This window comes from Heptranchias perlo, chromosome 16 (assembly GCF_035084215.1).
Source record: "Heptranchias perlo isolate sHepPer1 chromosome 16, sHepPer1.hap1, whole genome shotgun sequence".
Taxonomy (NCBI): Eukaryota; Metazoa; Chordata; class Chondrichthyes; order Hexanchiformes; family Hexanchidae; genus Heptranchias; species Heptranchias perlo.
In genome coordinates, this window is record NC_090340.1 from 23,365,682 (window position 1) to 23,437,770 (window position 72,089).

The following is a 72,089-nucleotide window of genomic DNA, read 5'->3' on the forward strand; positions in this document are numbered from 1 at the left end:
ATCGAGGAGTGATGTCACAGGACAGCAGGTGGGTCATTGGTTGGTAAGTATTACTTTTTTTTGCTCTCTAAGTTAGGGCAGTAGATTAAACCAAGAGCTGGGGAACTATAACTTGCTAATACTTTATTAAATTAATAACAAACTAGATAAACTAATTAGCTAATAAAACTAAAAATATTGAATGAATAAAAACTTTAACTTATTAAATATATAAAACAAGGTTAGATAGAGATGGCAGGGCAGGTGGTTTGTCGTAACTGCAGCATGTGGGTGTTTGTGGAGACCAGTGTGATTCCAGGCAACCACATCTGCAGTAAGTGTCTGCAACTCGAGGAACTTCGGCTCAGAGTTGTTGAGCTGGAGTCCGAGCTGCAGACATTGCGATGCATCAGGAAGTTGGGGGGGAAGAGTTACCTGGACACTTTGATCCAGGGGGCTGTCACACCCCTTATGTTAGGTAGTAGTTTAGATTTGGTCCATGGTCAGGGACAGGAGAATGTGACTGCGAGTCAGGCAGGTATGGGGACCCAGGGTGCAGTGATGAAGGAGCCTCAGCCCTTGACCTTGTCCAACAGGTACGAGGTACTTGTTACCTGTGTGGATGAGAACAAAGACTGCAGGGAGGATGGGCAATTTGAGCAGGCACCATGGTATAAGAGCCCATTCAAGGCGAGGGGGGGAGTAAAAAGGAATGTGGTCGTGGTAGGGGATAGTATAGTCAGGGGGATAGACACGGTTCTCTACAGCCGTGACCGGGAGTCCTGAAGGCTGTGTGCCTGCCCGGGGCCAGGGGTAAGGACATCTCCTCGCAGCTGGAAAAGAACTTGGAGCATGAGGGGGAGGACCCAGTTGTCGTGATCCATGTGGGAACCAACAACATAGGTAGAACTAGAAATGAGGTTCTGCTGAGGGAATTTGAGGAGCTTATTAATAAGCAGAACCTCAAAAGGTAATAATCTCGGGATTACTACGTAAGCCACGTGCAAATTGGCATAGGGTCAAGCAGATTAGAGAGTTAAATGCATTGCTCAAAGAGTCATGTGGGAGACAGGGGTTTCGATCCAGGGGGCACTGGCACCAATACTGGGAAAAGAGGGAGCTGTTCAGTTGGGACAGGCTCCACTTAAACCAGACTGGGACCACCTGGCGAATCGAATAACTAGGGAGGTAGATAGGGTTTTAAACAAAAAACGGTGGGGGAGGGTTCAGGTAAGGGTAAAATTATAAATCTTTAAAAAAAAGAGAAAAGTCAAGGCCGAAGAGGACTGTAGCGATTTGGGTAAAGATAAGCAGAGTGTGTCAGGAAGGGACAGAGAGTTTAACGGTAATAGTACTTCAGTGAATAAGGTCAAGTCAGGGAAAAATAGTAAAAAGTAAAAATTAAAGGCACTTTATCTGAATGCACGAAGCATTTGTAACAAGATAGACGAATTAATGGCACAAATAGAGATAAATGGGTTTGATCTAGTGGCCATTACTGAGACGTGGTTGCAAGGTGACCAAGGTTGGGAACTAAATATTCCAGGGTACCTGACTTTTCAAAAAGGCAGACAAATGGAAAAGGGGGGGAGGGGGTAGCCCTGATAATGAAGGATGACAAAGACAGTAGTGAGAAAGGCTCTTGGCTCGGAAGATCAGGAAGTAGAATCAGTATGGGTGGACATAAGAAATAACAAGGGGCTAAAAACACTGGTGGGAGTAGTTCATAGGGCCCCTAACAGTATTAATCAAGAAATAAGAGGAGCTTGTAACAAAGGTAATGCAATAATCATGGGGGACTTTAATCTTCATATAGACTGGGCAAAATCAAACTGGCAAAAGTAGTTTGGAGGACGAGTTCATGGAATGCATTCAAGACAGTTTCCTAGAACAATACATCGTGGAACCAACTAGGGAACAGGTTATTTTAGATCTTGTCTTGTGTAAAGAGACAGGGTTAATTAGTAATCTCATAGTAAGGGATCCTCTGGGGCAGAGTGATCATAACATGAGAGAATTTCACACTGAGTTTGAGAGTGACAAACTTAAGGCCGAAACTAGAGTCTTAAACTTAAACAAAGTCAAATACATTGGTATGAGGGGTGTGTTGGCTACGGTTGATTGGGAAATTAGATTAAAAGGTATGACAGTAGATAAGCAATGGCAAACATTTAAACAAATATTTCATAATTCTCAATATACATTCCATTGAGGAATAAAAACTCCATGGGAAAAGTGATCCATCTGTGGCTAACTAAAGAAGTTAAGGATAATATTAGATTAAAAGGAGAGGCTTATAATGTTGCCAAAAAGAGTAATACGCCTGAAGATTGGGAGAGTTTTAGAAACCAGAAAAGGATGACCAAAAAGTGATAAAGAGGGAGAAAATAGAATGAGTGTATACTAGCAAGAAATATAAAAGCAGATTGTAAGAGCTTCTACAAGTATGTAAAGTGAAGAGAGAGGTGGGCAAATTATTGGAATCAATTCTGAGGGACAGCATAAGTCATCATTTAGAAAGGCACAGAATAATTAAGGACAGTCAGCATGGATTTGTTACGGGAAGGTCATTTCTGACTAACTTGATTGAATTTTTTGAGGAGGTAACAAGGAGTGTCGATGAGGGTAGTGCATTTGATGTAGTCTACATGGATTTTAGCAAGGCTTTTGACAAGGTCCCACGTGGAAACATAGAAACATAGGAGCAGGAGTAGGCCATTCGGCCCTTTGAGCCTCCTCCGCCATTCAATATGATCATGGCTGATCCTCTATCTCAATACCATATTCCTGCTCTCTCCCCATACCCCTTGATGCCTTTTGTTTCCAGAAATCTATCCAGCTCCTTCTTAAATATATTCAGTGACTTGGCCTCCACAGCCTTCTGTGGTAGAGAATTCCACAGGTGTGAAGAAATTTCTCCTCATCTCAGTCCTAAATGTCCTACCCCATATCCTGAGACTGTGACCCCTCGTTCTGGACCCCCCAGCTAGGGGAAACATTCTCCCTGCATCCAGTCTGTCTAGCCCTGTCAGAATTTTATATGTTTCAATGAGATCCCCTCTCATTCTTTTAAATTGGAGTGAATACAGGCCGAGTCGACCCAATCTCTCCTCATGTGACAGTCCTGCCATCCCAGGAATCAGTCTGGTGAACCTTCGCTGCACTCCCTCTATGGCAAGTATATCCTTTCTTAGGTAAGGAGACCAAAACTGCACACAATACTCCAGGTGTGGTCTCACCAAGGCACTGTATAACTGCAAAGACATCCTTGCTCCTATACTCAAATCCTCTTGCAATGAAGGCCAACATACCATTTGCCTTCCTAACTGCTTGCTGAACCTGTATATTTGCTTTCACTGACTGGTGTACAAGGACACCCAGGTCCCTTTGTACATCAACATTCACCAATCTGTCACCATTTAAATAATACTCTGCCTTTCTGTTTTTTCTTCCGAAGTGGATAACTTCACATTTATCCACGTTATACTGCATCTGCCATGTATTTACCCACTCACTCAACTTGTCTAAATCGCCTTGAAGCCTCTTTGCATCCTCCTCACAGCTCACGATCCCACCTAGTTTTGTGTCGTCAGCAAACTTGGAAATATTACATTTGGTCCCCTCATCCAAATCATTGATATATATATTGTGAATAGCTGGGGCCCAAGCACTGATCCCTGCGGTACCCCACTAGTCACTGCCTGCCAGCCCGAAAAAGACCCATTTATTCCTACTCTCAGTTTGCTGTCTGTTAACCAATTTTCAATCCATGTGCTTTAATTTTGCACACTAACCTCTTACGTGGGACTTTATCAAAGGCCTTCTGAAAATCCAAATAAACCACATCCACTGGTTCTCCCTTATCTAGTCTACCAGTTACATCCTCAAAAAACTTCAGCAGGTTTGTCAAACACGATTTCCCTTTCATAAATCCATGGTGACTTTGTCTAATCCCGTTGATATTTTCTTAATGCCTGTTATCACATCCTTTATAATAGACTCTAGCATTTTCCCTACGATTGACGTTTAGGCTAACCGGTCTGTAGTTCCCTGTTTTCTCTCTCCCTCCTTTTATAAATAGTGGGGTTACATTTGCCACCCTCCAATCTGCAGGAACTGTTCCATAATCTATAGAATTTTGGAAGATGACAACTAATGCATCCACTATTTCCATGGCTACCTCTTTTATTTCTCTGGGATGCAGATTACCAGACCCTGGGGATTTATCGGCTTTCAGTCCCCTTAATTTCTCCAGCACTATTTTTTTTACTAATACTAATTTCCTCTAATTCCTCCTTTTCACTAGTCCCTTGGTTCCCTAGCATTTCTGGGAAGTTATTTGCATCCTCTTCCGTGAAGATAGAACCAAAGTATTTGTTTAATTGCTCTGCCATTTCCCTGTTCCCCATTATAAATTCTTCAGTTTCTGACTGTAAGGGACCTACATTTGTCTTCACTAATTTTTCTTTTTACATACTTGTAGAAGCTTTTACAGTCCACTTTTATGTTCCTTGCAAGTTTACTCTCATACTCTATTTTTCCCCTCTTTTTCGCTGAATTCTAAACTGCTCCCAATCCTCAGGCTGGCAACTTTATACGACTCCTCTTTGGATCTAATACTATCCTTAATTTCTTTTGTTAGCCATGGTTGGGCCGCTTTTCCTTTTATGTTTTCGCATCAGAAAGGAATGTGTAATTGTTGCAATTCATGCATTCATTCCTTAAATGTTAGCCATTGCCTATCCACCGTTATGCCTTTTAATGAAGCTTCCCAATCTATCATAGCCAACTCACTCCTCATACCTTCGTAGTTTCCTTTGTACATGGCAGACTGGTCAAAAAAGTACAAGCCCATGGGATCCAAGGGAGAGAGGCAAGTTGGATCCAAAATTGGCTCAGTGGCAGGAAGCAAAGGATAATGGTCAACGGGTGTTTTTGTGATTGGAAGGCTGTTTCCAGCGGGGTTCCGCAGGGCTCAGTACTAGGTCCCTTGCTTTTTTTTTTATTCGTTCACGGGATGTGGGCGTCGCTGGCAAGGCCGGCATTTATTGCCCTCGAGAAGGTGGTGGTGAGCCGCCTTCTTGAACCGCTGCAGTGCGTGTGGTGACGGTTCTCCCACAGTGCTGTTAGGAAGGGAGTTCCAGGATTTTGACCCAGCGACAATGAAGGAACGGCGATATATTTCCAAGTCGGGATGGTGTGTGACTTGGAGGGGAACTCACCATCCCGACTGTTCCCATGCGCCTGCTGCCCTTGTCCTTCTAGGTGGTAGAGGTCGCGGGTTTGGGAGGTGCTGTCGAAGAAGCCTTGGCGAGTTGCTGCAGTGCATCCTGTGGATGGTGCACACTGCAGCCACAGTGCGCCGGTGGTGAAGGGAGTGAATGTTTAGGGTGGTGGATGGGGTGCCAATCAAGCGGGCTGCTTTATCTTGGATGGTGTCGAGCTTCTTGAGTGTTGTTGGAGCTGCACTCATCCAGGCAAGTGGAGAGTATTCCATCACACTCCTGACTTGTGCCTTGTAGATGGTGGAAAGGCTTTGGGGAGTCAGGAGGTGAGTCACTCGCCGCAGAATACCCAGCCTCTGACCTGCTCTCGTAGCCACAGTATTTATATGGCTGGTCCAGTTAAGTTTCTGGTCAATGGTGACCCCCAGGATGTTGATGGTGGGGGATTCGGCGATGGTAATGCCGTTGAATGTCAAGGGGAGGTGGTTAGACTCTCTCTTGTTGGAGATGGTCATTGCCTGGCACTTATCTGGCGCGAATGTTACTTGCCACTTATGAGCCCAAGCCTGGATGTTGTCCAGGTCTTGCTGCATGCAGGCTCGGACTGCTTCATTATCTGAGGGGTTGCGAATGGAACTGAACACTGTGCAGTCATCAGCAAACATCCCCATTTCTGACCTTATGATGGAGGGAAGGTCATTGATGAAGCAGCTGAAGATGGTTGGGCCGAGGACACTGTGATATATATTAATGATTTAGACAAATGTAGGGGGCATGATTAAGAAGTTTGCAGATGATACAAAAATTGGCCATGTGGTTGATAGTGAGGAGGAAAGCTGTAGACTGCAGGAAGATATCAATGGACCGGTCAGGTGGGCAGAAAAGTGGCAAATGGAAATGGAATTCAATCCGGAGAAGTGTGAGGTAATGTATCTGAGGAGGACAAACAAGGCATGCGAATACACAATAAATAGGAGGCTACTGAAAAGTGTAGAGGAAGTGAGGGACCTTGCAGTGCATATCCACAGATCCCTGAAGTTAGCAGGACAGGTAGATAAGGTGGTTAAGAAGGCATATGGAATACTTTCCTTTATTAGCCGAGGCATAGAAGAGCAGGGAGGTTATGCTGGAACTGTATAAAACACTAGTTAGGCCACAGCTCGAGTACGGTGTACAGTTCTGGTCACCACATTACAGGAAGGATGTAATTGCACTAGAGAGGGTACAGAGGAGATTTATGAGGATTTTGCTAGGATTAGAGAATTTTAGCTATGAGGAAAGATTGGATAGGCTGGGGTTGTTCTCTTTGGAACAGAGGAGGCTAAGGGGTGATTTAATTGAGGTATACAAAATTATGAGGTGCACAAAATTATGAGGTGCCTGGATAGAGTGGATAGGAAGGACCTATTTCCCGTAGCAGAGAGGTCAATAACTAGGGGGCATAGATTTAAAGTGATTGGTAGAAGGACTAGAGGGGAGCTGAGGAAATTTTTTTTTACCCAGAGGGTGGTGAGGGTCTGGAACTCACTGCATGAAAAGGTGGTAGAGGCAGAAACCCTCAACTCATTTAAAAAGTACCTGGATGTGCACCTGAAGTGCCATGACCAACAAGGTTATGGACCAAGTGCTGGAAAGCGGGATTAGGCTGGGTAGCTCATTTTTGGCTAGCGCGGACACAATGGGCCAAATTGCCTCCTTCTGTGCCGTAAATTTTCTATGATTCTATAAAAGTAAATGTGGGTCCCTTAGAGGCTGAGACGGGAGAAATTATAATGGGGAATAAGGAAATGGCAGAGATGTTAAACAAATATTTTGTACGTCTTCACAATAGGAGACACAAAAAACATACCAGAAATAGTGGGGAACCAAGGGTTTAATGAGAGTGAGGAACTTAAAATACTTAATATTAGTAAAGAAAAAGTACTGGAGAAATTGATGGGACTAAAAGCCAACAAATCCCCTGGACCTGATGGCCTACACCCTAGGGTTCTAGAAGAGGTGGCTGCAGACATAGTGGTGTATTGGTTGTGATCTTCCAAAATTCCCTAAATTCTAGAACGGTCCCAGTGGATTGGAAGGTAGCAAATGTAACACCGCTATTCAAAAAAAGGAGAGAGAAAACAGGGAACTATAGGCTAGTTAGCCCGACATCAGTAGTTGGGAAGATGCTGGAATCCATCATTAAGGAAGTGGTAATGAGGCACTTAGAAAATCAAAATATGATTAGGCAGAGTCAACATGGTTTTATGAAAAGGAAATCGTGTTTGACAAATCTATTAAGAGTTTTTTGAGGATGTAACTAGCAGGGTAGATAAAGGGGAACCAGTGGTGTAGTATATTTGGATTTTCAAAAGGCATTCGATAAGGTGCCACACAAAAGGTTGTTACACAAGATAAAGGCTCGTGGTGTTGGGAATTAGTTAACAGACAGAAAATAGGAACAAACAGGTCATTTTCAGGTTGGCAGGCTGTAACTAGTGGGGTGCTGCAAGGATTAGTGCTTGGGCCTCAGCTATTTACTATCTATATTAATGACTCAGATGAAGGGACCAAGCGTAATGTATCCAAGTTTTCTGACGATATAAAGCTAGATGGAAAAGTAAGCTGTGAGGAGGATACAAAGAGTCTGCAAAGGGATATAGACAGGTTAAGTGAGTGGGCAAGGTGGCAGATGGAGTATAATGTGGGGAAATGTAAGATTATTCACTTTGGTAGGAAGAATAGATAAGCAGGATTTTTTTTAAAAATGAGAAACTAATAAATATTGGTGTTCAGAGGGATTTGGATGTCCTTGTACACGAAACACAGAAAGTTAACATGCAGGTACAGCAAGCAATTAGGAAGGTAAATGGTATGTTGGCCTTTATGGCAAGGGGGGTTAGAGTACAAGAGTAAGGAAGTCTTGCTGCAATTCTACAGGGATTTGGTGAGACCTCACCTGGAGTACTGTGAACATGTTTTGGTCTCCTTACCTAAGGATATACTTGCCTTAGAGGCGGTGCAACGAAGGTTCACTAGATTGATTCCTGGGATGAGAGGGCAGTCCAGTGATAGATAGAGTAGAATGGGCCTATACTCTCAGGAGTTTCGAAAAATTAGTGGAGATCTCATTGAAACATAAGATCCTGTGAGGGCTAATCAGGGTAGATGCTAAGTGGCTGTTTTCCCTGGCTGGAGTGTCTAGAACTAGAGTTATAGGGCTTCATTTTAGCACCCGCTATCGGGTGCGTTCCTGGCGGGGGGGGGGGCTCCGAAAATCGGGGAATCCCGGAGCGGGTTCGGAGCCCGGCTCCAACCCGCCCACTTCCGGGTTCCCCACAGATGCGCCGACATGCGCGCGCAGCCCCCGCATGTGGGAATCCCGCAGGCAATTAAAGCCAGCGGGGTTCCACTTAACAGTATTTACCTTGGTCTTTCGGGTCATTAACAGACCTGATTAAGTGAATATGTGAGGAGGGGCAGGATTTGACAACTGGAACTGTTTCCCATACTGTGGGAAACACTCCCAGTTGAAATGGACCTGTTGCAGCTGTCAGCCTGTGGCAGCTGCAAAGGTCCATTTGACGGGTGGGAGGGGGGGAGGGGGGTGACCCTCACTCGTTGCAGGAGGCCACTCTGTCACTTGGGACAAAGTTTGGCCTCCACCATCCTCCTCCTGACAAGAAAATTCACCAACTTGCACATTTACCCCGGGGTCCAGAGACATGTACCTACCTTGCGGACCCCCTCAGATGTACATCTTCCGGATGGGGATCGCCGTAGCTGCAGTCATGACCTCCTCGGAGGGCGAACAGCATCACCAGCCTCGCCGTCCACCTCTGACACGTGGAGCTTCACAACAGAGTGCTGTGACACATCCACCTGAACAGCAGGAGGGAGGGCAACCGCAGAGAGAGATGCGTCGCAGAGGGCACTACCCTCGCCACAGGGTCCACAGACCGAGGCTCAGCTTCCTGGACCTCTCTGAGCAGCAGTGCACACGGAGGCTCAGAGTCACTCGACATGTAGTCGTGGACATCTGCAGCCTCCTTCATGCTGAGCTGCTCCCGGTTGTCCCGAGCACCATCTTCTTACCTGTCGCTGTCAAAGTCACCACTGCCCTCAACAACTTCTCCTCCGCATCCTTCCAGGGTGCCACCGGGCACATCGCCGACGTCTCTCAGTCGTCTGCACAAAAGAGCCCTGCAAATACATCTACACCCACTCTGCAGTGACACAATGGGTGGCATCAGTTGTGGGTCTCCAGAGTGATCCTCAGGAAAGGGCATTATTGCACAAACCAGACAAGATTTGCAAAGACGTGGCAGTAGTGGTGCCAATATAATATGTAATGTGAGTTGGTCAGAAATTCAATAAAAGTAAAAACCATGACAAACCCTCAAACACCCTTGTGCATCCCCTTCATGCTCACGACACGTTTGCCTTACGCTGCCTACTGCACATATGTGATGCATGCCCTGTGGCTGCAGCACAGGTAGTGGCAGGTTGAGTGAGGCTGACCGTGAAAGAGATGCACGAGAGGGTGAGTATGAGATAGAGCCATGAGATTGTATGAGGATTGGGTTGAGTGGTAGTGGCAGGATGAGTACTGGCGAGGTGAGTAAGTGCAGGTAAGATGAGGATGAGGTTTGAGTGGGTATGAGGGGTGATGTGACAGTGTAGTGTTGGCAGTGCAGAAGGAGATGTGGGGTGGGGGCGGTGATGTGGCAGATGGAGTGTCGGGGAATGAGTAAGTGTACTCACTTTGGCTGACCGACTGAGGTCATTGGAGCACCTCCTGCACTGTATGCAGGTGGGCGATATGTTGGTGGTGCTGTTGACCTGCTCTGCCACCTCGAGCCACGCCTTCCTGGTGGCAGAGGCAGGCCGCTTCCTCCCGCCCGCCGGGGGAAGATCTCTGTCGTCCTCCTCCTCCTCATCCCATCTAATGATACCTGGAGTGAGGCATCATTAAACTGGGAGCAGCCTTCCCCCTGGGCTGCTCCATGCTGTAATTTTTGCTATTTGTTGCAGCATCTGTCAGTGGAGGACTGCCCCTTTAAATAGAGCTCCTCCAGCTGACAGAGCTTACTGCGCATGCGCAGCCCGCCCGATGCGCAGATCAGCAGTGGGGAACCCGGAAGACAAGGTAAGTGGCTCCAATTAGGCTGCGATTGCGAACCCACAGCCCTGCTAACATCGAGCCCATAGTCTCAGGGTAAGGGGTCAGCCATTTTGGATTGAGATGAGGAGAAATGTCTTCACTCAGAGGGTTGTGAATCTTTGGAATTCTCTACCCCAGAGGGCTGTGGGTGCTCAGTCATTGAGTATATTCAAGGCTGAGATCAATAGATTTTTGGACTCTAAGGGAATCAAGGGATATGGGGATAGGGTGGGAAAGCTGAATTGAGGTCGAAGATCAGTCATGATGTGATTGATTGGTGGAGCGGGCTCGAGGGGTCATATGGCCTATTCCTAGTTCATATATCAAAATACACACACGTATACGTATATATACACATACATGGGTTTGAAGGGAAGGCCTGCCCTGCATGTGAGGGGAAAGCCTAGCCTGAGTTTAGTTTTCAGTTCTATTTACATAATATGAAAGCAATCCCAATTTATTCCTGAATTTTGACAACCTGAGTTCCACGAACCTCCCATTTTGGAATTTGTATCTTGTTCATTCATCCTTCCCTTGCAAAAACAGCAACATTCCTCCTTTAAAAACAATTAATTGATAACATCTTAGGAATGGTTAAGTTTGATATTTCTCAAAAAAAAGTCTCATTGAATTTATTTTTTGAAGTCAAGAATTAAATTGATTTCAAACCTCTGCTCACTGGGGAAATTGGCGGTTACTAAGTTTCTGAAAGACCAACAATAGCAGGTTTACTAAAAGATCCAAACTGCATTAGTTTAAGAAAGCCAATTAAAGCTGCAATATCAATTTTGTTGGGTGTGGAGACCATCTAAATAGGATATTACAATTATCAGTAATCGCAAAAGAGGGGCACAAAATTGAAACAAACATTACAGAAAATATTTTATTGTAAAATATCTTCAAATCTACAAAGAGGCATTTGATTTTTTTTGTGAATATAAAATCAGTAAGACAATATTGATAAATTATATCTCAAAATTATGATGCACAGGAAATTTACATGCCAATATAAATAAAGTGTATTTACATCAATTGCACAAGTGCACAGTACTTAAACATTTTGATATGATTAAACAGCACATGTAAAATATGTTTGAAACTGGGATCAATATTCAAGTGTAAAATTGAACTGCTGGGATAACGATCTCTACTAGCTAAGAACGTGAGGCAGTCTTAATTCAGTTCCATAGGCACTTGAGCTATTCCTAACTTGACAAAATTGGCACCTCACTCATTCAGGTAATAGGATGGGTGATGTGGGAAATGCCACATTACTGCAGTAGGATATGGTCTTTTGAAGTTCAGGTTGAGACTGGGTAGAGGGATCTTTACTGTGCATCTAAGCTTAATCCACTCGATCTTGGAGTGCTTGATGCTGATATGGCCACTTCTCAGTGCTAATATCCCTCACTTTAATGAACACAAAAATTGACCAAAAAACAAGACAAAAATGTAAGTGTGATCTACATTGTACTGCAAATCAAAACAAAAAAAGGCACTCCAGAGGGGAAAAAAAAGGAAAAATTAAATCATATCTTGAGACTAACTCCAGTAACTGTAAGTTCATTCTGTTATAACTCACCTGTTTTTTTTAATTTTACTTTTCCTTCGTTGAATGATCATCTCCTATCAGGATCTGTACGAGCATGCCTCTCATTTTCAAGATGAGATAAAAAGTGTAACTAGACGGTGTGCTGAGAGGGCAATTTATTATTAAAATATTACTTTAAGCAGCTTACTCAGCACTAAAGTCAAGAAAGCAGGTATCCAGTACTCTGAAAACTAGCACAAGAAGACTGTAACAACCACACAGGTTGCAATAAACAGAACAGCCACTGGTACAAGGACAACTAAAATAACAAAAGGGAGGTTCCGTTTCAATGCAATGCAAATACTGAAGTTAGGCTCAAAAATATTTGAGCTTTCTCTGCAGTATTCATATTAGAAAATGATCAATATGCTATGAAATTGATGCATGCAGCCTAGGAATATAAACCTTGTATTTATATATAAAAAACATACACTTCTTGTGCAAAATAGTGTTTTGCAGCCAGAATTATTTCACCAAATGGATTAATAAATTAAATGCAAATTCATCACAATGGATAATGTTCCAAACACATTCCATTATAATTTTGGATGTCAACCCATGTGTATAGACTGACAATAATATATATGGGATATATACCATTAAAGATAGAGTGTAAAGTGGTCTCAACATGATTGACACTTATCCTGCTAAATAGGCAGGGACACAAAAATTGCCAAAAGCAAAATACTGCAGATGCTGGAAACACTCACCAGGTCAGGCAGCATCTGGAGAGAGGAAGGTCGATGACCCTACCTTCCTCTCTCCACAGATGCTGCCTGACCTGCTGAGCGTTTCCAGCATTGTCTGTTTTTATTTCACTGAATAATTGCTGTGGTTTGTACAACAAATGTGGTGCTGTCACTTGTAAGGTTCCAGTGATAATGTTTCAGTTTTTAAATTCACATACTGTTGAACAAACTAAATGAGTGGAATGCAATTAGGTGTAAATCACTACCTGTTCTACAATATATCGTAAAGCACTTGAAACAATCTGTACTAGTTTACATAGGTAAAAGGTGCATTACAAATCATCTATTTTTTGCAAACAGATGAGAGTATTGCACAGCTATTGCAATGCTGAAATTTGATTGTAAATTGGTACCCAATACCAACAAATCTGAACCACTCAGCAGTGTAAAGATAATTAAATCAACATATTTTCACTACATTCCATCAGATAAGTACAAATGAACTTCCATACATGGCACAGCTAAATAAATAATTCTCATTTCTAGTTTGTTGCAAAGTTAAAACACCATTATGCAACTGCTAGATATGAAGTCCGATACAAATATCACAAACAATAAATTCAGCTGAAATATAAACACTGGGACTGTTGCAGAAGAAAGTCACTCATGATCGTTATTGTGGATAAAAGAAATAAATGCTACCCAGTTATTTGGTTTTGAACATGTGCAGTTCATAAACTGAATGCATCAGTTGTGATCACTTCACCATAACAAATGCATTACAAAGTTAACCGTACATATATAGCACTACTGCATAGATTGCTTATTTCCAAGTATTCTAGCATTAACACAGCATATTTATTTTATAGTTCAATTCCAAAATTTTGACTGAATGAGGCACTCCATAGACTAAAAATAACACAAGATTAGCTCATGTACAATTTCCAACAGACACTAATTTAATTAAAATTTGGCATTTTGATTTTAGTTACTGTAATATACAGCATTTCTATTACAGTATATCTGTGTTACTGTGATGGCTACGCTTGAATGATAAGGGCAATTCTGTGATTCCTGAAGGTGGGAGTTTACTCCATGCTTTTGTCCGATGAGAACCAAGATGATTTGATGAGTCCATCTTTTGACCAGCACCATTTACGTTCAGCTGCTGTTGTAGGTAATTATTGGTAGAAACCAGAGATCTAGCATCAAGACAAAAACTGGCTGGTTACCAAAGCAGAAATAATCTTGTGTTTCACTGATATTAGAAGGAAAGTTTAAACCCTCCAACATCCAAAATAAAATTTATTTAAATTGCAACTGAAAGTTTAAAAACAAATCAAAAAAAGCAAAAGTAAGATGCCATCATCCTTTTTGGCCAGGTGATGCTCCATCACAGCATTAAAATATAACACTTCTCGGTTCCCCTAGCAGCTCAGTGAGTTGAATCGTGAGTAAATACTGGAGTCACAGAATACGTCTGAGTTAAGTGATTTCAGCCCCTGGGGCAGAAGTAGAGGTAATGTAATTGGCTTCAGAGCCCTTGGGTTAAGAGGGGGGGGGGGGGGGAGGGGGGGAAAGAGGGCAGGAAAATCAGTCAGAGCTGCTCCTGTTCAATACCCAGCAACCCTTGCTGAAAGTGCATGTGTGAAAATACTGGGTGAAGACAGAATTGAGTTTATCCCATGAATAGCCTACTGATATTCATTGTCCAGGCTGACACATAAATAATGGCCACTTGAACAAGATACCAGACAAGTCCCAGCTCCGGTGGAATCGTACCTGACTCTGGTGGAACTGTAGCCCACCAAGGAGTCAATGCTTTCAGAAGAGGAGAAAGGAGGAGGTGAACAGAAAAAACAGATCCTTTAATGAGATTTTAAAAGCAGTAATAACTTTATACTATTAATTTCCTACTTGGCTTGGCTGTTTTTTTACATGCGTAATTAGCCATTTATACATTTTTGGATCATATGGTGAAAAATTATTTTTTTATTTGATTCTTGTTTTTAAAAGTGATTTTTCTTGAATAATCATTTCCAATTGTGCCCTCCACCATCTCTAGCTGACAGGGTGCATAGGGAACCTTCTCCATACCTCTGCCTCATGCCAATCAATTACCAATTGCTAGGAGGCACAGGAGATGCACAAGTGCAGTCTGCAGTGACTCGCCTTTCCTTTTTTTCCCTCCCTGTGGGGAAGCACCTGGTCCTTGCTCATCAGAGCCTTATAATGGCCTGAGATCAGCGATTCTGTGTGGGAAACTGCAGGTAACAATCTGCATTCTACCACTCTATGTTATGATGTGTTGGTATCATGAAGCCACTTCCCCTCCAACAGTTACTTTCAAACAATGGAGAATGGTGAAAGCAAAGATCAGTGTATGGGGCCTTCTGTTGCAAGAACAGATACTTCACATGTAAATAAACTGTAATAAAAGTGAATAACCAGAAAGAAGTTAACCTGCATTGATGATACAAAGACATCTTTAATTTGTGCAACCATCCTGTTATACTATTATTGTCTTTGCCACAATTCAATTATGGAATGGTTTTCTACTAAACTGTAAAAAATGTTTGAAGTAATTTTTCACAGTACTCCAGATCAACAGAAGAAAAAAAGTTACCAGAAATGATAAAATATTGCAATTTAAGTAGTTTTATGAAGCAGCCATTAAATTTATTTAAGCAGCAGATAAATAAGAAAAAAAAGCTACAGTAATTAAAATTTTTAAAAAATTATTCATTCATGGGATGTGGGCGTTGCTGGCAAGGCCAGCATTTATTGCCCATCCCTAATTGCCCTTGAGAAAGTGGTGGTGAGCCGCCTTCTTGAACCGCTGCAGTCCGTGTGGTGAAGGTACTCCCAGTGCTATTAGGTAGGGAGTTCCAGGATTTTGACCCAGCTACGATGAAGGAACGGCGATATATTTCCAAGTCAGAATGGTGAGAGACTTGGAGGGGAACATGCAGGTGGTGGTGTTCCTATGCGCCTGCTACCCTTATCCTTCTAGATGGTAGAGGTCACGGGTTTGGGAGGTGCTGTCAAAGAAGCCTTGGCAAGTTGCTGCAGTCCACACTGCAGCCAAGGTACGCCGAGGGTGGAGGGAGTGAATGTTTAAGGTGGTGGATGGGGTGCCAATCAAGCGGGCTGCTTTGTCCTGGATGGTGTCGAGCTTCTTGAGTGTTGTTGGAGCTGCACTCATCCAGGCAAGTGAAGAGTATTCCATCACACTCCCGACTTGTGCCTTGTAGATGGTGGAAAGGCTTTGGGGAGTCAGGAGGCAAGTCACTCGCCGCAGAATACCCAGTCTCTGACCTGCTCTTGTAGCCACAGTATGTGTGTGGCTGGTCCAGTTACGTTTCTGGTCAATGGTGACCCTCAGGACGTTGATGGTGGGGGATTCGGCTATGCTAATGCCATTGAATGTCATGGGGAGGTGGTTACTCTCTCTCTTGTTGGAGATGGTCATTACCTGGCACTTGTCTGGCGCGAATGTTACTTGCCACTTATCAGCCCAAGCCTGGATGTTGTCTAGGTCTTGCTGCATCCGGGCACAGACTGCTTCATTATCTGAGGAGTTGCAAATGGAACTGAACACAGTGCAATCATCAGCGAACACTTCCACTTCTGACCTTATGATGGAGGGAAGGTCACTGATGAAACAGCTGAAGATGGTTGGGCCTAGGACACTGCCCTGAGGAACTCCTGCAGCGATGTGCTGGAGCTGAGATGATCGGCCTCCAACAACCGCTATCACCTTCCTTGTGCCAGGTATGATTCCAGCCACTGGGAGAGTTTTCCCTCCGATTCCCACTGACTTCAATTTTACTAGGGCTCCTTGATGTCAAGGGCAGTCACTCTCACCTCACCTCTGCAATTCAGTTCTTTTGTCCTTGTTTAGTCCAAGGCTGTAATGAGGTCTGGCGCTGAGTGGTCCTGACAGAACCCAAACTGAGCATCGGTAGGCAGGTTATTGGTGAGTAAGTGCCGCTTGATAGCACTATCGACGACACCTTCCATCACTTTGCTGATGATTGAGAGTAGACTGATGGGGCGGTAATTGGCCAGATTGGATTTGTCCTTTTTTGTGGACAGGGCGTACCTGGGCAATTTTCCACTTTGTTGGGTAGATGCCAGTGTCGTAGCTGTACTGGAACAGCTTGGCGAGACGCGCGGCTAGTTCTGGAGCACAAGTCCATTTAATTATCTTCCCACGGTCAAGTCTGAATAACTTTTGACCTTATGCAGTATATCATTCTATTCCTAACTTGAAACAGGTACTGTGGGAGATGTTTGTTACCAATTTTATCACCTCCAATTCTCTAAAAAGATATCATAATTTTGTACGTAATTTCTATCCCTTTTTTCCCATATTTATATGATTTTTTGTAAGTTGATACAGTGGACCAAAACTTATCACAAAATTGTTCATGTTTTTATTACCTGTGACTCTCCTGTAACATGGTGACGGTTTCTTGTAATTTGTTGTATTGTTTAATTTGCTGATTCAGGTATTCCACCTCCAAATTTAGTCTCTCATTGTCTTTCTGCAAGTCCTCTAAGAAAACACAGCAAAACAACAGCAAAAAATTCAAACAAAAACTTTTTGTAGAATATATTTTACAACTCAGTTTATAGTTCTGTCATAGTAATGCAAAACAAGTAATCTGTGTGTTTTGCTAGGTGAAAATTACAATAACTGATTAATATGAGTGCAACAGGTTTTTTTTAAATGTACAGGTGCTATCATACACTTATGGCTGCACTTTTACATAACTATTGTTTTTAAATTCTCAATCTTTTACAAATTTCCAGAAATTTCCTTCTACTACAAATACACAAAGGGATTTTTTTCCGATAAAAAAGGTGGCACATTATAACTGACCTAAGCGTTCCTGGGCTAGGACGGCGCAATATAAAAAAAAGGAAAATCGATTATAGTTCTTCCAACAGGGATTGCTGGATGGCGATCAGGAGGAAGTGCAAACATGAATGTTGCATGAGGCCAGGCTGTGAGGCTCCCATATTTGAATAACCTGTTAGCCCTCATGAGTCACTGTCTTCAGGAAAAAGTCTGGTTAAGGAAGATTGCAGGAGGAAAAAAATATAATAAAATGGAAATATACATTTAAAAAAATGAAGGGGAGTAGGTGGGGCAAGGGGACACCAAGAATAATTTTTCTGTCACTCAGAATGTTGGACTTCCTCCTAGAACTGACTAGTTTTACTTTTTAGCCTCAAATGTCACGTACCAGCCTTAGCCAGGTGAGTTACAACAACCAGGAGGCTACACAAAAACAGTTCTAAACAATTCCACTTCTTTTGTATACAATTATACTGGTGATCCAATTGTAAATTAGATGGGTGGGGGGGGGGGGGGTCAAATCTACTAACATGCTTCAAATGTGTTTCTTCTCCGAGGTTACTAATTAGCTGTTTTAATTCACTGAACTAAAAATTGGGATTATATGAGATAATCTGCGAACCAAATTGTATCTCATTATAACTCCAAAAAGCTCTAAATGTAAAAAATAGTGGCCTACTGTTCTGTAGTTGATTTCCAGCAGAATTAGCAAGTTCCAAACTCGTTAGTTGAGAGCGCAGCTTATTGTTTTCATCCAACACTTTTGCTAGTCTTCCTTTTAAAGATTCCTTCAAAGGCATTAAAGCAAAATGTTACTGTTACTTCAGTCATCACTTGTTTTTCCCCTCCCTTACTACAGCAAAACATACTGCACAATGCTTGGTAGAATGTTTTCCTCCTGGTTGTGTTTACTTCCTTATACCATTATTTGCCATCCACCAATTTATCAAAGGGAACAAATTCTTATTGTTGTGCAGATTTGTCACAGCATGCATTTTGGTAGGTTACTATCACTGTTCCCTCTAAGCTGCGCACGTGCGCGGCTGTACAGCAGTTTGTTGTGTGCCATGCACGTCATAATTCCGTCCGTGCACCAAACCAGTGCTCTCTGGTGGAGACGCTGCTAAGGTGATGTCAGCTACCAATCACTTTGCAGCAAGGGCGGGAGTTAAAGTTAGGCTGGTCAGTGGTACAGCTGCTCAGAGACCAGTCTCCACAAATAGTATACTGTCCGATGGACGGATTGATATATATATATATTCACTGGACAAAGTGTAAATGTATATATAAATAAATAAATAATATAAAAAATACATTAAAGTGTAACAGTTTATATATATTATAAAAATATACTAATTTGACAAAATGTAAAAGTATATGTGTGTATATATATATATATATATATATATAAAACATCTTCATTCATTGGACAAATAGTGTAAAAGTATATATATTTATATATGCACACATACATACATATATTTTTCCATCCCTTCATGATATAACTGATTTGAGTTTCCAATCAGAAAACTTCAGCACACGAGGATTCAGTAAAGATTTAGTGAGGAGATGTGTTCAATTAAATGAAAGCTTTTCACCTCTAGTGCAAATTGTGGAGAACTGTTACTTTAATCTAAAGACAAACATATTTAAGGCATTGGTAGCAAATAACATTGGAGGGAATCTACGATTAGTGCAATTAACAGTTTTTGTCACCATCCGATTCGACATTAGCTTCTGAAGTAAACTACAAATGAACCCAAATTACCTGGCATATTATAATAATTGTTTATCAATTTCCATATTTCATATTTACAAATTAAGTAATTCTGACACAGATCATGTGTAATACTGTTATTAAAGATCTTCTACAATTGTGCTAAAATATACTTTCCAATCACATTGGTACATTGTAATCAAAACAATGAAGTTGATTTAAATTGTTTTATATCACGGCTCTCCAAAAGCTCTCAGTTGCCCCAAAGACTGTCCCTTTTTATCTTTGTCCGTTGCCTCCCTCAGTTCAGATTCTTCGTGACCAGAAACTTAACTGGACCAACCACATAAATACTGTGGCTACAAGAGCAGGTCAGAGGCTGGGTGTTCTGCAGCGAGTGACTCACCACCTGACTCCCCAAAGTCTTTCCACCATCTACAAGGCACAAGTCAGGAGTGTGATGGAATACTCTCTACTTGCCTGGATGAGTGCAGCTCCAACAACACTCAAGAAGCTTGACACCATCCAGGACAAAGCAGCCCGCTTGATTGGCACTCCATCCACCACCCTAAACATTCACTCCCTCCACCATTGGCGCACAGGAGCAGCAGTGTGTACCATCCACAGGATGCACTGCAGCAACTCGTCAAGGCTTCTTCGACAGCACCTCCCAAACCCACGACCTCTACCACCTAGAAGGACAAGGGCAGCAGGCACGTTCCCTTCCAAGTCACACACCATCCCGACTTGGAAATATATCGCCGTTCCTTCAGCGTCGCTGGGTCAAAATCCTGGAACTCCCTACCTAACCGCACTGTGGGAGAACCTTCACCACACAGACTGCAGCGGTTCAAGAAGGTGGCTCACCACCACCTTCTCAAGGGCAATTAGGGATGGGCAATAAATGCTGGCCTTGCCAGCGACGCCCACATCCCTTGAACGAATAAAAAAAAAACCAAACTGCTCCCTGCCTTACATAGAGGCAGCCAAAACTAATGAGACCTACAAGATATACAATTGTAATGCAATAATTTTTGAAACCCTGCTGAGGATTCAATGGGCGGGGGGGGGGGGGGGGGGGCTTTAATTAAACTGTTCCACATCCGCAAATTCACACTGACTGATTTGACAGCTGTTTGTATTTCTGACTCAATTTTAAAATTCCGATTGCACATGATTTATTCAACAAAAAGCTGATTGGAATCGTTCCCAGCAGATAATTTTTTAATAAAATATAACGAGACTGGTCTGCTCAATCCTAGTGCAACTTAAGAAATCTATTTCATAAATTATATAAATTTATCAGCCAATATAACATTAAATTATTACAATTATGCATTATTTTGTACATTTGTTCTGTTTGTTATATACCCTGAATAATGTTTTCTAAAAAGATGTTCTATTCAAAGTTGTGATCGTTTTTTTTACGGTGGTGCACACAGCCTTTATAATCAGTGCACAAACCCAAATTCATCCCGCACATGGCCGAAAAAAATGAGAAGAAACATTGGTCACTATTGACATGACACCAAGCATGTCATTGTATAACTGCAACATGCTGCAAATGGAGGTAGTGGCAGCAGTTGACAACGTGTCTGTACGAATCTGTCCCAGTTTTTTAGTGGGCAGGGGGTGAGGAAAAGGAAAAATTAGTGTTCTGCTCTAAGGTTCAAACTTTTAAATATTTTAAATAGGAAATGGATCATAGTGCTGGACAGTATATTTTGTATATAATTTGGGTCACCATGGTATCTAATATTCTAAAGGAGACTTCTGGTACAAGATGAAAAGTATGTATGCTCCTTAGGAAGTTTAAGCTTTTATTAAGAGAAAAAAAACTGTTTCACGGTAATATAATTAAAAGTTGATTACAGACATCTTATACATCTGTACATAGCTTAATCTTTTACACATTTTATTGGCAAAGAATACAATGTTGCCATTAGATTTTTTTTCCCCTTAAATATAGTTATAATATAGGTGCATGGAGTAACATGCCAACAGATTGGACTGGATGCCATTTGCATTGTATTTTCTATAGTTAAATTCTACATGCCTACACTTATGTGTAGGCATGTGTACAGTAGACCAAAACTGTGTGCCTACACTTATGTGTAGGCACACAGTTTTGGTCTACTGTACACAGTTTTGGTCTACTTATCTAAGGAAAGATATACTTGCCTTAGAGGAGGTGCAACGAAGGTTCACTAGATTGATTCCTGGGATGACAGGGTTGACCTATGATGAGAGATGGAGTAAAATGGGCCAATATTCTCTGGAGTTTAGAAGAATGAGAAGTGATCTCACTGACACATAAGATTCTGAGGGGGGTTTGACAGGGTAGATGCTGAGAGGTTGTTTCCCTTGGCTGGAGAGTATGGAACAAGGGGGCAGTCTCAGGATAAGGGGTCGGCCATTTGAGACTGAGAAGAAGAGGAATTTCTTCAGAGGGCTGTGGATCTTTGGAATTCTCTACTTCAAAGGACTGTGGATGCTGAGTCATTGAGTACATTCAAGGCTGAAAGATAGATTTTTGGACTCTAGGGGAACCAAGGGATATGGGGATCGGGCGGGAAAGTGGAGTTGTGGTCGAAGATCAGCCATGATTTAACTGAACGGGAGAGAAGCCTCGAGGGGCCATATGGCCTACTCCTGCTCCCATTTCTTATGTTTTTATATACTTATCCTTGGAAAACTTGGATAGCATTACAGAAGTTTATTTCAGTTTATTCAGTAATACTGAAACATTATGTGGTTCTATTTATATCAGAATAGAATATTAAAAAAGAGTAAATAGGAGATTATTGAAAGCAGCACAGAAATCTAGTACTCATGTGACTAACATTACTCTTTATCTAATCAGAAATTGCTGGCATGTGGGATATTTATGGTCACTTGGCCTATTGAAGGATTACAATTTTGGGCCATTAAGCTTGCCTTTGGTTGCGTGTCCTTTAATTTTTTTTTGGTGCTACCAGAAAGAGGTTAAATGGAGGTAATTGTTAATTAGTAATGGCAACCAGTGGAGGAAAAATATGGTTGATTGTCCAGTTCTCCAACATAACCACTATTTGGGCATTTGTTTGAAAGAATCGTTTTCATATGGCCAAATGAGGACTTTCTGCAGTTTCAGATCAAATTTTCAAATGGAGAATCAAACTGCTTTTAGAAAGCAGTAGCTGTAATAGGCAAGTTTAAAACGTTACTTACAAGATCATCTTGTTTCTGAGCTAATTGATGCTTTACACGATGCAACTCTGCAGTGTCCAGGCCAAAGCCTGTTCTGGTCAGCAAAGATTTATTTTCTTCAGTCAATGCTTTAACTTTTTTTTCTAGGCTTTGAATTTTTGGAATAGCCATTGAGTCGACCAGATTGGACAGCACTTCATGAGCTGGAGCTACAGTAAAGAAAAGGGTGGTAATGAAGAATGGTAGACTATTTGAATCATTACATAATTTAGCAAGTATAATGCAACGAATGAAAAAAAAATCAAGCATTCAGGTCTAAAATAACTTCATGGTTTTAGGAAACAACATGGCACTTCAGCCTTCATTCAACATAATCAGTAAATGTTTATAAGCTTTAGAGTTGCAAAAAATGGAAAGGTGCAATTATGTTGTAAAACTGCAGCAATACAAATAAAACTTAGGCAATTCATTTAAGCTAAAAACAGTTCTGCAACTATAAATAAAAGTTAGATTACCTATTGTAGAATACCATATTTCACTAAAAGATGTTTAGCCTCCATGTATAAATGGGTTCGCCTATCATCTTATGGAAGGAAATTATATCAGCTAGGAACGTTGTCTCTTTAAAGGGATAGCAGTGTTGATCGGTTGACCTATTCCCACTTGGTCATTCATAATATACTGTTCTGGCTTGCACCTTTAATTCTTTGACTGGCGAAAACAACCTTGAAATGCCATGGAATAAATTGAACACTGCACCAATCCACAGAAAAAATATCAGCTCCAAACCATACCAAGTTGGAAAAAGAGGCCAGGAGAAAGTTCTGTGAGGAGCTTAAACTTCCTTTAAAGAATGAGGAAGATCATACCTATTACATACCAATCTTCATTAATTCAACCTCCACATACACAATATAAAAGGCCACAAGATAGTTACGGATGAGGAAGGTCATATCTCCAATTTCAGCATCCAATTATTTTCTTTTTAAGAGATTCCAGGATTTTAGCCTCCATTACTCTAAGTCTTTTCCATATATTGATTACTCTGCATGAAGATTACCTTTTACTAGTTCCAGACTGAAAAGCCCAAGTTTCTCCAGTCTTTCTTTTTAGCTCAGACTTTGGATGCTAGGGCACAGCTTGGCAGCTCTTCTTTGCACTGCCTCCAGCACTTGAATGTCTTCCTTGTGACTTGGCAACCAGAACTGGAGATAGTACTCAAGGTGTGATCTGACCAAAGCACTACACAGTTTAGTCATAACTCCCTCTGACTTGTACTCCACTGTTTTGGCCATGTGTAGTTCAACATTCTAATGGTTTCGTTGATTGCTGCTCTCCAATGGTTGGACATGTTGAGCATCAAGGTGCTAAGTCTCCTGGGTCACTTTCAACTTCATCCTTAGCTCCTTCAACACCATTCTTAGAGTACATCTGTCACTCATTTTGTATCCATATGTATAGTACTTTAAGTTTGTCTGCATTAAATTTCATCTGCCATTTTTCAGTGCATTTACATATTTTATCCAATTCATTCTATAATTTCAGCTGCCTTCTTCGATTCCGCTTAGTTTGGTATCATCCGCAAATTTGACCACTTTACATTGCATTTCTGAATCCAGCTTATTTACGTAAATTAGAAATAGTGGTAGTCCCAACACCAAGCCCGGATTATCCCATTAATTACATTCCCCTCCCCCCTGACACTAGTCCTCTAATGAAGTGTTGTAGAGCAATCTACCCGAATCCATTTGTTGGAGTTGTTGTTGCTACTTATGGAGCAACTGAAGGGAAGAATGCTTGAGGACTATACCTTCAGATAGCTTGGAGCACAGCTGTATAAAAGCACTTATCCTTTTTGATCATTTATCCTTGGCAAAAGAACCAGAGGGGAGATGAGGAGAATTTTTTTTTTACACACAGCAAGTTATTATGATCTGGAATGCACTGCCTGAAAGGGTAGTGGAAGCAGATTCAACTGTAACTTTCAAAAGGGAATTGGAAATATACTTGTAAAGGAAAAATTTGCAGGACTACAGGGAAAGAGCAGGAGAATGGGACTAATTGGATTGCTCTTTCAAACAGCTAGCACAGGCACAATGGGTTGAATGGATTCCTTCTGTGCTGCATGATTCTACCAAGGCAAGAAACATATTTTCTATAAAAGGGTCTGAGGAACACCACCTCAAAGATTTTGATCCTATGACTCTTATTTGGTACATTTTCTGGTATTTTGGAACCTACTGTAATTCTACCTCCCAAGCCAAAAATAAAATATCTCTCATCCAGAAGAAACTAAGTATGAAAATAAACAAGAGTTTTACAAACTTAAATACAACCTTATGCGGTAATATTAAAACAAATGGTTTAACACTCTAGATGAACACATTGAGCATTCATGCGCTATTGCACGATGAGCAGAATAGCCTCCTTCTGTGCTTTATGAGTCCATGATTTAAAGAGGAATCTTCTACATGTTGGCCTGTGAAATAGTCACTATAGATCTATAGATGGTCAGTGAGCTAGCTCTGATTTTCCCTAAGGAGTTCTGCTCTGTTAGGGAATAGCATAAGATGATATACTTCACTACTGAATACACTAACCTCCATTTAGAGACTGGTTTCTCCAACCTCTGCTTCCAGAGGAAGCAAACAATTCTCTGGTTTGGTAACTGAAAAGCTTTTATGCCACCTATACAGAAAGCTAAACATCTGTGCACATCAAGCATGTAGCATTTCAATGGAAGAAGCTTGCAGTGGTTAGCAATATCCGGACATTGTGATTTTCTGAGATGAACAAATCTCAGTTTTTGACAGAACAAATGGGACCCAAGAAGTCACTGGTTTGCGTGCCAAAAATGTGGGTTCTCTACAAAAGGTATGCTACTTACTGACCTTTTGGGCTGAAATAAGTGCTATTGGAATCACTATTCTGGAGAACAATTAAGATCACAAAAGTTCAAAATAGTTCTATCAACTTCCTCAAAATTAAATTCAAATGAAAAAACAAAACATTGTAAGGAATGATGGTTGCCAACTTTCCATAGGGTGCTGCCAACATGAAATCTCAATGAGCTTTGAGAGGGTTTCTGCAGATGGTCGCTAATGGTAAGAAGGTTTGAAAACTATGTCTTCTTTGTCCAGTAAAGGATGAAAATGTTGTCTTCACCAGAATACTGTACTACACGATATGAAAGCAAACAGACGAGGGGAAAATTATACAAGAGGCTTTCTTGCCTGGATGGACTTGGAACGTCTAATCAAAATTCCATTGTCTCAAGCAATCTGGATAGATGCTTCATCTGAATTCTAATCCGTATCATTCAGCACTGCTGATCTGTGAATTTAATCTCTTCAGAACTACATTTGACTCAATATTATTTTTAATATAAATTATACCAAATTCCTTCTGTGGCCAAATGGCAAAAAATCCCAAAATGTTGCACTAACATTTACGCTGTATAATATTTTTGAAATTCTGCAAAGTCAATTCCCCAATGATAATCACCTAGAGGTGGAAACCGTGTCATACTTTCAGCACCATTTTCCCCTAAAACATACATGCACAATGTAGTTCAAACTATTTTTCCAATTGAATTTTACTAGTAAAATCATCCTAACACCTAGCTTGAATTAAAAAGCTCTTTATTAAAGACTACGCGTACATAGGGATCATGGTAGGCAACTTACTAAGAAACCTCTGATTTGCATGAAGGGATCTTGAACCATTCCAGTATCGGTCCACTAGATCAAGTAGGTTCTGCAAAAGGGAGGAAACTCTTGGAGAGACAGCTGAGTTGAGCCCAGTTGGAGTTCGAGGACGATAATCACCACATTCTTCTACTTCAAGCAATTTATCCAGTGTTGTTTGCTGGTGAAGGGAGAAATGCAAAAATGCATATTTTACAATTTTTATGTTAAGATTTGCATTTACCACCTTCAGACTAATTTTGGATAGGGGATAATTTGGGCATCTATTTTTTGCTTATATGAACAGTCTGACTACACAGAGTGGGGGCACACCTGCCTCCTAACCAAGAAAGTTACCAGTTCAAATCCAACTTCGAAACAATTCCATGGGCCATAACAAAATGTCTGCTCAACTTTGAAAGATAAAATCAGGTTTCCATATTTATTCGAATATATAAATTTCAAAACAATACCGCTCATAATGCTGCCTTCAATTTTCTCAGTTTCTGTGTTTAAACCATTTTTTTATATGTAAGAAGTTTGCATACCACAGCAATGTAGCTTCAGTTACATCTTGCACATTTAGATCTGTTAAACTGATTCCATATGGTGCTTGTAGCATGAAGTGAGCTTCACACCGCCACTAAAGTAATACAAGAACCTGGTATGTGTGAAAGACTAACTTTTAAAAATATAATTTTCAATTCTAATACAATGTCAATAACAACTTTTTGATAGCAGGTGCATATTAGTGTACTGTAATATATTGTACAAGGCAAAATTAGCTCCCTATAATTAAACTTCAATAATAAACTTCAATAATATGTGGCTGCATCATGCTACCATCTGCATAGTGAAATGAAGAGATACTAGCTATTCAATTAGAAATAAAGCCAAAGCATGCAGCACACCAATCCTTCAAAATGAATTGGGTATGGGATCACTGAGTCGTATCAACATGTGACTGTTGCAGCAAATATTTCTGACACATTATACTGTACATTTCAAATCAGTTTAGTCATTAAAGTACTGAAAATTTTTCATCCCAACATACTGAAATATTCCCATTTAGTGGTCACTGGCTCCTTCACTCACTGTAACCAGTGACGCTGGGGAAAGAATTTCTCTGGTCATTTTGTGTAGTGACAATGCATTCATGGTCCTTTGAATGCATTTATGAAATTGCTACATGCAGCAATCAGAGCAATTCTTTTCCCACTATCAATTAACACAAACACTTCTCTTTTTTGTATAGTTTCTAGCATTATCCAGATTTTTGCCAGTATACAGGAGATCCTACATAGAAATCAGGATCTCCAACACTGAACAGTAGCTAAATGTTTAAAAAGAAAATTACCTTAGTTTTAAAAAAAAGATTTTTTTTAAAAAAGAAAACCACGGGATAGTGTGAATGACAATTAGTACATACAATAACAAGGATTTAATATGAATATGAAATAATGAATACAAAATAACAAAATGGTACATCAAAAATACATGCATTAAATAAATAAATTTCCTGACCAGAGGCTGACCAATCATATACAAGGGTTCTGATGAAGAGTTATGCACAAAATGTTAACCTGTGTTCTTTTTATAGATGCTGATCAACCTGTTGTGTACTTTCAACATTTTCTGTTTTTGCATATATAGCAAGGAGTCTAAGGAGGTTAATTTAAAGAGAGAGAGAACCTGCATTCATACAGCGCCCATCATGACCTCAAAACATGCCAATGCATTTCACAGTCAATGAATTTTTTTGAAGTGTAATCACTGTTGCAATTTAGGGAAACCATTAGAATTAATCTTACCTGAGGTCTGGGCTGTGTGTTCTACACAAATTCCCATCTCCTGGTGGCAAAACTTCCAAGTCATAGCAAGGTCAATGATGAGAAACATGGCGGTAGGCGTTGTGGGTTGGGGTTTAAGAACAATGTCAACTAATATTTTAAATGTTTCCAGTCTATAAAAATCCTACATTAGCCCTCTTATACAGGAGAAAACCTTGATTGTATATGTTGGAGACAAGTGCTCCTTGGCAAAATTAACTTTGAGGCTAATAAGCAGTGTTTGTTACCTTTCTATCATAACTTGGCTGCATATACAACAGTGAACTTAAACTGCTTGTTTTCTTCGGTTCTAATTTAGACTCAAAATTTTCCACATTGGCTGTAGTTAGCTGTGATCGTCTCTCCGAGGTCTTGTTGGCCTTAAGTTCTGTATTCACATGCTCAGCAAAGCCCCTCTTTGAACTATTGGAATAAAGGGATGTAAAGGAGCTGCTGGGTGATACCAAACCTTGCCGATCAAGTAAGTGGTCTGAAGATGAAGTTCCATGATGTGGTATTAAGCCACTAGAAGTCATTCTTGATCTCTGACTGCTAGAACCATCATCTACATGGGTACTTTTTCTGCTTCCATATGTGCCACTTGTTTTCAAGTCTGGACAGATTAAGAGAAAAATGGGGGGGGGAAATTGATCAGTAGCTTTCTTCATATGAATTCATTTTAGTGTCTAATATTTACAATGGAATATTCAGTTTACCCCCATAAACAACATATCCCTCAGTTGTCCTTTCTTAAAATATGTATTTTATGGGAGGGTGAATCGCATTGATGCATTGAATATTACAATTTCTGCTACCACAATGCTACTTGAGACACTTTGGCTTTTGCTTCATTGTTTATCAATCATCACATAACCCAGGATTCAGTTGAGATACTTTCCCATCAGTGTTGGTGCTACCAGTGTGGTATATTAAAGAAAGTACATTCCTCCCCCAAGAGCATCTCATTACATCTAGGATAGAAAAAATAAAAAATACTGGATTATTATTAAGATGTAGAAAGAAATTCTTACATCCAGGTTTGTAATACAGTCTTCAATTTAACCAATATGTTGTGCGAATGTTTCTGAATTTAATTACTTTTTTAAAAAAAATCACTAATGGCACAATGGCATCTCAACACACTTTCTCCACGGTAGATCTGGATTCATTTTGCCTCGCAGGGCAAATTGCCAACCTCATCGAGAAGAGGCATTGGATAAACATGGGACAGTTTCAGAGAGATGGGGGTAAAAACAATCACAGATGAGCTGCTCAGTTTGTCTCTGTGAATTGTAACCTGTGCCCTCTCCCCTCAAAAAAAAGAGAAATTTGAACAAAAAACCTGCTTAGACCAAAGTTGGTAACAATATTTCCTCTTACAGATAAACATGGCTTCAACTGTACATATCAGTATATTAATATAAACTACACAAATGCATAAAGCTTATTAAAACACTATTGATGTATTAAAATAAAGAAGACTGCAGGAAAAGTAAAAACAGCATAACAAACAATGAGCTGGTAAAGGAACAAAACTACAAATGTTAGCACAACTACTACCTGAATTCAATTTAAACAATCTGTCGCTGCTCATTCCAATGGTTGCTTTCTCTGTCTGATGATTTAAGTAAGAACTCTGAGGGTCCAGAATGGACTGATAGGTCTTTGTATCTGTGTACGGTTGCTTGTGATAATCATGTGATAATATACCGTTTGTGTCAATGTTTGTAGAAGAATCTTTCCTTACAGAAGTATCTGTGTAGTCTATAAGGTTTCTCTCCCTGGTCTGAAGCAAGCTTTCTTTCTTACTATACCCTGAAGAATGATCATACTGTAAATCTGAATTAATAGAATTTTTCTGGCTAATGTTCTCATCTGCACACGAATCCAGTATTTTATCTGCAAAAGTTACTCTGAATCCTTCCCTGGATCGATTGCAAACACTCTTTCCAATAGAACGTAGAGAGGAGCGGGCTGGCGATTGATAAGTTTTATAATCGTCTGAAAGACAAATGCATTACAATAAAAACTTCTATAACTAAAATTGTCCTTAAACTATTACCGTTATATTTCTAGAATACATTGCTGAAGACTTAACCATAGACTGTCAGTAGCTTCAGGAAAGCTCCCAACTCTTTGGGCTGACTTGGGGTTTTTTCTGGTTGTGAATCTTTGGAATTCTCCACTCCAGAGGGCTGTGAATGCTTAGTCATTGAGTATATTCAAGATTGAAATCGATAGATTTTTGGACACTAGGGGAATCAAGGGATATGGGGATAGGGCAGGAAAGTAGAGTTGCGATAGAAGATCAGCCATGATCTTATTGAGTGGCGGAGCAGGCTTGAGGGGCCGTATGGCCTACTCCTGCTCCTATTTCTTATGTTCTTATACACTGATACTGAAAAAAAACACAATTATCGTAATGCAGTTACTCAAACATCGGGAATAGCTTTACTACATTAGCCCAAAACTAAAATTAAACACTTAAAAACAATTTTACATAATAGTAAAAATATTGAAAAGGCTTTACTTGTGCTTCCCCTGTTATTTTTTTACTTCCTATTCTCTATTCTTTTAAATTGTTAACTGTAGTGTTACTTCTAACCAATATGCTCCATTGTGCATTTTGTAATTTTTTTCCTACTTTTATCCCACTTTAAATTCTTTCACTTACCTGCTTCCTTATAACCTATTTCCCCCTTTCCCACTCCGCATTTTAGAAGTGGGATAAATGTTACGAAAATGTGATTGGCTAAAAATGAACTCCAAAAGGCGTTTCAGCATCAAAACCAGGAAGAAAGCTGCCAATGAGTAAATTTGTTGATGGCCCTGCTTTGACAGTGCCGGAACAAGAAAACTTATACTTGGTATTGATAAATTAAGTTAAATGTTTGCCCTTTGAAAATGTATAAATTTTGTTGGGGTAAGTTTCTATCTTTAGCAGGGCTTGCAATTCATCATTGTTTAAAAAGTTACCTAAATTGTGCAATTTCTGTTCCTTCTAGTTAAAAGTTTAGATTAATGAAAGCAATCAAAAACAACTTCCATTCACAAGACAGGTAGGAAAGCCACCAATCAGCAATGAGCAAGCATCACAAAAATCAGCCAAATTACTCAATTGTTTTCAAACCTAGCAATCTGCAACTAGCAAATATCACAAAAGGAAAATGTGCAATTAATATCTTCATGCTGTTTTCAGACAGTATTTTCCTTCTTTATTCTAGTCAGTATACGTAGTTAAAAATAACATTAAAATGATACAATTCTGGAAAAAACCCCAGTAGTCTTATCCATAAAATTTGCCACGTAATGTCTGAATAAAGATTCTATGGGCCCGATTTTACCAGGCCTGCGGGTTTCCGGCGGGTTGGGTTTCGGGAGCGTGGTCAACACGCTCGGTGAAATTAGTGGGTTGCCCGCGCAATCGTAGCAGGCAACACACTAATTGGAGCCACTTACCTGCTCTTCCGGGCTCCGCGCTGCTGGTCTGCGCGTCGGGCGGGCTGCGCATGCGCAGTACGATCTGTCAGCTGGAGGCTCTCTAGTTAAAGGGACAGTCCTCCACTGTCAGATGCTGCAACCAATGGAACAAATTACAGCATTGAGCAGCCCAGGGGGAAGGCTGCTCCCAGTTTAATGATGCCTCACCCCAGGTATCATCAGATGGGGTGAGGAGGAGGGGGAGGACAGAGCTCTTCCACCCGGCGGGCGGGAGGAAGCGGCCTGCCTCTGCCACCAAGAAGGCCTGGCTCGAGGTGGCAGAGGAGGTCACCTGCACCACCAACATATCGCCTACCTGCATACAGTGCAGGAGGCGCTCCAATGACTGCAGTAGGTCAGCCACAGTGAGAACACGTAGTCTTTCCCCTACACTCCGTCTGCCACAACACTGCCCCCACCCTACATCTCCTTCGGCACCGCCAACACTACTCTGTCACATCACCCCTCATACCCACTCAAACCCCATCCTCATCTTACCTGCACCTACTCACCTCGCGAGTACTCACCCCGCCACTAACACGCAACCCAATCCTCATATAATCTCATGGCTCTATCCCATACTCACCCTCTCATGCATCTCGCTCACGGCCAGCCTCACTCAACCTGCCACCACCTGTGCTGCAGCCACATATGTGCAGTAGGCAGCGTAAGGCAAACGTGTCGTGAGCATGAAGGGGATGCACAAGGGTGTTTGAGGGTTTGTCATGGGTGTTACCTATATTGAATTTCAGAACAACTCACATCACACATTATATTGGCACCACCACTGCCATGTCTCCGCGAATCCTGTCTGTTTTGTGCAATAATGCCCGCTCCTGGGTATCACTATGAGGACCCACCACTGATGCCACCCATTGTGTTACTGCAGAGTAGGTGCAGGTGTATTTGCAGGGCTCCTCTGCGCAGACGACTGAGAGACATTGGCGGTGTACCCGGCTGCACCCTGGAAGGATGCGGAGGAGAAGTTGTGGAGGGCAGTGGTGACTTTGGCAGCGACAGGTAAGAAGATGGTGCTGGGGCCAGCCAGGAGCAGCTCGGCATGAAAGAGGCTGCAGATGTCCACGACTACATGTCGAGTGAATCTGCGCCTCCGTGTGCACTGCTGCTCAGAGAGGTCCGGGGAGCTGCGCCTCGGTCTGTGGACCCTGTGGCGAGGGTAGTGCCCTCTGCGACGCGTCTCTCTCTGCGGTAGCCCTCCCTCCTGCTGTACAGGTGGATGTGTCGCAGCACTCTGTTGTGGAGCTCCACGTGTCAGAGGTGGACGGCGTGGATGGCGAGGCTGGCGATGTTGTGCGCCCTCCGAGGAGGTCATGACTGCAGCTACGGCGGCCCCCATCCGCAATATGTACATCTGAGGGGGTCCGCAAGGTAGGCACATGTCTCCGGACCCCGGGATGAGTGTGCAGGTTGGTGACTTTGACCGTCAGGAGGGGGGTGGTGGAGGCCACACTTTGTCCCAAGTGACAGAGTGGCCTCCTGCAATGGTTGAGGGTCTCCCCCTCCCCCCCCCCCCACCTGTCAAATGGACCTTTGCAGCTGCCACAGGCTGACGGCTGCAACACGTCCAGTTCAACTAGGACTGTTTCCCCCAGTGTGTGAAACAGTCCCATGTTTCTCCAAAATCACACACAGTCCCTTAATCAGGTCAGTTAATGACCTGAACAAGCAAAATAAATACACTCAAGTGGCATCCCGCTGGCTTTAATTGCCTGCGGGATTCCCACCAGCGGGGGCTGCGCACGCACCCCCGCACGTCATCGGGGAACCCGGAAGTGGGCGGGATCGTGGCGCGATCCGGTCACGTGCCTGGATATCGGGATTTTCGGGGCCCCCCCGCTGGAAACGCACACGAAACCCGCTGGTAAAATCGAGCCCCTAGTGTTTCATGCGGATACTAAAGATCCCATGTCACTATGTAATGAGGAGCAGGGAGTTTTCCTGGTGTTCTAACCAATCAAATAATTTCGCAATCAACATCACAAATAACAGATTAATTGGGCTCATTCATCAAGTTTGTGAGATCCTACTGTGCACAAATTGAGTATCATATCTGCCTATATAACAATCACTCCACATCAAACGAATTAATTGTATATGAAGCTCTTTAGTTTGTTTCTGAGACACATGATAAAACATTATATAAATGCAAGTCTTTTTTTACACCATCAAATTTTTAAAAAAGAGCTAATGGTGTTTTTGATGCGTTTTGCGCATAACTGATGGGGACTGATGTTTGCACTGAAGGCTGAGGGAAACACTTATGAGAAGCTTTGATGCTGTGCTCGGACACAGCGACCAGAGTGAGCCTATCAAAACTGGATCATTGATAGCAGAAAGACCTCCCTGGTACAATGCTGCAATGATGACAGCTTAGTCAAAAAATATAATCCACAGGAAGTAAGGAAGCAAAGATATCTTTTAGAACCTTGCAAAGAACTGCAATAAAGTAGGACAGTTTTGAAGAAAGAATAACCAAATAAAGTACTTGAATCTTAAGCAAATGCTGCAAATCCACTGTGGGAGGGAGAGCATTAAAATATAATATAAATAACAGAAAACTAGAAGCTTTTGGAAAGGTTGGGGGGGGGGGGGGGGGGGGGAAGAAAAAAATTTAAGTGATGGTAAAAATAATTATATCCGTGAGGTCTTGTATCTTTCTGCATGGTGAGTCAGTCACGTGATATATTTCTGTATTACAGTGGTGAGCAAACCACTGTTGTGCTTAGATTGTAGCAGGACTGTGGTAAACATTAGAAATCACACTGTACTACCTGTAAGCAACACCATGGGAGATCTGCTAGTATTTTTAAGTACCTATGCTGCTCTATGAAACAGCAGAGAGACAGTTATGTTCAAGTTGTGGCACTTTACCACAGGCATGAGATTCATGAATTCAAGATCGTCACTCATTGAACTTGAACCCATAAACACAAAGATGTGATATGTGCTTCTTGCCTTGATGAAACAAATGTGGTACAAATAAATGTAAAAAACAATGCTTTAAGAGTTTATTACCAGTAAATAAATAATGTAGCTTACACCCAAACTCTACCTTTCAGCAAAGCTTTACCTTCATCGAGATAACTGTGATATTGTCCACTTCGTGATTTTTCAATTTCCTACAAAAAAAGTGTTTTTTAAAAAAATGTATAGTTCAGGTATAGCGAGTTAAGAATGATCATTCTTCAACTGTATGATGTATAGGTAACTGTTACAGCTCCATTTTTAAGTGCACACGAATAACCTAATTTACACTATACATTGTCTAAACTGTTCAAATTCATTTCAGATCAGCTCAAATATAAAACCACCATTTGTTTCCCTCTTCCAGAAGTTAGCATAGCTAATGTTTAGGGAGGACAGTACATGAGGTAGCACCCTCTATTGGACAGATTGAGTATTGATGTGGCTTCAGGTCTTCTCATTCTTTTCTCCATGTGTCTGTAAACACTTTTGCGATAGTTGCTTTGTTGCCCTTGGTTTACTTACACTCCATCCCAGTAAGGACTGATGAACACATCCATTAACCGAGCAGGGTAACTCAGTGTTGACATTTACTATATAGCAACAGAAATTATTCTCATAATACTAAAAATATTGCACATGTTAAAGTGTAACTTGCACTCCTGTAGTACATTGCAATTGTTACATGCAACCCATAACTAACTCGCTTTACAAAACCAAGCGTCCTTCCGTGTATTAAAAAAAAATACAGAGAGCAGAACAAATCCCAAGTTCCATTACTATGGAAATCAATAGGACTGTTGCATATTGGATCCAATATTTTAATTTATAATTATAAAAACAAAAATTTAGCAGTACAGCTCTGGTTCTTAACTATTTAATGATGGCCATTTTGGGGTAAGGTTAGGTGCAAGAACTGCTTTGGGACATCACATAGGGAAAAAAATGCTATTCCCACCGATGGCATCCACGGCTGGCGTTTGCTAAACAAGTCCAAGGGTTGGCACCCATCATGAAAAGGTTAGGTTCCAACGATGGTGCAGCCTAATATTAGTGAAGAATACCTCCAGTTTGAGATCAGGTCACTATTCATTCCTTCCTTGGCAAATTGGAAATTGATTCAAATCTGAGTGCTCCACATAAAGTAATACTACTTGGCAGTCTATCCATTAGTCAGAGCCTCTAAGAAAACTGTATATCTGGCTTTGCAGCAACACAAAAAGCATAGTATAAAGGCAGCCAATACAGCATTAGTTCATATTTTGGTCATGATGTGGAGATGCCGGTGATGGACTGGGGTTGACAAATGTAAGGAATCTTACAACACCAGGTTATAGTCCAACAGTTTTATTTGAAAATCACAAGCTTTCGGAGGCTTTCTCCTTCGTCAGGTGACTTCACCTGACGAAAGAGAAAGCCTCCAAAAGCTTGTGATTTTCAAATAAAACTGTTGTACTATAACCTGGTGTTGTAAGATTCCTTACATTCATATTTTGGCTTCAAGTGTGGGACAACTTGAATAGCATAGTCTCATAATGTCTGCCATATAACTTAAATTGATAAAAAAAATCTACTTTTTAAGCATGTTAAAATTAAGTATCCCAGATGGGCCTACAAACATTTACTGTTAGCTGTCCTGCCCTGTTCCTGGTTTCCTAAGATCAGGCTGCTCTCAGACCAAGTCTGAAATTGCAACTCCCACTGTTTTCATATGGACCCTCTCTGGGTGCACCCAATCAGTGATGTCACAAAATAACCTGACAGGGAGTCCCGAATCCAGGGTCTCCTTGGAGGTAAAAAAAATCACAATAAATAAAAATTTGTCAACACACTTCGAGGGCTATATTCTTACATAAAATGGGGTAGTAATTTTAGGGAAAAAAGTAACTGAGTTACCTTCCTGTTTAAGCATAGAGAGGAGTCTTTCAAACAGGATTCAAATAGAAGTCTCAAAGCTGAAAAAATAATGTGCCAACCCACTGTGAGCCTCATTCACCTAGAAATCTGATAAATCTATTGCTGTCCACATTTAATGCAACTATCCAAGTCCTTGTACGAATCTATTCTGATAAATAATTAGAAGTTCATATACATTTCTATAAAAGGTCCTCTACTGAAGACCTAACTTTTGGCTTATCTCATTCACTGTACAGATTTTTGTGTATATATCAGTTGAATAAACTGTCAAAAATCAAAAAAGCTTAGTGTAACCTTTTTTCAATCACTTTTAAAAGTTGACAAAAATAATCATGGAATACTGAAGTTTAAAATACTGCTAATAATCATATTTATTTAACTGCTTGCTTAGGAAGATTACTACTTTAAATGGGATACTAAAACAAATGCTGTTAAATGCCAAAAGGAGACCATCATTAATAAACGATCCTACCATAGTGTCTATGCTCATCTTGCTTGACATATCATTTTCTCTCGCCTCCTTCGTGTCCCTGGCAGAATAAAGAGATGATAATGGAGGACGACTGCACAAAGAATCTTGACGCTCACTCATCAGCTGGAAGTCGTGAGCTGTCCACCGTTCCTTCAAATCTAGTAAAACATAAAAAAACAAAATTGCAAGAGGTCAAGTGGTATATGCCATGTTAAATATTGCTCAGGGTCAGATATTGTACTAGATGTAGTAGATGCAGTTCCATAAAACCTCGCTTAGAATATGTGATTTGTAGATAGGTGCATATTCAACTCCAAGTGACAGAGACTAACTGCGGAACACTCCACAGGACAGTCATATGTTCCAACGTGTAATGTCAATTTAAAGCTCATTCTATCAAATAATTTCGGATGGCAAAGTAACATGAAATGCTGAAAGGACTGTTACTGTCCAGTTAACAATTAGAGACGTTAAATACCCAAACTGAAATTTTAAAAAAATATAAAATCAGTCCAGAGCTAATTTTTGATGATGATCTGGCAGTCTTTTTTTTAAAAAACAAGTTGGTTTGCAAAGGAACTGATTCTTCTTTACCAAGCAATGGTTCACCAGTTAAAAAAGTACCTAATAAAGTCTGAGATTTTTTTAAAAATTCGTTCATGGGATGTGGGCATTTATTGCCCATCCCTAATTGCCCTTGAGAAGGTGGTGGTGAGCCGCCTTCTTGAACCGCTGCAGTCCGTGTGGTGAAGGTTCTCCCACAGTGCTGTTAGGAAGGGAGTTCCAGGATTTTGATCCAGCGACGATGAAGGAACGGCGATATATTTCCAAGTCGGGATGGTGTGTGACTTGGAGGGGAACGTGCAGGTGGTGTTCCCCGTGTACCTGCTGCTCTAAGTGGTAGAGGTCGTGGGTTTGGGAGGTGCTGTCAAAGAAGCCTTGGCGAGTTGCTGCAGTGCATCCTGTGGATGGTACACACTGCAGCCACTGTAGCCACTGTGCGCCGGTGGTGAAGGGAGTGAAGGTTTAGGGTGGTGGATGGGGTGCCAATCAAGCGGGCTGCTTTGTCCTGGATGGTGTTGAGCTTCTCGAGTGTTGTTGGAGCTGCACTCATCCAAGCAAGTGGAGAGTATATCTTAAAATAGGACAAATTACTGAAAGTTTACTAAATATTTTCCAACAGTTGTATCCTGAAATTGGCCCATAATTTGCTGTCAAAATTATAGTGAGGCTAATGGCGCTCGCCATTATTTATGCGCAAGTGCTACAGCAACTTCAGACGAGGGGTAGACACGCTGTTAAATTCAAAAATCCAAAAGTTGCTATCTGAGTTGCACCACTCCACCATTAGCTTCACGAAAATGGCATCTCATTGTCTGCCCCACCATTGAAATGCATTGAATGGCAAGAAGTTGCTGTATTTGTGTGGATGACGAACTAAACTCGCCACAGAAAGTTAAGTCTTGTCCATTTCAGTCTAAATACCCTTTTAGCGCTATGCTAAGTGTTAATTACTGCCAGTCAACCCCTCTGGCACTGAAAATTAACTATTACAAGTGTGGAGTTTCATTCCTTCAGGTTTTAATTGTTGTTGGAGAATTTAAATTTATTTTTTTTTTAAAAACGTTTCCTTTCTGTCTCTTTTCTCTCTCTTAATCCAATCTTTCTTTTCCTCTCTATTTCTCTTTCTGTACCTGATTTAACATTGAATTCATCCACTCTAATTTACACTTCCTTCTCAGTCCTGACGCTGTTAATCTGGTTGGTTATGGAGATACACAGTTGCTTGCCCTGTTCACTCAGGTCTCAGATGCCCTGTTACCCTCACTGCGATGTTATCAGCTCACACTTCCAGCAACTTGCCACGCAAAAAAATTTTAAAATCTAAATGTGCAAGGGCAAGTCTAATTAGCTGAAGACTCTGTTAGATGCCCTGCTACAGTAAATTATGGCCCATTATGTTTCTGTTAACTGTGATCTGGGCTTTGAGGTTTGGATATTTCTCTCTAATTCTGTAATTGAGCATTCATTCTCGTTATGATGGCTGTTAGTTGATTGTTTAGCGATATGAATTTGGCAATGGGAATCTCCATTGGTGCTTTTTAATCAGTCTGTCCTGTGCCATGGACCCAGTCCTGGAGAGCTGTATGCTTGGGGCTGCCGCTTCCAAATCAGAGAAAGGATTTGCAGGTGTAACTTGAGTAGAGTGTATTAATCCACATTCCCTGTGAAAATTTTTAGTGACTAAATGCTTCAGTGGAATTTAAGCAGCATAAAAATGCTGTAATGACACACATGACGCATACACATTCCAAAGGCCTCGTCAGAAATATAATTCTGTGCTTACTTTGATCCCTATGGCAACACGTTTATTTATTATTAGCCTACCAAGCAGATGTTACCACGACCCCATAGAGATCTCTGTACTGACCAAATGAGGAACCTTGCTACTAAAAGTTGTTTCATTTTCTTTTGCTGAATATCCAACATTTATAAAAAAGTAATATTAATAAATTGTTTATAACTGTATCCAAAGCTCACCTCCCCCAAACTGTACACCAGTTTATGTTTTTAACTGGCTAAACTTTGATCATACCAGTATTGATATAATTGTTGCACTCGGAAGCCAACAAAGTTTAACGTTGTTTAACACCACAGCGCAGAAAAAATCAGAAGTTATTCTCGGATCAATCTCACACACCTGGCTCACACTGACCGAGGTACAGGAGCATGTTGTCCGCCAGCCCTCTCAGCCATAGATGGCTTATGGCCTGGGAGAAAAACTGAGATATAACAGTTTGCCCTAAAATTGCAACAATATAGTTCCTTTTGGTTTCCACTGCCTCGGGTCTAACCTTACACCGACTATTCATCCCAGCAGCACCCAAGTGTGGAGCAGGTAGAAGACCAGGCTGGATAACTGAACAATATGATTTCCAATATGAAATTACAATTTACGGCTAGGAAAACATGCTACATCACGCTAAAGCAACTGCTGCCGATTAAGGTAATGAGTAAAACAATGTAACTATACTGTGTTTAATTACAATATTGTATTACACTAGGTATTTTACATAAAAATGCAGGTATTAAATCTAAACAATGTATAGATTGTAAGGTTAGACCCGCAGGTATTAAGTCTAAACACTGTTTAGATTGTAAGGTTAGACCTGAGGCAGTCATTCTTGATGGTCAAATATGCAGCGCTGTAGTGCAGTGTAATAGACTACATCTGCTTACCAGTATTAAGATCTGGTGTAGCATCCCACTTGTATTTCAATGATGAACCTACTGAGTCCTGCTCATCTTTGTCAAATGCAAAGTTCTTCTTTACATGTTCACTGAAATTAGTAGTGGGACAGAAATAAAGGCAAAATGAAATCAGCTACACTCTGGTTCCAGCCAAAATAAGCATTCAACTATCCACTGTGGAGGCATTTAAAAATGTCCGATTCAGATAAATTTAATTACACAAATGGTCGCCTCTGCGACAAAAACCCCCCCACAAATGCTGGAAATCTGAAATAAAAGCAGAAAATGCTGCAAATGCACAGATCAGTCAGCAGCTGAAGAAAAAAGGTTCACGTTTCAGGGGGGATCTTTCAGCAGAATTTCTTTGGTGAAGGGTCACACCTGAAAACATTAACCTTTCTCTTTCAGGCGATGACTGACTTGCTGTGCATTTCCTGTTCTTTCTCGTAATCAAACTGTCAAGTATTTACTACAGCATTGCCAACATGATTTTGAACGGGAGCCCCGATGTAATGCTAAAAAGCTGCCCCGAGACGCAAACTCTGATGCTGTGCTGACATTCCTTTTGAGATTTCCGAGTGTTTGCAACATTGCTGCTAGTTGTTGGTTGTTAACTCTAAACCACAGCACTGTGTGGTACTTGCAATTTCAGAGTCTCACTATCTTATGCGAAGGCCACTTAACGATTCATGAATTAAGCTAAAAAGTGGAATAAGCTGCATTTTCCATTACTCCCCATTGGGCATCCTCTTTTATATTTTGACTATTTTTCCACAGAAGGGATTTGGAAAAAAGTTACATTTAAATGGTGGGTTTTTAAGCAAAGTACATTCACACAAGTTTTAAAAAAAGCGCTGAGATGAAAGGTGGTTAAAATGCTAATGGTCTCAGCATTAAAGTTGGTTCCCCAAAGACTGTAAACAGTCATTAATCTGTCTCGGTAATTGCGAAACATATCACATCCATTGTGTTGGGAGTTCCCTGGTTCTGGACACTTGTCTACCTGCATTTTCTACTCCTTATTTACAAGATTTAAACATATTCAATAAAAACTATTTCTGTAGCATTTTCTCAGTGGAATTATGATTAGTTACACTGTGCTGAACTAACTGAATATATTCAGTAGGTGAATTTTTTTTATCTATTAATCAAATAAACAAACATTCAGGTATATTAAGACCAATGGAATAAAATACAATCTTCTAATTAAATGCATGTTCAGCATCTCCTGAAATAACATGGTTACTATCACTTTGAATGACTCCCAGATCATTCAGACCAACTTTCTTTCCTTTGCACAATGCAAAAAGGCAGCTAAAAAATCTCACCCATCTGGCTGTATTCTTAGATAAATGTAGGTGTGTATATATACAGAGCAGAATTTTCCCCCTACCTCTCTTCTTCTTTATCTAAATCTGTTGCCTCCTTTTGCTCCTGTGAACTGAAGTGAAGTTGGGCAGTTTTTCGCTCACTCTCCCGGACAGGTCTGTCATCTGTTGATGACAAGTAATATCTGGACATATTTTAATTAATATCTACAGTACAAAAAAAAAATCCACAGGACCTGAAAGGAACCTCCCTGATCAAGAGCCCATTCGCTGAAAGATCGAACAAAGTTTAAGTACTCAGAGGTACAATTAGTGGTGCATGCTGATTACTCACAAGGTAACCATAGCAACAGCTACTATATCAAATCAAACCACAAGCCATGTATAATTTGGCAATGTACAAGTACTACATCATAAATCTCCCATCCCCCAGTCAGTCCGTGCAAGATGCTTTGGTAGTTATTCAATTGTCTATCTAAACAATATCAGAGATCACATATCATCACATGGTAGGCAGAACATAGGAAACTACCAACATTATTTACCAGCCAAGCTGTGGGGGATTAATCTCAATAAACAGAAAATAACAGAAAAACAAGTTACTTAGTAAGATTAATTTACACTGGTATGTTTAGCTTGAAACCAAAACAAAAGAAACAAATCTGATGGGCCATGCTTGGACTTGAAAAGGGCACAACTCTTGCCACTGCAGACCTGGAGCTATTCAACACTAATATTATAATATACTAAAGCACATTACTCCCAGTACTGCATCTTTGCCTGGAGTTGTTTATACATAAAACTGGTTAACCCTTTAGTTGTGGTTTGGAAGAAGTGGAAAAAAATCCCCGAGTAACAAATGATCTTGGTATCTTCTAAGATACGACTGAAAAACATGCAAAATCTGTAAATATTGTACATTTCTTAAACAATAAACTTTTCTGACTCATTGCACTTGGTCCACAGAGAATCCAAGCTCACATACATACACACACCATGGGAGTGTGCACATTTATGTGTAAACTCCTTATCTGTTTCAAAACTAGAGTCAGCCATAATCAACTGCAAATTTAATACCAGAAATACTTCAATTCAGTTCCTTCTAAAAGCAGCCCAAAAACTCTCCACCAGCTAAACATGCAACAGCATCCCACCAGAAGTGTGTTTTCCAAGATCATGAGGCTCCAGATCAGCTCCCAACTTGTCTAAAATGCCAGCCCCCAGAAGTGAATGAAGCCACTCTGGGACACAAGCAAAAATGACCATCAGGAAAAGACTCACTGGTCTATCCAGCTTGTCCCTCACAGTTGTGCTGTCTTATGCATCGCAATACATACACACCCTACCATCCCAAAGCTATTTGATCTCCTGGGAGAGGCAAAAACCAGATTAAAAAATCCCAGGCTAATTAGGGGGAGGAACTGAAAAATTCCCCTCCAACCCCCTTAGGTGATGAAAACAAGTCCAGGAGATTACATTGGCTCTGCTTTATGTTATAGGATACCTACCTCTTTTACGAGGTGATCTCCGCCCCAGCCAGAAACAGCTCTCACTTGAAGGAATACAGTGAAACAGTGTTCACAGCATGAGCCGGCAACCTGTTCCACAGGTCCACTATTCTCTGGGAAAAGAAGAACTGCCTAACATCCAATCTAGTTCTGCCCTTACATAACTTGTAAGCACGACCCCTGGTCCTCCCTAACCTATTTAGTTGATCTAATTGGTCTACATAAACACAATCTAGCCTCTTCATTATTTTATAAACCTCAATCAAATCACCCCTAAGTCTACGTTTCTCTAAAGTATAGACCCAGCTTGTTGAGCCTATCTGGATGTTTTAAACTTGGAATTAATCTTGTGGCTCTCCTCTACACCTTTCCAAATCTCAAAATCCATCACCATAGTTAGAGACAAACACTGGGAACAGTATTCTAACTGAGGTCTAATCACCTGCAGGCAATGCTTGCATTAATACTGTAGCCAAGGAGAGAAGAAGAGCCAAATTACCAGATAACTGTGAAAAACAAATTCAACAACATTGTAATAAACAAATATATTTCCTCTTGGAAAGACATGGTTTAGAGGAGCACTTTGAATAGAAATTTCCTCCTCCTTTGGCTTTTATTTCCCTAGATAGATGGATTCCAAACTATAATCTCACAAATATTGTAAGTTCCCAATTCTGTTTATATGCCATGGCATGTGGACAATTATATAACCTATTAACCTTTCCCAAGTTTACATATTTTATTGAAAAAATTCAGAAAATGTACAAACATTTTGCATGTATACTGGGTTCCACCCACCATTGTTGGGTCTCCAAAATCAGGTGTACCAAATCAGTTCTATTCAGTCCCATTGTGCAGAATTTCTGATTTAAGTATAAAATATTTTCAGATTATTTTTATCTTTAATGTTAATCACATTAATATTGTTAACTCACAGCTATATTTACTTATAGATTATAGTTTGCATCAATGCAAATCTGAAACGACTTTGCAATGCCACAAGATCTACAGCATAACTTGAGGGTAGATTTTGTGACATTGCAAAGCGGCATCCGTAAACTGATGGCACTTCAGAGTTTAGTAAGTGACGCAAGAAGCACCTTGAGGAGGTAAAGTCACACTGCATCAGCTCAATACCAGCTGCCATAGAACGGCAAATGGTGTGAAGTTAAGAGTAAAAGAAATTTCAGATGGTGGCTTAGAATCCCTGGGAACTTTTAAACATTAGCAGAGACACAACGGCATCAGCAGTTCAATAACATTAAAATATAAATGGCAGTTCAGCACGAATGAGTGGATTTTTGCTTTCCCTTACATGAGAGCAGATAACCAGTTCTACTCATAGGATTAGGCCGTTCAGCCCCTCATGCCTGCTCCGCCATTCAATTAGATCATGGCTGATCAGTATCTCGACTCCATTTACCTGCCATGGTTCCATATCCCTTAATACCATTACATAAGAAACAGGAGCAGGAGTAGGCCATCCGGCCCCTCGAGCCTGCTCCGCCATTCAACAAGATCATGGCTGAATTTCTACCTCATCATCATTTTCTTGCATTATCCCCATATCCCTTGATGCCTTTAATATCTAGAAATCTATCGATTTCTGTTTTGAATATACTCAATGACTGAGCCTCTACATTATGAGAATTCCAAAGGTTCACCACCCTCTGAGTGAAGAAATTGCTCATCTCAGTCCTAAATGGCCTACTCCTTACTCTGAGACTGTGACCCCTGGTTCTAGATTCCCCAGCCAGTGGAAACATCCTCTCTGCAACTGCCCTGTCCAGCCCTGTAAGAACTTTGTATGTTTCAATGAGATCACCTTCTTCTAAACTCTAGAGAATATAGGCCTAGTCCACTCAATCTCTCCTCATACCATAATCCCACCATCCCAGGAATCAGTCTGGTGAGCCTTTGTTGCACTCCCTCTATGGCAAGCATATCCTTCCTTAGGTAAGGAGACCAAAACTGTACACAATACTCCAGGTGCGGTCTCACCAAGGCCCTGTATAATTGCAGTAAGACATCTTTACTCCTGTACTCAAATCCTGTAATAAAGGCCAATATACCATTTGCCTTCCTAATTGCTTGCTGCACCTGCATGTTAGCTTTCAGTGACTCGTACAAGGACACCCAGGTCCCTTTGAACATCAACATTTCCCATTCTCTCACCATTTAAAAAATACTCTGCATTTCTGTTTTTCCTACCAAAGTGGATATAACTTCACATTTTTCCACATTATATTCCATCTGCCATGTTCTTGCCCATTCACTTAGCCTGTCTATATTCCCTTGAAGCCTCTTTGCATCCTCCTCACAACGTCATCAGCAAACTTGGAAATATTACATTTAGTCGCCTCATCCAAATCATTGATGTAGATTGTGAATAACTGGGGCCCAAGCACCGATCCCTGCGGTACCCCACCAGTCACAGTCTGCCAACCTGAAAAAGACCCGTTTATTCCGACTCTCTGCTTTCTGTCTGTTAGCTAAATCTCAATCCATGCCAGTATATTACCCCCAATTCCATGTGCTCTAACTTTTTTCACCAACCTCCTGTGTAGGACGTTATCAAAAGCCTTCTGAAAATCCAAATACACCACATCCACTGGTTCCCCCTTATCTATTCTACTAGTTACATCCTCAAGGAATTCCAATAGGTTTGTCAAACATGATTTCCCTTTCATAAATCCATGTTGACCCTGCCAAATCCTACTATTATTTTCTAAGTGTCCTGTTATCACATCCTTTATAATAGATTCTAGCATTTTCCCTACTACTGATGTCAGGCTAACAGGTGTGTACTTCCCTGTTTTTCTCTCTTCCCTCCTTTCTTAAATAGTGGGGTTACATTTGCTACCCTCCAATCTGCAGGATCCATTCCAGAATCCATAGAATTTTAGAAGACAACAACCAATGCATCCACTATTTCTACAGCCACCTCTTCCAAAACCCTGGGATGTAGGTCCATGGGATTTATCGACTCAGTCCTATTAATTTCTCTAGTACTTTTTTAAAAAAATAATACTAATTTCTTTCAGTTTCTCATTCTCACCAGACTCTTGGTTCTCTTGTATTTCTGGGAGGTTTTTTGTGTCTTCTTCCATGAAGAGAGACACAAAGTATTTGTTTAATTTCTCTGCCATTTCCTTATTCCCCATTATGAATTCTCCCATCTCTGTCTGTAAGCGACCCACATTTGCCTTCAACTGTCTTTTCCTTTTACAGTCCGTTTTTATGTTTCTCGCTAGTTTACTCTCATATTCTATTTTCCCTAACAAAAATCTATCGATCTTAGTCTTGAAACCTCCAATTGATCTAGCCTCAACAGCTCTGAGGGGAAGAGTGTTCCAGATTTCCATTACCCTTTGTGAAGAAGTGCTTCTTGACATCATCCCTGAACAGCCTAGCTCTAATTTTAAGATTATGCTCCCTTGTTCTGGACTCTCCCATCAGACGAAATAGTTTCTCTCTATCTATCCTATCAAATCCTTTAATCATCTTAAACCTAGGAAGATAGGAATAGGAGTAGGCCATTTCGCCCCTCAAGCCTGTTCCGCCATTCAATAAGATCATGGCTGATCTGTGACCTAACTCAATATACCCACCGTAGCCCTATATCCCTTAATACTTTTGGTTAACAAAAATCCATCAATCTCAGATTTAAAATTAACAATTGAGCTAGCATCAATTGCCATTTGCGGAAGAGAGTTCCAAACTCCTACTATCCTTTGCGTGTAGAAGTGTTTCCTAACTTCACTCCTGAAAGTTCTGGCTCTAATTTTTAGGCTATGTCCCCAAGTCCTTCACTCCCCAACCAGCAGTAATAGTTTCTCTCTATTTACCCTATCAGTTCCCTTTAATATCTGAAAACTTCAATCAAATCGCCTCTTAATCTTCTAAATTCCAGGGAATACAACCCTAGTTTGTGTAAACTCTCCTCGTAATTTAATCCTTGGAGTCCAAGGATCATTCTAGTAAAACTACGCTGCACTCCCTCCTATATCCTTCCTAAGGTGCAGTGCCCAGAACTGAATACAGTACTCCAGTTGTGGTCTAACCAGGGCTTTGTATAGCTGTAACATTACTTCTACCCCCTTGTATTCTGGTCCTCCAACTATAAAGGCCAACATTCCATTAGCCTTTTTGATTATTACTTGTCCATGACATTTTATGATCTGTGTACAGGGACCCCTAAGTCTCCTTGGACCGCCACTGTTTCGAGCTTTCCACTATTTAGAAAATACTCTGATCTATCCTTTTTAGGTCCCAAGTGGATGACCTCACAATTGCCTACATTGAAATCCATTTGCCACTGTTTTGTCCATTCACTTAATCTATTAATATCTCTCTGTAATTTTATGCTTCCATCTATACTGCTTACAATGCTACCTATCTTTGTGTCATCGGCAAACTTGGATATGTGGCTCTCTATCTCATCATCTACGTCGTTATTAAATACAGTGAATAGTTGAGACCCCAACTCAGATTCCTGTAGGGTACCACAAATCACGTCCTGCCAGTTTGAGTACCTGCCCATTATCTCTACTCTGTCTCTTCAGTTAGATCACCCCTTAATCTCAAGGGATTACAAGCCTAGTTTATGCAACCTGTCCGCATAATTTTAGCATTTTTAGCCCTGGTATCATTCTGGTGAATCTGCGCTGCACCCCCTCCAAGGCCAATATATCCTTCCTGGGGTGTGGTGCCCAGAACTGTACGCAGTACTCCAGACACAGTCTAACCAGAGTTTTATACAACTGTAGCATAACTTCCACCCCTTTGTATTCCAGCCCCCTTGAGATAAAGGCTAATATTCCATTAGCCTTTTTCATGGAATCATACAGCACAGAAGGAGGCCATACGGCCCATCATGTCTGTGCCAGCTCTATGAAAGAGCTATCCAATTAATCCCACACTCCTGCTCTTTCCCCACGGCCCTGCAAATTTCTCCTTTTCAAGTGTATATCCAATTCCCTTTTGAAAGTTACTACGGAATCTGCTTCCACAACCCTTTCAGGTAGTGCATTCCAGATCATAACAACAGAAGTTGCTGCAGTGTATTATATAAAATGTACATACCACAACCACAGTGTGCCACAGGTGCTAAAAGTCTCATCCATGTTTTAATCACCACCTGGCTACAGCAACTTAAAGGGGCAGGCAAGCTTTAAAAAAATTCCTGGCACCAATGAAATAAAGCTACCGATGTTGAATTGATCTTTATTATTTTTTGTATCTGTCCACTACCTTTAGTGATTTCTGTACATGGACCCCTAAATCCATCTGCTTCTCCAGTTTCTAGCTTCTCACCATTAAGAAAGTACTCTGATCTATCTTTCTTTGGTCCAAAGTGGATGACCTCACACTTTGCCACTTTGAACTCCATCTGCCACAATTTTGCCCACTCACTTGATCTATCAATGTCCTTTTGCAACTTTCTGCTCCGATCTACACTCACTGTGCCACCTAATTTAATGTCGTCAGCAAACTTGGATATACGGCTCTCTATTCCTTCAGCTAAGTCACTGATAAATATAGTGAAAAGTTGAGGCCCCAGTACAATTCCCTGGGGGACACCACTAGTCACATCCTGCCAGTTGGAGTACATACCCATTATCCCTACTCTGTCTCCTACCTCCTAACCAATTCCCTACCCCTGTGTCTATAGGTTACCTCCAATTCCATGCACTTTCATTTTTGCTAACAGTCTCTTGTGTGGAACCTTACCGAATGCCTTCTGGAAGTCTACATAAATGACATCCATTGACATACCCTTATCTACCAAGTTAGTAACCTGCTCAAAAAATTCAACTAGATTAGTTAGACTCGGGTCTACTGGCTGCACATCAATCCATGCAGGTATAGTCTCAAACAGTAGTATAACTGCACTGTTATTAGAGATGGCAGTATGCAGTTTTTCAGATATATAAGTCTTTTTTGTTTTATTTATTAGTCAATCTGACATTGAATAACTCATGCTTACCCAACTTCTTCAAGTTTGGTAGTAGGCATATTACACATAGTCTGTAGTTCTCCTCATTCCTGGTTACTGGATTCAGCCGCAAGTCAAGCTCTTTCAAGTTGTTTAGGTGACGCAAACTGGAAATTTCTTTCGAAGATGGCACATTATTATAGTACAAGTTTAATTTTTCCAGTGAATGCAAACACTCCAAACCCTACAAAATCAAAAATAAAAGTGTATAAGACAAAGTAGTCATTCATAAAATAATTGACACTTTAGAGCCCAATATTGTACTTCCATACATTTCCCCCAAAAAACAGGTATATTCCTCAACATTTGAGATTAACTGCAATAAAAGTAAATTAAAAAACACTAAAAATACATAACAGATCAGTCAGGGTCTGTAAAGAGAAGAGGGGTTATGACAATTTCTAATTGCAAGATCCGATTATCTAAATTTTAGCTTTCAGCTCTGGGCCAAGAGCTGTGTCTTGCAGTCTTTGTGTTCAAACCCTGATTTGCACCTCGAACATGATTTTTCCTTTCTCTTCTGTTAATTCGGTACCAAAGGAAACTGAGAAGCGTTGTCTCCTACACCTTCAGGCTTGTCAACCCCCCCCCCCCCCCCCCCCCCCCATCACCCTCCACACATACCCAATGCTGTGCTCACATGAATAGAATTTTCCTGACCACAATGGGTCTGAATATTTGTTGGCCACCTCTGATGAAATGGCAAACTGCTTAACGTCTCTGAATATCCTAAAAGGCCAGGGTTGAGACAATAGGTCCTTGTTGTATCAGATCGAAATGGACTGAGTTACTGGCTTGACTGGCTTTAATACACATTTTCAATGCCTGTTGCCAGTAGCCATTCTAAATCTGTGCAAATTCACTTTGTTTTAAAACAGAACCCTTAAACATATCTCAAACCCAAAAACCCTTTTAGTGAAGAAATGAAAAAGATTAAAAATCTCAAAATGTGACACGCATTATATAAATGTGAGTTGATGTTGATGAATTCTGGAATGTCCACAAATATAAATCTGTCAAATCAGGAATTTCTGCTCAAAGGGTTTGTTCTCAAGCTATCTCAAAATATGGCGCACAGCAACACAAGCCAACAGATATATCAGTAAAGGTATAACTTTTTTTTTAAATGTATTCTCGGAATGTGGGCGATGCTGCCAAGGTCATATTTATTGCCAATCCTTAGCTGCCCTGAGAAGTTGGTGGTGGGATTTTTTTTAATATATCTCCATTTTAAAGGTTGAGAGATTTAGTGGAATTCACTTTCTCTTAATATCTTCTTATGCGTATCTTGGACATTAACATGATGCTGCTCCCCTACACAGAATATTGATCTGCCCTAAAACTGTGCACATTGCACGTTAAGTTTGCTACTGAACTCCATTAATAACTAATAATAAATTCTGATTAAGCCACATTTCAAATATGAAATTGGAGGAGCCTACTTACTATGAATGAACGGGACACTCACCTCCAGGCTGACAATGGAATTTCTCGACAAATCCAGAGACTTCAGTCTCTTGAAGCTCAGAAAAGCATCTCCAAGAGAATCAATTTTGTCACTGTAGCTTCCCTGCAGTGAGAGAGACTCCACTTCATCTAAGAAGAAAGTAAAAAGTTCAAATGCAACACTCTTTACTCCTTTACCAATTATGCATTTCTGTGTTACAATATGGACTGTTTATTCCATATCTGCATGAACACCATTATTGCAATTTATTCACAAAGTTCTGAACTGGAAGTGTCATCAAATGTACTCAAAAAATCTGCCTGTGAGGAAAAGATAACGCGCCGGAATTTGCTGAAAAAGTAAAGGTGTGTGAACGACACACACTGTCACTGATGTGCAAATCGGCTGGTAACTTGTGGCGAGGAAGAAATACCCCATGAATTGAGAATCGGCACAAGTTGCTAGACAATTCGCGCCGCTCTGCCGTGAGCTTCGTGAAAACGGCATCTCGCCCCTAACCTCCGTGAGTTTTATAAAATTGCTGCATTTGCGCATTAATAGCCCATTAAACATGCCACAGAAAGTCAAGTCTAGTAATCAATAGCACAAGTACTCTTTTAATGACGTGATAATTGTTAATGATTGCCAATCAACCTCTCTGGCCGAGAAAACGAACAATTAAAACCATGGAGTCTGATTCCTTCAGGTAGTGAATTGTTGTTAGCGATTTATTAAACATCAAATTTTAATTTTTTTTTCTTTCTGTCTCCTTTTTCTCTCTCTTTTAATCCAATCTTTCTTTCCCTCTCTTTATTTCTCTTTCTGTACCTGATTTGACATTGAATTTTCCCACTCTAATTCACCCTCCTTTTCAGTCCTTCCTCTGTTTATTTCTCAATCCTTAAATCTCATTAGTTAAGGAGATAGACTGTTGGTCCAGTCGTTCACCAAGGTCCCAGGTGTCCCGTTGTCCTCGCCGCGCCATTATCAGTTCACACTTCCAGCAACTCTGTGGGCAAAAAATTTGAGCTGAAGGGTGCAGGAAAATGTCTAACTAACCAGGCACACCCGTGAGATGCCCTGCTGCAGTAAATTCCGGCCCCGTATATTCTGAGAACATAAAATACATTCACAGATGTTAAACTGTAAATATCTCTTTAGTATATTGTATATAATCCAAACCAGTATACAAGATTCATCTACATTCTCTTAACAGCAGCCAGCAACAGGGATCTAATCATATAACACTGCAAAGCTGGACTCAACCGGTAATTTTGACTCAGGAGCTATAAATGTGACCATAGCAGAGATGTAGAAATCAGCTGGTCACTATTGGATTTTCAGGTTAAAATGCAATTCCAAGTCCCAACAATCAGACCCGGGAGAAAGTAAACCTGCAAAATGGAGTGGAGTACCACCGTGTGATTACAGTACTGTCATGTGGCTAAGTGGAATATCCATTGACAAGAACAACTTGCATTTATATAGCACCTTTAACGTAGTAAAATGTTCCAAGGCACTTCACAGGAGTGTTATCAAACAAAATTTGACACCGAGCCACATAAGGAGATATTAGGACAGGTGACTAAAAGCTTGGTCAAAGAGGTAGGTTTTAAGGAGCAGCTTAAAGGAGGAGAGAGGTGTAGAGGGGCAGAGAGGTATGAGGGAGGGAATTCCAGAGTTTAGGACCTAGGCAGCCAATGGTGGAGCGGTTAAAATCAAAGAAAATAAAATAAACTAATTTTGTTAACTTTGCATAGGTTACTCTCATCAATCAAAAATTATCTGCAAGATATGTGTTCTGCAAGATTGTGTTACAAAGGGACATTAAATTCTAAGACACCATAGGGTAGTTTTTGTGCCCATAATTGTGCTATTTAGGTTACAGTTCAAGTTTCCGATAAAAATCATTTGCATAATCACAAACGTAAAATCTTCTATGAACCAGCGCAATCAGGCAGCGTAACAGAACGTAATTGTTTATTTATTTTTCTTTCCATTAAAAAGTATTCACTGATGTATTTAAGATTGATAACCTGGTCCACTTTTATTAATACAGCTGAAAATGGGTTTGTCACAAAAAATAAGTATTTTTAATAAGGGTGTCCAATCCTCCACCTGTGAGAGACATGATTTAAAATCAATGATTTAAAGTGACTTAATAAAGCTATACTGAACCATTTACTACTTTCATTCATGTTCATGCATCGGTTTCTTAGTAAATTAAATATTTTTTGATATGAAAAAACTTTAAAAACGTGCCTACTAGTGCCTAAGAAAATGAGCGCAATTTGAAGAGCCTTCCCTAACCAGTGCAATCGGCAGAAACTCGTAATGTCGCACACATCATAATTCCGTTCGTGCACCAAACCAGTCTCTCTGGTGAAGATGCTGCTGAGGTGACGTCAGCTACCAATCACTTTGTATCAAGGGCGGGAGTTAAAGTTAGGGTGGACGGGAGCGTTGTATTGCAGATGTCGATGTCTAGTGTGGGTCAGCGGTACAACTGCTCAGAGTCCTATCTCAACAAATAGATAGTGTAACAGTTATATAAATGAGCCACCCAGCCTAATTCCACTTTCCAGCACTTGGTCCATAGCCTTGTAGGTCACGGCACTTCAAGTGCACATCCAGGTACTTTTTAAATGAGTTGAGGGTTTCTGCTCTACCACCCTTTCAGGCAGTGAGTTCCAGACCCCCACCACCCTCTGGGTGAAAAAATTTTCTTCAGCTCCCCTCTAATCCTTCTACCAATCACATTAAAATCTATGTTCCTTGGTTATTGACTTCTCTGCTAAAGGAAATAGAGTGGATAGGAAGGACCTATCGAGACCCCTCATAATTTTGTACACCTCAGCCTCCTCTGTTCCAAAGAGAACAACCCCAGCCTATCCAATCTTTCGTCATAGCTAAAATTCTCCAGTCCTGGCAACATCCTCGTAAATTTCCTCTGTACCCTCACTAGTGCAATCACATCCTTCCTGTTACGTGGTGACCAGAACTGTTCACAGTACTCAAGCTGTGGCCTAAACAGTGTTTTATACAATTCCAGCATAACCTCCCTGCTCTTATATTCTATACCTCGGCTAATAAAGTATTCCATATGCCTTCTTAACCACCTTATCTACCTGTCCTGCTACCTTCAGGGATCTGTGGACATGCACTCCACTCCAAGGTCCCTCACTTCCTCTACACCTTTCAGTATCCTCCCATTTATTGTGTACTCCCTTGCCTCATTCGCCTTCCCCAAATGCATTACCTCACACTTCCCCGGATTGAATTTATATCTTCCTGCAGTCTACAGCTTTCCTCCTCACATCAACCATACAGCCAATTTTTGTATCATCTGCAAACTTCTTAATCATGCCCCCTACATTTAAGTCCAAATCATTAATATATATCACAAAAAGCAAGGGACCTAGTACTGAGCCCTGCGGAACCCCACTGGAAACTGCCTTCCAGTCACAAAAACTCCCGTTGACCATTACCTTTTGCATCCTGCCACTGAGTCAATTTTGGATCCAACTTGCCACTCTCCCTTGGATCCCATGGGCTTGTACTTTTTTGACCAGTCTGCCATGTGGGACCTTGTCAAAAACCTTGCTAAAATCCATGTAGACTACATCAAATGCACTACCCTCATCTACCCTTCTTGTTACCTCCTCAAAAAATTCAATCAAGTTTAGTCAGTCATGACCTTCCCTTAACAAATCCATGCTGACTGTCCTTAATTACTCCGTGCCTTTCTAAATGACGGTTTATCCTGTCCCTCAGAATTGAATCCAGTAATCTGTCCACCACCAGGGTTAGACTGACTGGCCTGTAATTATTCGGTCTATCCCTCGCTCCCTTTTTAAACAATGGTACAACGTTAGTAGTCCTCCAATCCTCCAGCACCACGCCTGTATCCAGTGTTATTTATATAATAAATAGTGTAAATGCCTTTATATATACACACATACATACATATACATTTTCATCCCTTCATGATATAACTGATTTGAGTTTCCAATCAGAAAGCTTCAGCACACGAGGATTCAGTGAGGAGATGTGTTCAATTAAATGAAAGCTTTTCACCTGCGAATTGTGGAGAACTGTTACTTTGGTCTAAAGACAAACATATTTAAGGCATTGGTAGCAAATAACATTGGAGGGAGTCTACGATTAGTGCAATTAACAGTTTTTGTCACCATCCTATTCAACGTTAGCTTCTGAAGTAAACTACAAATGATCCCAAATCACCTGGCTAATCGTTTATCAATTTCTTTATTTCATATTTACAAATTAAGTAATTCTGACACAGATCATGTGTAATATTGTTATTAAAAGTCCTTCCACAATTGTGCTAAAATATACTTTCCAATCACATTGGTACATTGTAATCAAAGCAATGAAGTTGATTTAAATTGTTTTATACCACAGCTCTCAAAAAGCCCTCAGTTGCCCCAAGGATTGTCTCTTTTTAATCTTTGTCCGTTGCCTCCCTCAGTTCAGGTTCTTCATGACCAAACTGCTCCCTGCCTTACATATGGAGGCAGCCAAAACTAATGAGACCTGCAAGATGTACAATTGTAATGCAATAATTTTTTTAAACCATGAGGATTCAATAGCAGGGGGCAGGGGCTTTAATTAAACTGTTCCCTATCCCCAAATTCACAGTGGCTGATTTGACAGCTGTTTTGTATTTCTGACTCAATTTTAAAATTCTGATTGCACATGATTTATTTCTGTTTGAATCAGAGTTATTTAGCTGATTCAATAAAAAGCTGATTGGAATCGTTCCCATCAGATAATTTTTAATAAAATGTAATGAGACTGGTCTGCTCAATCCTAGTGCAACTTAAGAAAACCATTTCATAAATTTATCAACCAATATAACATTAAATTGTCACAATTATCCATTATTTTGTACATTTATTCTATTTGTTATATACCCTGAATAATGTTTTCTAAAAAGATGTTCTATTCAAAGTTGTGATCGTTTTATTACAGTGGCGCACACAGCCTTTATAATTGGTGCACAAACCCAAATTCGTTCCGCACATGGCCGAAAAAAATTAAAGGGAACACTGATGGCGAGTTTCTGCCGATTGCTTCTGTTTGAGGAGGGTCTCCAAATTAAGCTAGTTTTCTTAGGTGAAGAGACACTAGCCACGTTTTAAACATTTTTACATATTAAGAAATACTTAATTAAATCAGTCATTTTCAATTATTTAAAAATCAGGTTACTCACAAGTGGAGGACTCTTATTAAAAATGCTTATTTTTTGTGATAAACCCATTTTCAGCTGCATTAATAAAAGTGGACCAGGTTACCACTCTTAAATACATCAATGAATATTTTTTACAGCAAAGAAAAAAACGATTATGTTCTATTACACTTACCGATTGCACTGGTTCATGTAAGATTTTACGTTTGTGATTATGCAAATGCATTTTAGTGGAAACTTGAACTGTAACCTAACCAGTGCAAATTCAAGTGCAATTTGCCGATTGCGCCCAAAGCGGAAAATCTACCTTGTGTGTATATTTTAATATCCCTATATTTTCTCATCAATTTCCTCCCCTTCGCTTTTCTTGCGGGTGTTGACTCCTTCCTGGGACACGGTTCCCTGGGAACTGGGCACTAGTTGTACCTCACCTAAGTGGTCATTATTCATTTGTGAGCCTTGACAGTGAGAGTGATATTTTGATTGCGAGAAAACACTGTTTGATGAAAGCATTAGGCATTATGTACCAGGTTAAGTAAATATATGCATTAGCTGGTGTGAAGGAAACAACTTTCCCCAAAGCAACCTGCTGGCAACTTTCCAAAATCCAAGATTTTCTTCTAAAATTGCTAAAGAATGACTACATGGCCAAGTAAAACCTAAGAACCAAAATACAAGACACGAGTAATACTGCAATTAATAAGTACCTGTCAGCTTTCTGTACTAACAAATTGCTAATAATTTGGGCACTATTCATAAAAGACTGCATAAAGCTGTCTGCATATTATATTTGGAATTCATGAACTTTGTAAAAAAAAGTAATCAGAAAGGCTAATGGGATGTTGGCCTTTATCTCAAGGGGGTTAGGATACAGGTGAGGAAATGATGCTTCAGTTGTACAGATCCTTGATCAGACCTCATCTTTAGTGTTGCGTTCAGTTTTGGGCACCGAATCTCACAAATATGTTGGCCTTGGAGGGGGTACAAGCCAGATGCACCGGGGCTTTGAGGATTAAATTATGAGGCTAGGTTGCATAAACTTGGCTTGTATTCCCTTGAGTATAGCAGACTAAGAGATGATCTGATTGAGGTGTTTAAAATGTTACAAGGATTTGATAGGGTAAATAGGGAGAAACCATTTCCTCTGGTGGGAGAATCAAGAACAAGGGGACATAATCTTCAAATTAGAGCTATGCCATTCAGGAACAAAATTAGGAAGCACTTTTTCCACATAAAGGGTAATAGAAATCTGGAAAACTATACCTCAAAAGGCTGTGGATGCTAGGACAATTGGAGCTTTCAAGACTGAGATAAATGTAAGGAATCTTACAACACCAGGTTATAGTCCAACAGTTTTATTTGAAAATCACAAGCTTTTGGAGGCTTTCTCCTTCGTCAGGTGAAGCGTGAGAGTCCTTGAAGGTTACCGCATATATAGTCAGAGAACTATTCTGTTCTCTGACTATATATGCGGTAACCTTCAAGGACCTTCAAGATCTCTGACTATATATGCGGTAACCTTCAAGGAATCCCACACTTCACCTGACGAAGGAGAAAGCCTCCGAAAGCTTGTGATTTTCAAATAAAACTGTTGGACTATAACCTGGTGTTGTAAGATTCCTTACATTTGTCCACCCCAGTCCATCACCGGCATCTCCACATCAAGACTGAGATGGACAGATTTTTGTTAGGTAAGAGTATCAAGAGATACGGAGCAAATGTGGGTAAATGAAGTTGAGGTGTAGATCAGCCATGATCTAATTGAATGGCGGAACAGGCTCAAGAACTGAATAGCCTACTCCTGTTCCTATATCCCTATGTAAACAAAACAGCAGTGACTCCCACAAGGCACGGGAATGTCAGGTCAAACAAGAGTTACTGTTTAACAGACATGCTAGAATTCTTGAATCACTTAGTGGGTGATTTTAACCCCCAAGAACAGGTGGGTTGGGGGCAGGTGGGAGTTGAAAATAGTTGTTTTTTGGTTCGCAACCACAACCTGGCTTTATTTCCGGGTTTAACTTGGGCACATAAAAGTACAGGCTTCCCACTGGGAATGCAAAGTCTGAAAATGTTGCAGTTGCAACCCAGAGAAACTGCTATTTTCAACTCCCACCCACCGGTTCTTGGGGGTTAAAATCACCCCCTTAATGTAGACCTCTTTACAATACAATTTACATAATATGGTACAAAGAATTTCAGTACATTTCCATAAGAATATCCCCTCTTAAAAAAAAGTGAACCCATTGTTCATAGTGAACTAATTGTGAAAATATAAAGCCAAAAAGTAGTCTTATGTCCAAAACAATATCAACAGTTTAAATATAAATGTCAGACAACATAAGATGTCCACATCACATAGCCAAGAATTTAATCTCTTCACATTCTGGGCAGAAATCAGAAACATCATCTGGCCTCTTCAAACTTTTTGTTTATGTTTTACAGTACATGGAAATCTTTATTGTCCTGTTCAACATTTTTTATCTGTTCTTGGGCAAATTACAATTTAGCAACAATAGAAAAAACACCCTAAACAGTGAAATAAAGCAGTGCAAGAAATCACACATATACATTAACCATGTCTATGCAGCCCATGCAATGTCTCGTGCTCTGAAGAAACAGATAGGGGAAAAAGTAATATTATTGCTAAATCACATTCCTTTTTAACTCTGATATTTTTAAAATATGATATTTTTGATTAGACTTCTTTCAGGAAATGTAGTACAACTCAGCAAAGTGTAAACATTTTTACATTGAAAATATCTCATCAACTGTTCCAGAAAATATGGTAGGATTCCTGTGTACTCTTATCTCGAGTGGGAGGGAAATATTTTTAAAATTTCATTTTATTACAGATGCTAGCCCAGCTGCTCCCACCCGCATGTGGATTAGTTGGAACAACTGATGCAATAGTGGTCCTACTGAATGCATCCATCACCCACTAATGGGCTGCATGGGTCAGGCTACAAGTGGCCAAGAACACAGCTGCAATCTGCTCAGCCAGTCAGCACAGACAATCGTGGCTCTGTAAAAGTAGCAGGAATGCTACTATTCTGGTAACTAAATTACATTTATATTCAGCAGATTGTTGATTGCAGAATCACAATATTAGCAGTGGTTTGGCAGCCTTTTTGGTAAAGTAATAGCAAATTTCAACTCTTGACCACTACCTGTTCTCCCCCTCTTTGTTTTGGTCAGTCCTATAAAAGGAACTTCCCCCTTTCTGACCATACAATTCTGAGTCAGGGTCCCACCTGAAACATCAACCCATCTATGTAATTCAGATGCTAAACCATCAGCTGTCCATTTTTAGCACTCTGGTTTATTTTTCTCATCTCTGACAATTAAGAAATGCTGCTTTGATCTCCTTGGATTTTGCTAGTTGGATTAAAACACAAATGTCTTAACAATGCCAATATCTTCATTATTGTTTTTTGATTAACGATATTTCTTGGATTCTGTGCGGCTTTACAGTTACAGAGCAGCCACTGGTACAATCCACTTCCAAAGTTTAGAGCAATGACTATTTGCCATTGGAAGTTACAAAGCAAAATTTAGGTGCAAAGGAAGCATCAACTAGGGGAAACGTGAATAGCTCCAGATTTATAGTCGCAACGTTAAAATCAGGAGACTTATGTATTCCATAATGAGTCATATTCTGCACTGTAAAAATATACAATAGTCAGTCACATTCTTCCCCATTGTAATCATAATCACAATAGAAAGAAGACAATATTAGTGCTAGTAATGCATCTTATGGACCAAGAATGGGCAGATTTCCAGGTTAAAAACTTGATGCCCTTTTACACTGTCCTTGGCTAAACTAGTTTCTCTAGCATGAATGGGATAGCACAAACCTTTTTACAAAATCATAGAAATTACAGTGCAGAAGGCCTTTCAGCCCATCACACCTGTGCCAGTGCCAGTGCCAGCTCTTCAACTGGAGTCATTTACTCTAATGCCATTTCCTAGCTCTGTCCCTGTACCCTTTTATATTATTTCTTCACTTATCCTATTCCCTTTTAAATTATGTAATATTTCTGTCTCAAAAGCTATTTGTGGTAAAAGCAGTTTAGATGAGGCAATCCACCAGACAAGACAGTCCAGAAATTTTTTAATGCAAACCAATCTGAAAAAAATTAATTTTGTTCCCCCACTGGGTCTCATGATGCAGAAGTATTAGTAAACTTTGCAGTGTATTTTCATCATCAGCAAAGCAATTCTCAGAGCTCAAGTATTGATTAGAGAGCACGTGGGTGCATTGAGAGAGAGGCTCAGCCAGAAACAGTGTAATCCTACAACGCTATACTCAACGGGGAAATAATGCACTGCAGCAAATATCTGGAGTACAATTAATCACATTATAAGATTTTAAAAGTTAAAATTTAAAAAATATTGAGGGGATCTGTTATGTGATCACACATTGGAAATATATCGCCGTTCTTTCATCGTCGCTGGGTCAAAATCCTGGAACTCCCTTCCTAACAGCACTGTGGGAGAACCTTCACCACACAGACTGCAGCGGTTCAAGGCGGCGGCTCACCACCACCTTCTCAAGGGCAATTAGGGATGGGCAATAAATGCTCGCCTCGCCAGCGATGCCCACATCCCATGAACGAATAAAAAAAACATTCCTGTTTTCCAATTTGGTAAACTAACTCACCAGCTAAACATTGCCTCTTTAACTCCACCTGTTGTACTGGAAAAATGAACACATAGCAAGCTGATTTTTCCCAGTGCAAAGGGCATCACTGAAAAGTGATGGTGGGAAGCCAAAAGGTGGCCAAGTGAGTTGGGATAACGGTGGTTTCCATGGAGGTGTGAACCCTCTGCTGCTTCATCTCAACTACTCGGACAACAGGTGAACACCTTGATCTCGAGTCCAAAAGCCGCCCACCCCTTACCCGGTCTGAGGTTGCTCAGTTGGGCCTTGTCCCTGATCCATTCCTCAGTTGCCACCAACTCCACCGCCGCCATGTTCCTTCCTCTTCCCCTTTGTTTTTTTTCTTCTCTCACTTTTTTTTTTCAAACAATCACCTCAAACCGACGCCCGCGCTCCCAACTCAAACATCTCCACAGTGCGGCTTGAGAATGAAAGCCCCCGGGCAATTTCCGTTGCGGGGGCCAAGCAAGTACGACCGACTGAGCTCGACGCGCCCTCTGGAGGTGAGGAGTGAGAACTGAAGCACGAAGTTGTCTTGAGCTCGTGGCACGGACCGAGGACAGCGCACTCCGCAGGGACACTCGTTGCCGAGAGGCGGCGCGCGCAGTAGCCACAGCTTTTGCACTTTGCTGAAGCAGCGGGATATTATGACGCCAATAATGCAAAAAAGTTATATTTATATACCGCAAAACAATGCTTTAAACGCACTTGCCGCGGGGACAGTCCTGCGTTAAATGCAGACAAAAGGATGCATTAAGAAAAAAAAATGTTTTGGATTTCAAAGTCGCACGGATATCAACAAGTAGAAGTAATCCTGTTACTCTTTTGTTATTTTGAAGAGATCAGGTATAAAGAGAGACTAGTCGATCTTAATAGACGGGAGCCGCGTCTGTAATAGCGCTCCTGCCTCAGCCTACCTGCTGCTGAGATCCTCATCCGTGCTTATGTTACTGCCAAACTCGACTAATTCCAACTGCTTTCCATCCTCCATAGACTTGAGCTAGAGTTGCAAAGCCACCAGGATTGACCAGGAGTCTCCAGGAATTGAAGATTAATCTTTATGACACTCCTGGGAGCGACCTGGGAGAAAAATCATTGATGCATTAAAATGAGTGTTTATTTTTAATTTTCCTTGAACACTTTCGCTTATTAGTTCTAAAACTATTGAAGATGGGGAGAAATGTTGTTTGACTGAGAGTCAAGAATTATCCAATCGGGTAACAAAGAGTCTGTTTCTCAATTGGCACAGGAACGCGGAGCCCAGTGAGAATGGAGGTGTTGGGCGACCAATGGCAGAAGAGTGGGGGCAGGGCGGTTGGAGGCCAGAGATCATGTGATGAAACGTCAAACTCAAACCAGAGTTGGCAACCCTAACTTGAGCTCATCCAAAACTCTGCTAAGCTCGTATCCTAACCCGCACCAAGTGCCTTTCACCCATCACCCATGTGCTCACTAACCTACATTGGATCCCGGTCCACCAACACCTCGATTATAAAATTCTTATCCTTGTGTTCAAACCCCTCCATGGCCTCGTCCCTCCCTATCTCTGTATCTCTGTTCCCTCCTCCAACCCCTACAATGCTCCAAGAACTCTGCTTTCCTCCAACTCTGGCCTCTTGTGCATCTCCCACTTCCTACGCCCCACCTTCCTTCAGCCATCTAGACCCTAAGCTCTGGAATTCCTTCCCTAAACCTCTCTGTTTCTCCACCTCTCCTTTAAGACACTCCTTAAAACCTATCTCTTTGGCCAAGCTTTTGGTCACCTCTCGTAATGTCGCCTTCTTTGGCTGGGTGTCAATTTTTGTCTGATTACGCACCTGTGAAGCACCTTGGGACGTTTTACTACTTTAAAGACCCTATAAAATATAAGTTGTTATTTGTCATGTGGAGGCCTGGACCCCCTGTGCAAAGGTTCGGTTTGGGGCCCCTACATTTTACTAGGTAATTATACTAAATCACTTATCAACAGAACTGCTCCGAGCCCCAGTCCTAATGCCTCCTATTAATAACAGATTGAAGATTTTCATAATATTGAACTTGGGCTTGCCAACTAGGGTTGCCAACTCTGGTTAGACGTATTCCTGGAGGTTTCATCACATGATCTCCCACCTCCAATCGTCTCACCTATCAAACAGACTTTTTTCACCATCTCCAATCAAGTGTTCAAAGAAAAAAACGTATTGGCCCCGATATTTACTGCATGGCGGGGAGGGAGGAGGGTGGGGTTCGTAGCGGCTGGGAAACCCGGAAATGAGGATAATCTGGAGGTCCTGCCGAACAGCCAGGGAGAGGAGAGGAGGTAGGCAGAAATCAGAGGTCGGAGGGAGATCGGAGGCTTTGGGGAGGTCGGGGGAGATCAGAAAGATCTTGGGAAAATCGGAGGCCTTCGGGAGTCGGGGGGTGATTGGAGGACTTGAGGAGATCGGAAAGGCCGGGGTGGGGGAGAACGGAAATGCCTTGGGGAGATCGGAGGCCTTGGGGAGATTCGAAAAGCCTTGGGGAGATCGTGGAGGCCGGGGAAGAGATTGTGGGTTGGGGGGGGGGTCGACTGATCGAGGGAGGTCCGGCGATCATGGTGGTGGGGGGGATTCTGATGATTGCATGTGGTGGGAGGGTTCCGATTGCTGAGAAGGAAGCTAGTTTGCTTGGTGGGCTGGGGGGAAGCAATCCTGCTCCTCCTGGCCCACAAGCAGTGCTGGAAAGAAACTTACCTGCTGGATCCAGCCGATCTCAGCTGCCGCTTTTCCCGAGCCCTGAGACACCCGGCCTGCAGGCGTTCAATCTAAAAGCCTGCCAACATTTGAGGCATGCAGCCTCATTAAAATATTTAAATTACAGACCCGCCTCTGGAGAGCAGGTTAGTTGCCCAACCGCGCCCCCCCCCACCCCCCGATAAAACCGGAAGTGGGCACGTTGGGGTCGGGTTTGCGATTTATTGATATTTTAACCCACCCCTGCGTGTCCTGGGGGGCTTAAAATTTCCCCCATTGTTTTTATTGCCCCTATGATTTTTCTGCCGGGTTGATTGCAACAGTGTCCAGAAGATTAATCTTTAATTCCTGGAGACTCCAGAACAATCCTGGAGGGTTAGCAATCCTAAGCGGACTTCAAGTGCATATCCAAGTACTTTTTAAGTGCGATGAGGGTTTCTGCCTCTACCACCCTTTCAGGCAGTGAGTTCCATACCCCTACCACCCTCTGGGTGAAGAAAGTTCTCTTCAACTCCCCTCTAATCCTTCTACCAATCACTTTAAATCTATGCCCCCTAGTTATTGACCCCTCTGCTAAGGGAAATAGGTCCTTCCTATCCGCTCTATCTAGATCCCTCATAATTTTATACACCTCAATTAAATCTCCCCTCAGCCTCCTTTGTTCCAAAGAAAACAACCCCAGCTTATCCAATCTTTCCTCATAGCTAAAATTCTCTGGTCCTGGCAACATCCTCATAGATCTCCTCTGTACCCTGTCTAGTGCAGTCACATCTTTCCTGTAGTGTGGTGACCAGGACTGTATGCAGTACTCAAGCTATGGCCTAACTAGTGTTTTATACAGTTCTAGCATAACCTCCCTGCTCTTATATTCTATCCCTTGGCTAATAAAGTATCCCGTTTGCCTTCTGGTAGTTGGTATTCACCTGTATGATGTAGTTCTGATGCTTGTTGATGTAATGGAGGTTCTTCCTATACATAAATGTTACTGCACTGATGAAAGGGAGTAATGTGACCACATGGGTTCGCTTAATGAGACTCTGCACTCTTGGGAAGACAGCCACTCTTACTGCTGGAGGTCCTTCACCTCGGCAAATAATGCATCAGTGAGCTGATGTATGCAGCAGTGCACTGCAGACTGGCTGATCTGATAGATCTCACCTGAGGCAGTTAGAAAGGAGCCAGTGGCATAAAAGCTCAATTGTAAACAATTTTACAACACCAAGTTATAGTCCAACGATTTTATTTTTAATCCCACAAGCTTTCGGGGGCTTTCCCCTTCCTCAGGCGGTGTCGAAATGACAATTTCGAATCCTTCGCATTTTAAGATCACATAACAAAGCCTGGTGATTACTGCCCGTTGCCAAGGCAATCACAGTGAGCAGACAGAAAGGTGTCATCTAAAAGGCCACTGAATATACAACCCCCCCAAAAAAAAGAGAGAGAGACAGAACGAAGACAGTCAATGACCCGTTATATTAAAAACAGATAACATTTGTTCGCTGGTGGGGTTACATGTAGTGTGACACGAACCCAAGATCCCGGTTGAGGCCGTCCTCATGGGTGCGGAACTTGGCTATTAATTTCTGCTCGACGATTTTGCGTTGTCGTGTGTCTCGAAGGCCGCCTTGGAGTATGTTTACCCGAAGGTCGGTGGCTGAATGTCCATGACTGCTGAAGTGTTCCCCGACAGGGAGAGAACCCTCCTGTTTGGCGATTGTTGCGCGGTGTCCGTTCATCCGTTGTCGCAGCGTCTGCATGGTCTCGCCAATGTACCATGCTCTGGGGCATCCTTTCCTGCAACGTATGAGGTAGACAATGTTGGCCGAGTCACAGGAGTATGAACCGTGCACCTGGTGGGTGGTGTCCTCTCGTGTGATGGTGGTATCTGTGTCGATGATCTGGCATGTCTTGCAGAGGTTACCGTGGCAGGGTTGTGTGGTGTCGTGGACGCTGTTCTCCTGAAGGCTGGGTAATTTGCTGCGAACGATGGTTTGTTTGACGTTGGGTGGCTGTTTAAAGGCGAGTAGTGGAGGTGTGGGGATGGCCATAGCGAGGTGTTCGTCATCATTGATGACATGTTGAAGGCTGCGGAGAACATGGCGTAGTTTCTCCGCTCCGGGGAAGTACTGGACGACGAAGGGTACTCTGTTGGTTGCATCCCGTGTTAGTCTTCTGAGACCTCCTCAGAAGACTAACACGGGACGCAACCAACAGAGTACCCTTCGTCGTCCAGTACTTCCCTGGAGCGGAGAAACTACGCCATGTTCTCCGCAGCCTTCAACATGTCATCAATGATGACGAACACCTCGCTATGGCCATCCCCACACCTCCACTACTCGCCTTTAAACAGCCACCCAACGTCAAACAAACCATCGTTCGCAGCAAATTACCCAGCCTTCAGGAGAACAGCGTCCACGACACCACACAACCCTGCCACGGTAACCTCTGCAAGACATGCCAGATCATCGACACAGATACCACCATCACACGAGAGGACACCACCCACCAGGTGCACGGTTCATACTCCTGTGACTCGGCCAACATTGTCTACCTCATACGTTGCAGGAAAGGATGCCCCAGAGCATGGTACATTGGCGAGACCATGCAGACGCTGCGACAACGGATGAACGGACACCGCGCAACAATCGCCAAACAGGAGGGTTCTCTCCCTGTCGGGGAACACTTCAGCAGTCATGGACATTCAGCCACCGACCTTCGGGTAAACATACTCCAAGGCGGCCTTCGAGACACACGACAACGCAAAATCGTCGAGCAGAAATTAATAGCCAAGTTCCGCACCCATGAGGACGGCCTCAACCGGGATCTTGGGTTCATGTCACACTACACGTAACCCCACCAGCAAACAAATGTTATCTGTTTTTAATATAACAGGTCATTGACTGTCTTTGTTCTGTCTCTCTCTCTTTTTTTTGGGGGGGTTGTATATTCAGTGGCCTTTTAGATGACACCTTTCTGTCTGCTCACTGTGATTGCCTTGGCAACGGGCAGTAATCACCAGGCTTTGTTATGTGATCTTAAAATGCGAAGGATTCGAAATTGTCATTTCCACACCGCCTGAGGAAGGGGAAAGCCCCCGAAAGCTTGTGGGATTAAAAATAAAATCGTTGGACTATAACTTGGTGTTGTAAAATTGTTTACAATTGTTAACCCCAGTCCATCACCGGCATCTCCACATCATAAAAGCTCAAGGCAGTGGTGTCTTTCTCCACCATGGGCAGAGGAGTCCCAGTTGTGGACAGGATGTGGAAGTCTGACTTCAGGAGATGGCACAGTGGTGAGACTGCTTCCCTGGTGAAGTGTAACCACCAAAGACAAAAATCCTCATACTTGGTCAAGTAATTTTTTTTTTTTTTTTATTCGTTCACGGGATGTGGGCGTCGCTGGCAAGGCCGGCATTTATTGCCCATCCCTAATTGCCCTGGAGAAGGTGGTGGTGAGCCGCCTTCTTGAACCGCTGCAGTCCGTGTGGTGACGGTTCTCCCACAGTGCTGTTAGGAAGGGAGTTCCAGGATTTTGACCCAGCGACAATGAAGGAACGGTGCCCTTGTCTGTACACCTGACTGCTTGGGTAGGGGCGAGTCCGCTGAACCCTCCTCAGATGTAGTTTCACCAGCCTCTGCTCATGCCCTGAAGTATTTCTCCTCATCTTCCAGCTCCCTGAGGACGAGGAGAGTTCCCAAATAACAGAACATCCTATGCTTTGATGGCTGTTTCTAGGCAGTGAGCAATTCTCCTGAACAGGAGGCACAGAAAAAGAAAATATCAGCAGTAAACTGAGAAAAGGACAAAGAAACAGTGAAACTCACAAAAAGGAAGCAATGATTAAGCCAAATGTTAAAAAAAATGCTAATTCCCCGACAAGGGACATTACTGTTTTGAGAACTTCTGCAGAGAAGGAAGTACGTTTCCAAGTGCACCTGTTTTGTGAAGGAGCACAGCGATGATGTTGCACTGGAGGAACAAACCAGTGGGAGATGTGGACCATCCAGGGCGCACCCCAATGTATACAGTTATGATGCCTTCAGTGGCACTTGGGTGGAAAATACCAGGCAGCACATTTCTGGCAGTGACTCAGCCCATCCCCCGCATTTGGTACACACTTGCATGCAGAAAATCTCCCAAGTTATGTGAAAATGCAACAGGGTTTTAAGATTGGCATTGTAGGAGTGCAAAGCTCAGAGCTTCTTCCAAATTTCCAATTTTTCTACCTAGTTCACTGCAGAGCCTGGCTTCACGTCTGGCTTATAAAACCATAGCACATAGCTGGAAAAGACTCACTCTGGTGCCTAAAACTAACAGCCAAGTCTACACTGAAAGATTAACTGTGTTGCTGAAATGGAAATTAAATTAGGAAAATAACAGAATGAAGTGATTAGCAATCCTCAAAATATCACTTTTAGTCTTCACCTTGTGAATGCTGCTGAAACTATTTAATTCATACTGCAAAGTTAGTGAATTCATGATTTTTTTGAGTTCCCCCTCTGACTTCTTCCCCACCACCAAGTAGTTGACTCCTGTCTCATGGATTCCAACTGCTCTTTCGTATCTATCTGTTCCTTATCTGGTCAGTCCTCATGTGAGCCTAGACAATGAGTATCAGTAAGCGAATCAATTCTGTCCTCAGCCAACATCAACACGTGTGCTTTCCAGCAAGAGTCTATTGCATAACACAAGTGGGAACCTTGGCTGTCTTTTCTTCTCCCTATTACAAGATGCTGAGGATAAATGTAGCACCCTTACCCTGATTGGAGCTGTGATCTAATTCAGCACAGACTAGGAATCAGACTTCGGAACCTACTGCTCTGTATGGATGCCAAACTGAGCCATTAGGGAAGCAGTAGACACAGGTTTTGATGAGAACTTTCTTATGTAATCTTTTCACACCATCTTTAACTATTTTTTTGCCTTTCCCAGGAGATTACACAGCTGCGGGGTGGGGGGGTGGGGGGTGGGGGATAGGAAGTATCTAGTCATGATGCTCCAGCCATCATGAATGCTGGGCAAGCTTGATGGAGCTGCTGGTCTTTTCCTGCCTGTCAATTTCATATGTTCGTAATTAACAGATGGTCAATGTTATCAAGCGGGAGGTTATGCCAGGATTTAGGTCGCACACATGTTTATTGGGACAAGTTCTGTTTTTCTGGTTGCCAGGAAGCCTTTCATAAAAAATTAGATGTAGTCATCCAAGCTTTGAGCTGAAAAGAGTTTGTTTTGTATCTGTTAAAGCAATAATTCACATTTCACAATAAAATTAATTTGTCAAAATCTGTTGGCATGTCTCCTGTTTTATCATCTGTCTTATATACACCCATTGTACTATCCCACCAGGAATGATGTCAATGATCTTTGCAGTCTTTGCACTTCAACTGTTTCAACAGAAACACCATCAAATTATGAAATATATGAACATAAAAGATCATGCAAGAGAAAGATAATACCAAGTGTATCATGATAGAAATTGCAGATAATGGTGCTGACAGTGTAGTGTTACATTACTCTTTATGTCAGGAATATTAGGTCAAGGTAGAGCATTGGGGTGTTGATTGGCACCTACAACACAATTTCCAGATCTTGGTTGGCTACTTCTGGAACATGATATTCCCCTCGGAAGAATCCACCACCCATTTATTGTGAACAGAATAGGGGAAAAAATGTGCTAAAAAGAAACAATGGTCGAACAGGGGATATATCCCACATGTGTATGAGGGTCCCTTTTTGATTGTGAGGTTGTGCAATATGCTAGCTCTAAACCAACTCAATCCAGCATGAATGTTGGGCAAGCTTGATGGAGCTGCTTCTCTTATCCTGCCCGTCAATTTCGTATGTTCGTAATTAACAGATGGTCAATGTTATCGAGTAAGAGGTTATGCCAGGATTTAGATCACACAGATGTTTATTGGGACAAGTTCTGTTTTTCTGGTTGCCAGGAAACCTTTTGTAAAAAAATTAGATGTAGCCATCCAAGCTTTGAGCTGAAAAGAGTTTGTGGTTCACCCTGAACATCCATTATCCTATGTATAACCTATACATAGGTATATCTCCTCTTGCTAGAAAGATAAATATACTTCAGTGATTCGATCTGTAGTGGTGATTTTTATCCTGTTGTAAGGAGAGGAGGGGCACATTAAAACTATGATGATATTGCAATGCATATTGCCAGAAAAGTTTGTTCCTTGCAGAGAAGCCACTAAATGCACATATGTAACACTCTGAAACAATCAGTCCAGAACAATATTCTTCTATTTCTTATTAATTAATGATAAAGTCAAGGTTCTCTTATTTGAAGAGCGGATTATGGAGCAACTCGATAAGTATTATGATTTTCCCTGACCTCTGCAATCTGCAATGGACATGAATGCCGTTGATTAACAATACGACAGTCAATACTTATGGGCGTAATTGACAACAAAGGTTTTAAGAACATAAAGTATGGAACCAAGAAAAGGCCATTTGACCCTTCAAGCCCATTTCCTCCACAGACTATGTACAATTTCCTTGTCACATACTCTGTGTAATTCACTTGAGGGGCAATTCTGTGGCGGGGTTACAACAATGTATCCCTGTTTTTCTGTGTGGTGGGATTGCCACCATTAGGCCTTTGATCTTCAAAGGGAGGCAACTAACCAGATGCAAAGTTCCAAGAAGAAAAAGCTCTGTGAAATTCCATCGCCTAACCCTCCCCTCCCCTGCCCCCTCCAGTTATCAAGCAAAACTCCAGCTATTAAGCAAACTTACACTTACAGCTCTGATTGGTGACATTCCACAAGTGACTCATCCGTAGCCCTAACAGTTTTCTGTGCAGTTTTTGATTGCCCATCATCCTTACACATACAATTCTCTTCTTATGCAGAACCTATCCAACTTCTTTTCAAATTTAGTTCATTCAACATAGCACAAACTGCTTCTGTTGTGAGTCGTCCACATATACACTATTCTGTGAAGAAAGAAAACTTCTAGTGTCCCTTATTGTTTGATATTAATTTAATGTTTATATCCTCTAATTCTGTGATGATAGTCTAAGTTAAGTAATCTGCTTACCTCTACATTATCCATGCATCTCATTGTCTTAAAGGCCAAAATCAAGTTCAATCATTACTTTCCTAATAAAACAAATTCAATTCTTCAAGTGCCTCTTCATAACTTAGAGGTTCTAAGTCCCAGAATCATCATCATTACTCTTCTCTGGTATCTCCAATGATAGAACTTCCAAAATTATACACAATATTCCATATAGTTTCACCAATGAGTTATACAGGGTTAAAATAACCTAGTTCAATTTATAATTAAGGTCCCTTAGAGGTCTTTAAGATAATGAAAGGGTTTTAAAGAGTAGACATAGAAAAAATGTTTCCACTTGTGGGGGAGTCCAAAACTAGAGGTCATAAATATAAAAATAGTCACTAATAAATCCAATAGGGAATTCAGGAGAAACTTCTTTACCCAAAGAGTGGTAAGAATGTGTAACGGACTACGACAAGGAGCAGTTGAGGCAAATAGAATAGATACATTTAAGGGGAAGCTAGATAAGTACTTGAGGGAGAAAGGAATAGAAGGGTATGCTGATAGGGTTAGATGAAGTAGGGAGGGAGGAGGCTCATGTGGAGCATAAACACCTGCATAGACCAGTTGGGCCGAATGGCCTGTCTCTGTGCTGTAGTTTCGATGCATCTGGTGCATGATTAGCCTTATTAATAACAGCCTCGCATTCATTGGATACTTTCAGCAAGTAGTAAATGATCACATACAAATTCCTTGTTCTCTTCTTCCTTTGGCGTTCATTGTATAATCCATGTTCCAAATTTCCTGTAGCTATGTGCACTATACATTTATCCACATTAAAATCCTTTGCCATGACTTAGCCCATCGATTTTATTGATCCAGGTCCCTGTGAATATCATTAGTCTCTCTTACACTGCTCACCATAGCACAATACTTCATGTCGTCAGTAAATTTTACGTTATTATTTCCAGAACTACTCTCCGTTTTATCTATGAGTAGAGTAAACAACAGATGAATAACAGACAATGAAGGCTTCTGGTATAATTCCAATTCTCCAAGCAGCCAAGACATCATCTCATTTACTTCCTCTAATAATTCTAATTTTCAATAAAAGAGGTGCCAATTTGTGTTGCAGCATGTAAAATGATGCACCAATATAAATTCAGTCATGCTGATAAGTTTAAGGAGTCAGAAGGGAGAAAGAAAAAAGAAAGCAAGAAAGCATGAATGAGGCAAGATAAACAAGAGAAAAGAGAACAAAAGGATGGACTAGAGTTACATAAGAAAATAAAAGGGGAAAATACTGTATTTTTAAAAGATATATAATTAATTGGATTCTCCCCTCATCCCTGTCTTCATTGCTATGTAACTACAGCATTTCAACTAATTGCTTCAAATTTTCTTTTATTTTTGAGTGGATTTAATTGAAATCAGTTAGATGCTGAGGAAGACTTACAACACTGAGTCAAAACATCCTGGAATAATCTTTACAAAATCCTGAAGACTGGAAATAAGGCGGAAACCCAAATAATCATGTATAATCCTAGTCGACAAAGACATAATTCTCTCCCTTATATGTAAAATGTCCTTGGATTGAACGGTAATTATGATTGGTCAAAGAGTTGTCACATAAAGAAGAAATTGCATCTATATAGAGCCTCACACGACCTCAGGACGTCCCAAAGTGCTTTACAACCAATTAAGTACTTCTGAAGTAGTCATGGTTGTAATATAGGGAATGCAGCAACCAATTTGCATACAGCAAGGTCCCACAAACAGCAATGAGATAATGACCAGATATTCTGTTTTTAGTTATGTTGGTTGAGAGATAAATATTGGCCAGGACACTGCGGAGAACTGCCCACCTCTTCTTCAAATAATGCCATGGGATCTTTTACATCCACCTGAAAGGGCAGACAGGGCCTCGGTATAACGTCTCATCCAAAAGACAGCACTCCCTCAGTACTGCACTGAAGTGTCAGCCTAAATTATGTGTTCACGTTTCTGAGGTTTTATTTGTCCCCGGTGTTGGGAAGGATGGGCCTGGCCACGCTGCCAAGGAACACTTCATCCAGTTGGACCGTTCCGACCCACCTGTCCTTCATAGAAAAGTTTGTGCAGAAAAACACCTTTGACCACAAGGCGATCAGCAAGTGGTCCGCACGTAACATCCTTGAGACCCTG

At 41.2% G+C, this 72,089-nt stretch overlaps 1 protein-coding gene across 4 annotated transcripts; it reads right to left on the reverse strand.

The window, feature by feature from the left end:
* Positions 1 to 11,264: 11,264 nt before the first annotated feature.
* Positions 11,265 to 60,638, reverse strand: LOC137333589 (centrosomal protein of 72 kDa-like). 4 transcript variants are annotated; one of them, XM_067997805.1, is made up of 14 exons: positions 60,416 to 60,638; positions 50,324 to 50,451; positions 48,847 to 49,039; positions 41,415 to 41,514; positions 40,010 to 40,110; positions 36,770 to 36,927; positions 34,487 to 34,535; positions 29,476 to 29,916; positions 28,164 to 28,528; positions 26,087 to 26,267; positions 22,422 to 22,609; positions 18,174 to 18,282; positions 17,074 to 17,188; positions 11,265 to 13,829 (listed from the first exon to the last, which is right to left on the reverse strand). In XM_067997805.1, the coding sequence occupies exons 1-14, from the start codon at positions 60,486 to 60,488 to the stop codon at positions 13,640 to 13,642; spliced, it is 2,391 nt and encodes a 796-aa protein (XP_067853906.1). In that variant the 5' UTR covers positions 60,489 to 60,638; the 3' UTR covers positions 11,265 to 13,639. The 4 variants fall into 4 exon arrangements, with proteins under 4 accessions (XP_067853906.1, XP_067853909.1, XP_067853908.1 ...); XM_067997808.1 differs by lacking the exon at positions 29,476 to 29,916; XM_067997807.1 differs by lacking the exon at positions 29,476 to 29,916 and having other exon boundaries at positions 34,469 to 34,535.
* Between the last annotated feature and the right edge of the window lie 11,451 nt (positions 60,639 to 72,089).

Excerpts from the sequence above, each read along its gene's own strand:
- LOC137333589 (XM_067997805.1), bottom strand. The coding sequence starts at position 60,488 with ATGGCGGCGGTGGAGTTGGTGGCAACTGAGGAATGGATCAGGGACAAG. Across the intron at positions 40,111-41,414 it reads TTAGATAAAGAAGAAGAGAG|TGAACATGTAAAGAAGAACT; the intron begins GTAGGGGGAAAA and ends TACTAATTTCAG. Across the intron at positions 13,830-17,073 it reads ATGTTACAGGAGAGTCACAG|ATCTCTGGTTTCTACCAATA; the intron begins GTAATAAAAACA and ends TCTTGATGCTAG.